This window comes from Pseudophryne corroboree, chromosome 9 (assembly GCF_028390025.1).
Source record: "Pseudophryne corroboree isolate aPseCor3 chromosome 9, aPseCor3.hap2, whole genome shotgun sequence".
NCBI lineage: Eukaryota > Metazoa > Chordata > Amphibia > Anura > Myobatrachidae > Pseudophryne > Pseudophryne corroboree.
Genome location: NC_086452.1, coordinates 352977194 through 353047277, shown reverse-complemented (window position 1 = coordinate 353047277; position 70084 = coordinate 352977194). Strand labels below are relative to the sequence as shown.

The window sequence follows — 70084 nt, the reverse complement described above, 5'->3', positions numbered from 1 at the left end:
ATTCCTGAGGATTAAGAAAGAAACCTTGATGTGTATATAAACCATTATCCTGATGCAAGCTAATGTGTAAGCAGTTTTACTAATCTGCACACTGAGGTGTTGTGTGTCACAATGGTGGATCCTTAAAGAAACCTCTATAGGAAATGACCACACTTAATTTTATGTAAGCGTAAATGTGAGCATCACTTCCTATTAACCACATTGTGGGTGTAAGAAGGTGGCGATGCTTTCTGGCGAGTAGCTCCTTGCCTATGCAGCCTAGCTGTGGTGGCAGACGGCTACCGCCATGTTTTGCGTCGCAGCGGCTGACGTCACGCAGGCGCAGAAGCACGCCCCAGCAACAGTCCCTACTCGTCTGCGTTGTCCGGACTGCGCCCCCCAACGGCATTGAAACGCCACTGGCAAGCCCCCTCCCACCCCGCGACCGCCTCTGCCTTTCAATCAGGCAGAGGCGATCGCAGCAGTGAGTTGCTTTTGCACCTCACTGTGTGCGCACACGCAGTGTGGCCACTGTGCGTGCGCACAACACATAGGGCTTCAGGCTGCGGTCGCTGCCGTTACCCACTGATATTGTTGCTGAAACCAGCAACAATATCAGTGGACGATCAATATAAAGCCAGATGTCCCAAAGTCGTTATAAAACCGCATACCTTGCTTCTGTCATTTAATGATGTGAGTGAAGGTAGGTGTACTCATGAGTGCAGAGACTGGGAAGGGGAGTCTTGAGTACAGAATACCCGGGCACGAGACTGGCAGTACAGTTTACCCTAGGGCTTGGGAGTATAAAGGGAGGTACACATGGAGCGATTTTTACTTAATTTCTAAGCAATCTGACTAGATTGCTTAGAAATTAAGCATACATCGCTCCGTGTGTAGGGTGCCGGCGACAGTGATGCGCGGCCCCCTGGGTCGCTATCGCCGGCTCTAGATTTGGCATGCATGCCAAATCTAGTCAGGTTCCTCACTTCACCGCTGTGTCAAGTGAGCGGCCCCCCTGTCCTCCCCTCCGCTCAGCACACATCGCGCGCTGAGTGCGGGGGAAGAGAGGTGTGCTGAGCATTCTGTGCTAGATCGCTCAGCACACATCTCTATGTGTGTTTTAAGGGGAGATGTAATTATGCTCTCTTGTGATGCCCCAAGGGCCCCTCCCCCCTTGTCACTTTGCTTGCGTGCACACCATAGAGATTTATACTGTGACCCTCTAGCAACCACGCCCATGCCAACACTTGTTTTTTGACAGATAGCAGCCCCTTAACCCTGAAAGTATGTAGAGCAAGTTTGCAACAAGCTGGTGGAGTCAAAGGTATATATATATATATATATATATATATATATATGAGACAAGTTAGCATTGTACTACTATAGGAGTGTGCATAAGTAGTGATAAATAGCAGCCCAGGGATAATCATACAGGAAGCCCAATGCAGAGACAGACAGCTGACATCAAAGTGAAACAAGCAAATGTGAGGAATAAAGCGACAAACTAGGTTCAGGGCTGGTGCGGTATCATTGTCGGGATGGAACTCATCAGCATAAACATTCACCTCTACGATTAACGTTGAAAGTGTCAGTGTTGGCGTCACCAGGACAGCTGCCTATGGAGCTATGGCAAAGTTTAGCCAAACGTTGCAAATCGAAGTGGGTTTGATGGAAAAGTTGTGCTGCCTAATTGCATGTGTTGCCATGGAATGGTATGATATGGCAGTAGAGTGCACTGGGCTTTAGGTGTTAATCATGCGGCTTGTAATGAGGTTTACAGTTATACTGTGTTTATACTTTCTAGGTATATTTACATCATCCTGTACTGCAAAAATATGCAAATGGTTTATAAAAGTAAAAATAGGATTTTAATTACCTACCGGTAAATCCTTTTCTCGTAGTCCGTAGAGGATGCTGGGGTCCACATTAGTACCATGGGGTATAGACGGGTCCCTTGGTAGCCATGGGCACTTTAAGAGTTTAATAGTGTCGGCTGGCTCCTCCCTCTATCCCTCTAGGAGTACCAGACTCAGTCTAGAAACTGTGCCCGAGGAGACAGACATACAGACAGTAATGCGACAGTAATGCGATTCACACCAGCTCACACATAACAAGGCAAACCAAGCTAACCAGCTTGAACAATTCAGCAACAGCTGAACAACAGTACTTAACCAAGTAACAATGCAGTACTTAACCAAGTACTGAACCAAACAACAACTGCAGGATAACGAAGCGCTGGGCAGGCGCCCAGCATCCTCTACAGACTACGAAAGAAGGATTTACCGGTAGGTAATTAAAATCCTATTTTCTCTTACGTCCTAGAGGATGCTGGGGTCCACATTAGTACCATGGGGTTGTACCAAAGCTCCCAGTACGGGAGGGAGAGCGTGGAGGCTTCTGCAGAACTGATTGACCAAACTGTAGGTCCTCAGAGGCCAAAGTATCGAACTTGTAGAACTTAGCAAACCTGTTCGACCCTGACCAAGTAGCCGCTCGACAAAGCTGTAAAGCTGAGACACCCCGGGCAGCTGCCCAGGAAGAACCCACCTCACGAGTAGAGTGGGCCTTAACAGATTTGGGACGCGGCAATCCTGCCGTAGAAAAAGCATGCTGAAGAGTAAACCTGATCCAGCGAGAAATCGTCTGTTTATACCCAACCTTGTTGGGATAATAAAGAACAAACAAAGCGTCCGACTTCCTGTGACGCGCGGTCCTCTGCACATATATCTTCAAAACCCTCACAACATCCAAGGACTTAGAGGGAATTGAGGAGTCAGTAGTTACTGGCACCACAATAGGTTGGTTGATTAAAAGCCGACACAACCTTTGGAAGAAAATGCTGACGCATCCTGAGCTCAGCTCTATCCTCATGGAAAATCAAGTAGGGGCTTTTACAGGACAAAACCCCCAACTCTGACACACATCTAGTACATGCTAACGCCAACAGAGTGACAGCCTACCAAGTGAGAAACTTGACCTCCACCTCCTGCAAAGGCTCGAACCAATCCGATTGTAGGAACTGCAACACCACGTTAAGATCCCAAGGTGCCGTAGGAGGCACAAAGGGAGGCTGGATATGCAGAACCCCTTTCAAGAAAGTCTGAACCTCAGGGAGGGCAGCCAATTGTTTTTGGAAGAAAATGGATAAGGCCGAAATTTGGACCTTCATGGATCCCAAACGCAGGCCCACATCCACACCTGCTTGCAGAAAGAGTAGAAACCGTCCAAGTTGAAACTCCACCGTAGGAAACTTCTTGGATTCACACCAAGACACATACTTTTTCCAAATCCGATGGTAATATTTAGACGTTACTCCCTTCCTAGCCTGTATCAGAGTAGGAATAACTTTGTTCGGAATACCCTTCCGAGCTAAGCTCTTGCGTTCAACCTCCATGCCGTAAAAAATGTAGCCGCGGTAAGACTTGATAAGCGAATGGCCCCTGTTGCAGAATGTCCTCTCGAAGAGGAAGAGGCCTCGGGTCTTCCAGTAGTAACTCCAGAAGATCCGCGTACCAAGCTCTTCTTGGCCAGTCCGGAGCAATGAGGATCACCTGAACTCTTGCTTTCTTTATGAGTTTTAGAATTCTTGGGATGAGTGGCAGTGGAGGAAACACATACACTGACTTGAACACCCATGGAGTTACCAGGGCGTCCACTGACGCTGCCTGTGGATCCCGCGAACAGTACCTCCGAAGCTTCTTGTTCAGGCGGGAGGCCATCATGTCTATTTGAGGTACACCCCAAAGATTTGTTACCTCCGTGAACATCTCTGGATGGAGGCCCCACTCTCCCGGATGGAGATCGTGTCTGCTGAGGAAGTCTGCTTCCCAGTTGTCCACTCCCGGAATGAAGATTGCTGACAGTGCCAGCGCGTGCTTTTCTGCCCAAAGGAGGATCCTTGTTACCTCCGACATCACCGCCCTGCTCTTCGTTCCGCCGTCGGTTTATGTAAGCCACCGTTGTTACATTGTCAGACTGCACCTGAATGGCCTGATCTTGTAGAAGATGTGCCGCCTGTAGAAGACCGTTGTACACGGCCCTTAGTTCCAGAATATTTATTGGAAGAATGGATATAAACTTGACCATCTTCCCTGGAAGGTATCCCCCTGGATGACAGCGCCCCAACCTCTGAGACTTGCATCCGTGGTTAGGAGGATCCAGTTCTGAATCCCGAACCTGCGGCCCTCGAGAAGGTGCAGCATTTGTAGCCACCACAGGAGCGATATCCTGGCTTTCGGCGGCAGCCGTATTCTCTGGTGCATGTGTAGGTGAGATCCCGACCACTTGTCCAGGAGATCCAGTTGGAAGGACCTTGCATGAAATCTTCCGTACTGCAGAGCCTTGTAGGAGGCAACCATCTTGCCCAGAAGGCGAATGCACTGATTAATCAATACCCAGGCAGGCTTCAAGACATCCCGGACCATTGTTTGTATCACCAACACCTTCTCCACCAGTAGAAACACCCTCTGCACTTCCGTGTCGAGGATCGTCCCCAGGAAAGACAATCTCCTTGTCGGCTCCAAATGTGACTTTGGAAGATTCAGGATCCATCCATGATCCCTGAGCAGTCGAGTCGTGAGAGCAATGGACTGATGCAACCTCTCCCTGGATGACGCCTTTATCAGCAGACCATCCAGATATGAAATTATGTTCACCCCCCGTCTGCGGAGTAGCACCATCATCTCTGCCATCACCTTGGTGAACACTCTCGGTGCCGTGGAAGAGGCCGAATGGCAGTGCCTGGAACTGATAATGACAGTCCAGTGGTGCAAATCTTAGATAAGCCTGAGGAGGCGGCCAGATTGGAATGTGAAGGTACGCATCCTTGATATCCAGGGATATAAGGAATTCCCCCTCCTCCAGACCTGAGATCACCGCTCTCTCAGAGACTCCATTTTGAACTTGAATTCCCTCAAATACGGGTTTAGCGACTTCAGGTTCAAAATTGGTCTGACCGAACCATCCGGTTTTGGAACCACAAATAGGTTTGAATAGTAACCCTTGCTTTCCAAATGAGATGGAACCGGAACAATGACATTTGCCCTTTCCAATTTTTGAATGGCTTCCTGTAGGATAGCCCTTTCTGTCAGCATAGCTGGTAAGCCTGATTTGAAGATTCTGTGAGGTGGGAGCTTTTGAAATTCCAGCCTGTACCCCTGGGACACTATATCCTGTACCCAGGGATCCAGGCTGGATGATACCCAGATGTGACTGAAAAGTCTGAGTCTCGCTCCCACCTGCCCACTCTCCAGGCTGGGAGGTCCACCGTAATGCTGAGGATTTTGAGGAAACAGAGCCAGGCTTTTGTTCCTGGGAACCTGCAGGTGCAGGCTTTCTGGATTTTGCCCAACCACCTCTGAAGAAAGTGGTATGGGTTTTGGATTTCTTAACCTTAGCAGTCCGAAAGGACTGCATTGTAGATGAAGAAAAAGATTTCTTCAGTGTCTGAGGGAAGAAAGGTTTACTTACCCGCGGTTGCCATGGAGATCCATGCATCCAAAGCTTCCCCAAATAGAGCCTGACCTTGATGAAGCTGTTGACACAGCGAAACGCGTCGGTTTTGAAGAAGCCTGCACCATTATTCCTATAGATGTCCTGGAATAACGCCTAGAAGTCCACCATTTGTGAAAACAGGGATACACTGTCGTCCACAATAAGGAATATAGGACCAAGCTTTCACGAGGACCTTGATGCCCGGATTCAAGCTCTAAAGGTCTGTGCAACCTACTCCGCAAGGACTATCAACATTTAATCAGTGTTTTATGCACCCCTGGGACTGTGGCTATATTTCCATGGACTCTAAACAAAGGATCATGTGAGGCTTCTACATGTGATATTATTCTATCCTGACTTGCTGTGCTGAGTTTGCCCCATCTGTTTTATGTTAATAAGTTTTTTTTAAAGTATTCATTGTGTGTTATTACATAAGTACTTATGAGATATTGCAACTTAAATTTTTCTTTTAATAAATTATATATATTTATATATCCAGTTTGTAGCGCTGCACACTTTCTCCTTTCAAACTGACCTGTGAAGGGTAGGTTCTCCACACTTCACTTGGATTACGCATCTGCAGACCATTGGCGCAGCCAGAGTCCTCTGCATGCGGAGACAGCCATGGAAGACGTCCTTGCATTCATATGACCCAGGTCCTTCATGGCCTCCACCATGAAACCAGCCGAATCCTGTATGTGACGTAAAAATAAGATTTTACTCACCGGTAAATCTATTTCTCGTAGTCCGTAGTGGATGCTGGGAACTCCGAAAGGACCATGGGGAATAGCGGCTCCGCAGGAGACTGGGCACAACTAAAGAAAGCTTTTAGGTCACCTGGTGTGCACTGGCTCCTCCCACTATGACCCTCCTCCAAGCCTCAGTTAGGACACTGTGCCCGGACGAGCTGACATAATAAGGAAGGATTTTGAATCCCGGGTAAAACTCCTACCAGCCACACCAATCACACCGTATAACTCGTGATACTATACCCAGTTTAACAGTATGAAAACAACTGAGCCTCTCAACAGATGGCTCAACAATAACCCTTTAGTTAACAATAACTATGTACAAGTATTGCAGACAATCCGCACTTGGGATGGGCGCCCAGCATCCACTACGGACTACGAGAAATAGATTTACCGGTGAGTAAAATCTTATTTTCTCTGACGTCCTAGTGGATGCTGGGAACTCCGAAAGGACCATGGGGATTATACCAAAGCTCCCAAATGGGCGGGAGAGTGCGGATGACTCTGCAGCACCGAATGAGAGAACTCAAGGTCCTCCTCAGCCAGGGTATCAAATTTGTAGAATTTTGCAAACGTGTTTGCCCCTGACCAAGTAGCAGCTCGGCAAAGTTGTAAAGCCGAGACCCCTCGGGCAGCCGCCCAAGATGAGCCCACCTTCCTTGTGGAATGGGCTTTTACTGATTTAGGATGCGGCAGTCCAGCCGCAGAATGCGCCAGCTGAATTGTGCTACAAATCCAGCGAGCAATAGTCTGCTTAGAAGCAGGAGCACCCAGTTTGTTGGGTGCATACAGGATAAATAGTGAGTCAGTTTTCCTGACTCTAGCCGTCCTGGAAACATAAATTTTCAAGGCCCTGACTACGTCCAGTAACTTGGAATCCTCCAAGTCCCTAGTAGCCGCAGGCACCACAATAGGTTGGTTCAAGTGAAAAGCTGATACCACCTTAGGGAGAAACTGGGGACGAGTCCTCAATTCCGCCCTATCCATATGGAAAATCAGATAAGGGCTTTTACATGACAAAGCTGCCAATTCTGACACACGCCTGGCTGAAGCCAAGGCCAATAACATGACCACTTTCCACGTGAGATATTTTAGATCCACGGTTTTAAGTGGCTCAAACCAATGTGATTTTAAGAAACTCAACACCACGTTGAGATCCCAAGGTGCCACTGGAGGCACAAATGGGGGCTGAATATGCAGCACTCCTTTCACAAACGTCTGAACTTCAGGTAGTGAAGCTAGTTCTTTCTGGAAGAAAATCGACAGAGCCGAGATCTGTACCTTAATGGAGCCTAATTTCAGGCCCATAGTCACTCCTGCTTGTAGGAAATGCAGAAATCGACCTAGTTGAAATTCCTCTGTTGGGGCCTTTTTGGCCTCACACCAAGCAACATATTTCCGCCATATGCGGTGATAATGCTTTGCAGTTACATCTTTCCTGGCTTTAATCAGCGTAGGAATGACTTCCTCCGGAATGCCCTTTTCCTTCAGGATCCGGCGTTCAACCGCCATGCCGTCAAACGCAGCCGCGGTAAGTCTTGGAACAGACAGGGCCCCTGCTGCAGCAGGTCCTGTCTGAGCGGCAGAGGCCATGGGTCCTCTGAGATCATCTCTTGAAGTTCCGGGTACCACGCTCGTCTTGGCCAATCCGGAACCACGAGTATTGTTCTTACTCCTCGTTTTCTTATTATTCTCAGTACCCTTGGTATGAGAGGCAGAGGAGGGAACACATAAACTGACTGGTACACCCACGGTGTCACTAGAGCGTCCACAGCTATCGCCTGAGGGTCCCTTGACCTGGCGCAATATCTCTCTAGTTTTTTGTTTAGGCGGGACGCCATCATGTCCACCTGTGGCCGTTCCCATCGATTTACAATCAGCGTGAAGACTTCTGGATGAAGTCCCCACTCTCCCGGGTGGAGGTCGTGCCTGCTGAGAAAGTCTGCTTCCCAGTTGTCCACTCCCGGAATGAACACTGCTGACAGTGCTAGTACGTGATTTTCCGCCCATTGGAGAATCCTTGTGGCTTCTGCCATTGCCATCCTGCTTCTTGTGCCGCCCTGTCGATTTACATGGGCGACTGCCGTGATGTTGTCTGACTAGATCAGTACCGGCTGGTGTAGAAGCAGGGATTTTGCCTGACTTAGGGCATTGTAAATGGCCCTTAGTTCCAGAATATTTATGTGTAGGGAAGTCTCCTGACTCGACCATAGTCATTGGAAGTTTCTTCCCTGTGTGAATGCCCCCCAGCCTCGAAGGCTGGCATCCGTGGTCACCAGGACCCAGTCCTGTATGCCGAATCTGCGGCCCTCTAGAAGATGAGCACTCTGCAGCCACCACAGCAGAGACACCCTGGTTCTTGGAGACAGGGTTATTAGGCATGCATCTGAAGATGCGATCCGGACCATTGGTCCAACAGGTCCCACTGAAAGATTCTGGCATGGAACCTGCCGAAAGGAATTGCTTCGTAAGAAGCCACCATCTTTCCCAGGACCCGCGTGCAGTGATGCACCGATACCTGTTTTGGTTTCAGGAGGTCTCTGACTAGAGATGACAGCTCCTTGGCTTTCTCCTCCGGAGAAACACTTTTTTCTGGACTGTATCGAGAATCATACCCAGGAACAGTAGACGTGTCGTCGGAACCAGCTGTGATTTTGGAATATTCAGAATCCAACCGTGCTGGTGTAGCACCTCCTGAGATAGTGCTACTCCCACCAACAACTGCTCCTTGGACCTCGCCTTTATTAGGAGATCGTCCAAGTACGGGATAATTAAAACTCCCTTTCTTCGAAGGAGTATCATCATTTCCGCCATTACCTTGGTAAACACCCTCGGTGCCGTGGAGAGTCCAAACGGCAGCGTCTGGAATTGGTAATGGCAATCCTGTACCACAAATCTGAGGTACTCCTGGTGAGGATAGTAAATGGGGACATGCAGGTAAGCATCCTTGATGTCCAGGGATACCATGTAATCCCCCTCGTCCAGGCTTGCAATAACCGCCCTGAGCGATTCCATCTTGAACTTGAATTTTTTTATGTATGTGTTCAAGGATTTCAAATTTAAAATGGGTCTCACCGAACCGTCCGGTTTCGGTACCACAAACAGTGTGGAATAGTAACCCCGTCCTTGTTGAAGTAGGGGCACCTTGATTATCACCTGCTGGGAATACAGCTTGTGAATTGCCGCTAGCACAGCCTCCCTGTCTGAAGGAGTAATCGGCAAGGCAGATTTTAGGAACCGGTGGGGTGGAGACGCCTCGAATTCCAGTTTGTACCCTTGAGATACTATTTGCAGGATCCAGGGATCCACCTGTGAGCGAGCCCACTGATCGCTGAAATTTTTGAGGCGGCCCCCCACCGTACCTGGCTCCGCCTGTGGAGCCCCACCGTCATGCGGCGGACTTGGAAGAAGCGGGGGAGGACTTTTGCTCCTGGGAACCTGCTGTTTGTTGCAGCCTTTTTCCCCTACCTCTGCCTCTGGACAGAAAGGACCCGCCTTTTCCACGCCTGTTTTTCTGAGTCCGAAAGGACTGTACCTGATAAAACGGCGCCTTTTTAGGCTGTGAGGGAACCTGGGGTAAAAATGCTGACTTCCCAGCAGTTGCTGTGGAAACTAGGTCCGAGATACCATCCCCAAATAACTCCTCAACCTTATAAGGCAAAACTTCCATGTGCCTTTTTGAATCTGCATCCCCTGTCCACTGGCGAGTCCATAAGCCTCTCCTAGCAGAAATGGACAATGCACTTATTTTAGATGCCAGCCGGCAGATCTCCCTCTGTGCATCTCTCATGTATAAGACTGAGTCTTTTATATGCTCTATGGTTAGCAGAATAGTGTCCCTGTCTAGGGTGTCAATATTTTCTGACAGGGAATCTGACCACGCAGCGGCAGCACTGCACATCCATGCTGACGCAACAGCTGGTCTAAGTATAATGCCTGAGTGTGTATATACAGACTTCAGGATCGCCTCCTGCTTTCTATCAGCAGGTTCCTTGAGGGTGGCCGTATCCGGAGACGGTAGTGCCACCTTTTAGACAAACGTGTGAGCGCTTTATCCACCCTAGGGGGTGTCTCCCAACGTGACCTATCCTCTGGCGGGAAAGGGAACGCCATTAGTAACTTCTTAGAGATTACCAATCTTTTATCAGGGAAAGCCCACGCTTCTTCACACACTTCATTTAATTCTTCTGATGGGGGAAAAACTACGGGTAGTTTTTTCTCCCCAAACATAATACCCTTTTTAGTGGTACCTGGGTTTATATCAGAAATTTGTAACACCTCTTTCATTGCTTCAATCATGCAACGAATGGCCTTAGTGGACATTAGACTAGACTCATCGTCGTCGACACTGGTGTCAGTATCCGTGTCGACATCCGCGTCTGCCATCTGAGGTAGCGGGCGTTTTAGAGCCCCCGATGGCCTTTGAGACGCCTGGACAGGCACGAGCTGAGAAGCCGGCTGTCCCGCATTTGGCATGTCGTCAAATTTTTTGTGTAAGGAGTCGACACGTGCACGCAATTCCTTCCATAAGTCCATCCACTCAGGTGTCTGCCCCGCAGGGGGTGACATCCCTTCTATAGGCATCTGCTCCGCCTCCACATCATTATCCTCATCAAACATGTCGACACAGCCGTACCGACACACCGCACACACACAGGGAATGCTCTAACAGAGGACAGGACCCACAAAAGCCCTTTGGGGAGACAGAGTGAGAGTATGCCAGCACACACCAGAGCGCTATATAATGCAGGGACTAACTGAATTATGTCCCCTATAGCTGCTGTTATATATACTGCGCCTAAATTTAGTGCCCCCCCTCTCTTTTTTACCCTTTTCTGTAGTGTAGACTGCAGGGGAGAGCCAGGGAGCTTCCTTCCAGCGGAGCTGTGAGGGAGAAATGGCGCCAGTGTGCTGAAGGAGATAGCTCCGCCCCTTTTTCGCGGACTTTTCTCCCGCTTTTTTATGGATTCTGGCAGGGGTAATTATCACATATATAGCCTCTGGGGCTATATATTGTGGTATTTTTGCCAGCCAAGGTGTTTTTATTGCTGCTCAGGGCACCCCCCCCTAGCGCCCTGCACCCTCAGTGACCGGAGTGTGAAGTGTGTATGAGGAGCAATGGCGCACAGCTGCAGTGCTGTGCGCTACCTTGGTGAAGACTGATGTCTTCTGCCGCCGATTTTCCGGACCTCTTCTTGCTTCTGGCTCTGTAAGGGGGACGGCGGCGCGGCTCCGGGACCGAACACCAAGGCCAGTTCCATGCGGTCGATCCCTCTGGAGCTAATGGTGTCCAGTAGCCTAAGAAGCCCAAGCTAGCTGCAAGCAGGTAGGTTCGCTTCTTCTCCCCTTAGTCCCTCGCTGCAGTGAGCCTGTTGCCAGCAGGTCTCACTGTAAAATAAAAAACCTAATTATATACTTTCTTTTTAGAAGCTCAGGAGAGCCCCTAGTGTGCATCCAACCTCGGCCGGGCACAAAATCTAACTGAGGCTTGGAGGAGGGTCATAGTGGGAGGAGCCAGTGCACACCAGGTGACCTAAAAGCTTTCTTTAGTTGTGCCCAGTCTCCTGCGGAGCCGCTATTCCCCATGGTCCTTTTCGGAGTTCCCAGAATCCACTAGGACGTCAGAGAAAACATTTCAATGTCACTTCTATCTTTAGAATCTAATTCCTCTAGCAATGTGCCTGACCACTTCACTATGGCTTTAGAAATCCATGCACAGGCAATAGTGGGCCTTAACGCCATGCCTGAAGCAGTGGATTTGAGGGTAGTCTCAATCTTGCGGTCTGCCGGTTCTTTCAACGCGATAGACCCAGGGACTGGTAAAACCACCTTTTTAGACAGTCAAGATACAGAAGCATCTACTATAGGTGGATTTCCCCACGTTTTCCTTTCCTCCTCAGGAAAGGGAAAAGATACAATAACCCTCTTTGGGATCTGGAATTTCTTCCCCGGGATTTCACAGGATTTTTCTAATAATGCGTTTAACTCCTTAGATGCCAGAAAAGTTAGCGAGGCATTCTTATTGTCTGTAAAGTAAGCCTCCTCGAACTGCTCAGGTGTTTTGTCAGTAATATGTAACACATCTCTAATGGCCTCAATCATGAGCTGCACCCCCTTAGCAAGGGATGCCTCACCCCCCCCCCCCTTTCCTCCGCATATCCCCATCACTGTCTCCTGTATTCGATTCGGTATCCGTGTCAACCTGCATAATCTGGGCAAGAGCACGCTTCTTTGGGCATATACCAGGGGAGTTTGAGGAGGCTGTGGGAACAGAACCAGACAAAACCTCTACTAATTTTCTCAAAACCTGCATTTCAGTCTCATTATGAGCTATCATAGATGAAATCTGGGATATCATTCCCTTGAGTGAAGCCACCCACAACGGTTCGGATTCAGAAGGCTGAGACATGACATTAATAAGCTACACCAGTGGCATCATGAGAGGGGGGTGCGGGGGGTGCGGCCCGCACCCAGGTGTCACCCTTCAATGGGGTGACACCAAAAAGAGCTGTACACCCACACTCACTTCCGCCAATAATTCAGACACCTGCCTGGACTGACCATTTTCACGGCCGCGGCGCCGCCGGATCTGTACTGCCGCAATCTATAGATGCCGGGTGTAGGACGTCACTCCCGTGACGTCATCACACACGCCGGCACCGCAGGGCAGGCCATTCTGTGAGGGAGAATAGGAGTCGAGTGCATGATGCCCACGTGGGGTGCGCCCGGCTCCCGTCTTTGCAGTTAGCGGAGTACCCAGCTCTCCTCCCTACCTGCCACCGCCGGGCGCGCACAGGAGATACGCCTGGATCGCGTCCCTGCCGCTGAAGGAGCACCGCCGGGCGCTTGGTTCCTGTACCTGCCGCCGCTGGAGCTGGTAGGCTTTAAAATTAAATGACAGTCTCCAGTATGTTCCTCTCCAACCCAGCGTCCCAATCCCCAGTCTGTCCCTCTCCCACTCTGCATCCTCTCCCACCCAGTGTCCCAGTCCCCAGTATGTCCCCCTCACACTCTGCATCCTCTCCCACCCAGTGTCCCAGTCCCCAGTATGTCCCCCCCAACTCTGCATACTCTCCCTCCCAGTGTCCCAATCCCTAGTCTGTCCCCTCCCACTCTGCATCCTCTCCCACCCAGTGTCCCAATCCCTAGTCTGTCCCTCTCCCACTCTGCGTCCTCTCCCACCCAGTGTCCCAATCCCTAGTCTGTCCCTCTCCCACTCTGCGTCCTCTCCCACCCAGTGTCCCAATCCCTAGTCTGTCCCTCTCCCACTCTGCGTCCTCTCCCACCCAGTGTCCCAATCCCTAGTCTGTCCCTCTCTCCCACCCTGCGTCCTCTCCCATCCAGTGTCCCAATCCCTAGTCTGTCCCTCTCCCACTCTGCGTCCTCTCCCACCCAGTGTCCCAATCCCTAGTCTGTCCCTCTCTCACCCTGCGTCCTCTCCCACCCAGCGTCCCAATCCCCAGTATGTCCCTCTCCCACCCAGTTCCCCAATCCCTAGTATGTCCCCCTCCCACTCTGCAACCTCTCCCACCCAGTGTCCCAATCCCCAGTATGTCCTCCTCCCACTCTACGTCCTCTCCCACCCAGCATCTCCCCCTTCCTCTGTCCCTCTATCCATTATGTCTTTCTCCCACCCTGCATCCCCCTCTCACCTAATGCCCCTGCCCTCCTCAGTCCCTTCCTCCACCATGTGTCCTCCCTCTCACCCAGTGCCTCTTAAGGACACCCGCCTTCTGATTGGCCACACCCCTTTTTCGGCATCCGCCACAGTACACCCTCAAGTGGACACTACCCCTTTCAATTTTCCATACCCCCACTTCAAAATTCCCTCTTCGATCACTGTGTGTGTGTGTGTGTGTATGTATGTATGTATGTATATATATATATATATATATATATATATATATACATTATACACACACACACTGATAAGACACCGTGTGGTGTGCTACGGGAGGAGGTCCATGGGGGGGTGACACCATGAGTTACCACACCGGGTGACACCAACCCTAGTGACGCCACTGAGCTACACAGTGCCAAATAGTGACTAACACTCTCTCCCCCCTTCTATAACCTCCTGGTACCGCACAGGATAGCTGGAGTTATGTGGAGGGTGGACGCTCCCTGTCAGCGTCTCTGTGTGTGAATCTGCAGGGAGAAAATGGCGCTGGTGAGCTGCTGGATCCGCTCTGAGGAGAAGCTCCGCCCCCTGTAATGGCGCATCTTCCCGCACTTTGAAAGATTATACTGGCTGGCAGCAGACAGAGTCCTTGATAGCCCAATTGACCAGTGTGTAGGGTTTTGCGCTGGCCCAGGGCGCCCCTCACAGCGCCACACAGTCTGCCTCTAAGCCCTCCGGAGCGCAGCGCCCACCCTGAAGCCGCCATACACGCCGGTTCCCCCGCTGGTCGGCAATCTACTCACCACTGACGTCTTCTGGCTCTGTTAGGGGGTGGCGGCATGCTGCAGGAGTGAGCAGTCGCCTCGGGGCCTTGCGATCATCACCCTCAGTAGCTCAGTGTCCTGTCAGCGGAGATAGTGGCCATTAACCTCAGAGGGTTGGATACTACTCCCCCCTAAGTCCCACGAAGCAGGGAGGCTGTTGCCAGCAGCCTCCCTGTGCCTAACTCTTATTAAAAATAATAAAAGTAGAAAAACTCCTATGGAGCTCCCCTAGCTGTGACCGGCTCCACCGGGGGCACATTTTCTAAACTGAGTCTGGTATGAGGGGCATAGAGGGAGGAGCCAGCCCACACTATTAAACTCTTAAAGTGCCCATGGCTCCCAAGGGACCTGTCTATACCCCATGGTGCTTATGTGGACCCCAGCATCCTCTAGGACAGTATTTTTCAACTAGTGTGCCCTGAGCAGTCTCCAGGCGTGCCGCCATAGAAGCACAGCCAGGCCCGTCAGTGTTTTGCCACTACTAAGGCCCTGGAACGATCAATACTGCTGGGTTTAGTGGTTGCAGAGCCAGTTCTAATTTGGGACCGGGCAGTGTTGGGCTCTTTTGGCTTTCTGAGATGTGGCTCAGGCGTTACCTATGGAGAAGCTGCAACATGACATCCTAGGACACGCAACTACACCATGCATCACCATTATATTTGAATGTGCCTTGGCAATATTTAAATCTTTTTCAGTGTGCCGCGAGTTGTAAAAGGTTGAAAATCTCTGCTCTAGGACATAAGAGAAATAATAATGAGGTCAATAAGGGTATGTTGATGAATGTTCATATATAAGAAGATGAAGGTGTATGTACAGCAGATAGCACTTTGCTGAGGATAAATCAGAAGGATCCTGAACATACAGAAGCATTTGGATTTTTGTAACAAGGTCAGTGTGACTGGGAAACAAGAAATCTAGATCAGCCCCAGCAGCCACCTTTATTCAGCAGCCAGCCTGGACAAGGTGAGGGAGGGGTAATGCCTCTTTCTTGTAACTAACAGCATAATGATAGAGAAACGAAACTTATCAGAGATGAGACTTCCCAGGATCCCCTGCGAGTGCACTTCCCAGACCCATATAGAGGGAGGGAGCAGAGCAGCAATACAGTGTGCAAACTTACAGTCGGATTCACTAACTTCACTGTGACCGTGACTTACAAACTCACAAATTAAATTGCCATCAATGGGTAGTTTAATGTGTTTGAACTGTAGCAGTAATTAAAATGAGCAATAACAATAGAGCAGGAGGAAGTTATTCTACTTCTCTAGTTGTGGGGTTATTGGGATTGTATTAGTGTAGCTGGAGGAAGTACAAGGTGCAGTTTTATAGCAATCAGTATTGTAATATAAGGGGTTAGTCATGACTTTAGTTGAGGGCATTTTTGCTACCACCCCATGTCATATTTTCCAAGCCCCCCAGAACAGGGGTGAGGCATTACACTATTCATCCGGTCAGTGTTTCCCATCTCTGAGGAAGGGACTGTGTGAGCATGCTGCTAGGTGACTGGATGCCGGGACACTCCTCCTATAGCCCATGGGTAGATGCAGATGTAGAGAGCCGGGGCTGGGGGAGGTGTGTACCCAGCAGCACGGAGGGGAGGCGGAGAACCTGGAATTTACATACAGGCAGCACAGACAGATAGGATAGATCGCGCAGTAGTTCAGTACAGAGAGGAGAATCTGTCCTATTGCTGCCGATCATATACCCCTCACGGTCACCATGGATCAGAAGCAAGTCACCCGGCTGATCTCTGCGCTGTGCCTGCTATGCACACCAGGAGGTGAGTATTTGTGGCACTGTGCCAGTCTGCAGGTCTGTATGCGCTTTACCGAGTGGCATCAGTCACATGGAGCCCTTTGCTAATCAGTTGGACTAAATAAACTGATCATTTATTATTGGGGTAAACGCTTCCTCATACTTCCCTCGTCTTATGGAGCGGATACCTAGGGTGGCGCAGTCGTTTCTGCATAATGCACTTTTAATGGGAATACTTGGAAATGGCCGTGCAGCATGTGCATACAGAGACTGGCGGTATTCTGTGCCCCGCTGTCTCACGCGTGTTACTGAGCGCGGTATGTGGGATAAATGAGTGACACTATTTTTCTATTTTATTCTTCCCATCGCAGTGTTGTAACTTGTAAGTAAATTAGAATATATGTGTTGTAGATTGTGGTCTTTCTTTTTACTTTCTGCAGCTGTAGACCGGACATGAGACCTCACTGAATCGGGTGGGAGTGAGCGGCGTGGTGCAAAAAACCTCAGAACGGTCCAAACCACAGGGGAAGGCTGTAATCTCTTCCTCTCTGTTTCAGCTGGCACAGATACCCCTCCCAGATGGGGACGCGCACTACAAGCTCCAGAGTGACCTCTGTTGCTGTAGGGAGCTGGTACCCCCATGTTTTTCATTAACTAGTATTAAGGTATCACTTGGGTGAGGGGAAGAAAGGGTGCAGGAATCAGAGCGGTGTAGTGATCAGTGGTGGCGGGGGGAGGGCAGGGATGAGAGAAATGCGGGTGTGGAGAAGAGGGGTGAATGCATCAGGGATGTGTAAGTAGTACTATTAGGGGATGTCGTGGGTAGGCGCATGCTTATGGGTATGCGCAGCTTGCATGCACTACGCCAGGCCTGGCCAACCTGTGGCTCTCCGGCTGTTGTGAGGGGATCCGGTCTCTAGGTCGACTACACTTAGGTCGACATTGTCTACGTCGACCACTATTGGTTGACCGGTCTAGGTCGACAGGTCAAAAGGTCGACATTAGTTTTTCACCAAAAAAAATTTATTATCTTTTTTTGAAGTTTTTCATACTTAACGATCCACGTGGACTACTATTGGGAATAGTAACCTGTGCCGAGCACAGCGTAGCACGTTGCCTGAAGCATGGTGAGCGAACATGGTGCACTAATTGGGGTTTCCCGTCACTGTGCGGCGAAAACACCAATTTTTTTTTCAAAACTCATGTCGACCTAAGTGTGGTCGACCCTCCATACCACACCTGTTGTGAGACTACACATCACAGCATGACCTGCCACAGTTTGAGCTAAACAGTGCCATGGCATGCTGAGACTTGTAGTTTCACAGTAGCTGGATGGACAGGCCTGCACTAGACACACGCCGTACCTGTTTGCTCACCTGTCCAATTTGTCCACACACAGCTATTGTGGACTGTGTCACTCAGCACTCATCTAAAGAGCAGGATAGGCCTGTGTGCTTTAGTATCAACAGATTATTATTATCCTTTTATTTATATGGTGCCACAAAGGTTCCACAGCGTCTTACAGAGTACATAAACTAATGGAAAAATTAAGAAAACTGTTTATAAGTACAAAACAATGCAGTACAAGTACTTGGTTTTATAAACATTGCTGCATTAGCAATTATAACTCTCAAATATGTAGCAGGGTGGCAGTAACCAAGGATTAGGTAGATGATAAAATAAATAAGGGAAGGAAAAGCACACGAGGGAAGAGGTCCCTGCTCGTGAGAGCTTACATTCTAAAGGGGAGGGGCAGACAGACAGGGGTCACACAGATGGGGTAGACAATGAGGTGGAAGCGTGGAGATGAGGGCTGGAAGTCTTTGATGAAGTAGTGGGCCTTGAGAGCCCGTTTGAAGCTTTGTAGAGAATTCCAGAGCAGGGCCGAAACTAGGATTTTCGTCACCCGGGGCAAGGCAATAGTATGTGCTGCCCCCCACCCCCAAGAAAAAACAACAGTAAAACAAACTCTGTCAGACTAAAATATCAGATTACCAGGAAATTAGAAAGAAGGGGATCCTATTGGACAATATTCCCCTATGTGCCTCAAATGCCCTACAGTATGCGTCACATGCCCTGCCAGCATGTTCAACTACATGCTCCACTGTGTGTCACCATACATTGCACTATATCATAACACTTCGTCACTGCACTACATTCCCCTATCCACTGCACTACATCACTATACTACATCCCCTACATGCCCCTATGCACTGCACTACATACCCTATATGCTACACTACATCACTACACTATATCCCCTTATATGCTACACCACATCAGTGCACTAATGCCCCTATATACTGCAATACATTACTATACTACATACCCTATATGGTACACTATATCACTACACTGCATCCCCTATAAGCTACACCAAATCCCCCCATCTGGAAGGCAAAGCGGAGCTTGATACTGCTAACTGAGAGCACAGTGCGCTTCTATAGCTTGTACAGTGCACTGCACGCTAGTCGCAGCACTGCGTGGCAAAGAAGAGAGTTTAAGACAGTAGCCGGCATAGAAGAGATCCCAGGTACTGGAGCTCACCCGCACAGCGTTGGAGCCAGCTGTGGGCAGACAGGGGGGGTCAGAGACATTGCCAAGGGTGCTGTCTGCTGCCTCACTGGAGCAGCACAGCACTGCCGGTAAAAAACAAAAACCTGTTCCTCTGTAACTCCTTGGCGGGGCTCAAATCCTGCACCCGGGGCACATGCCCCCTTAGCCCCCGCATTTTTTTTTTTCTTGAAACATAGAATTAAAATATTCCATTACTAATCCATTACTCTGGAATTCTCACAGATAACAAATTACTCTGTTGTCAACTAAATAAAATACAAGCTCAAGTTTTCTCTTATACCCCTTTCACATCGCACAAATAACCCGGTATCGACCTGGCATATTGCCGGGTCGACACGGGTCAATGTGCGGTGTGAAAGCATCAAGTCCAAATTCTCGGGTCGCCTGACCTGGCAATTCAACCCAGGTTATAAGCAGTGTTATTCCAGGGTTGAATACCGAGTCAGTGGCTGCGTAAACGGATTTCCAGGACCCGTTTACTAGATAGGGAGAGGCGGCGCGGAGATGAGCTCATCTCCCAGCGCCACCACCGCTTCCGGCTCTGCCCCCCACCGCTATGGCAACCGATCCGGTATATTGCCGGGTCAGACAGCCAGCCAAAAGGGGAAGGAGAGTCTCCAATGCCGGATCCCACCCGGGAAGGACTCGTTTCCCGTTCCCGGGTGGGATCCAGCATTGGAGATGTGAAAGGGGTATTAATTATTTACAAACATAACATTTTATGACCTGGTTGTTTAACGTCCATGTTTTATTACATGACACCTTTATACCCCTTTTAGACTGCCAGCTTTGAACACGGGTTATTGCATATGAGCACGCATAACCCGTGTTGCTGTGCGATCTGAAAGGGCCCAGTTGGAATAATCCGTGTATTCCAGTATTCCAACTCAAGTAGCAAGCAGGGTTGGACATGTGTTCAACCCGGCTCGCTGTGATGTGTAAACGGGAAGCCATGTCACATCGACCCGTTTCCTGTTCACTCTGTGGACGGACGGCACTTGAAGATCGTGTGATCTCTAAGCACCGCCCCGCCGCGTCACCGCTGATTTCTCTGACGTCCTAGTGGATGCTGGGAACTCCGTAAGGACCATGGGGAATAGACGGGCTCCGAAGGAGACTGGGCACTCTAAAAGAAAGATTAGGTACTAACTGGTGTGCACTGGCTCCTCCCTCTATGCCCCTCCTCCAGACCTCAGTTAGAATCTGTGCCCGGCCAGAGCTGGGTGCTCCTAGTGGGCTCTCCTGAGCTTGCTAGAAAGAAAGTATTTGTTAGGTTTTTTATTTTCAGTGAGATCTGCTGGCAACAGACTCACTGCTACGTGGGACTGAGGGGAGAGAAGCAAACCTACCTGCTTGCAGCTAGCTTGTGCTTCTAAGGCTACTGGACACCATTAGCTCCAGAGGGTTCGAACACAGGGCCCGTCCTCGATCGTCCGTTCCCGGAGCCGCGCCGCCGTCCCCCTTGCAGAGCCAGAAGACAGAAGAAGCGACGAAATCGGCGGCTGAAGACTCCGGTCTTCATTAAGGTAGCGCACAGCACTGCAGCTGTGCGCCATTGCTCCCACAGCACACCACACGCTCTGGTCACTGTTGGTTGCAGGGCGCTGGGGGGGGGCGCCCTGGGCAGCAATTAGAGTACCTTTTTGGCAAAAAAGCACACAATACAGTTTATAAAACTGTATATGTGCAAAAACCCCCGCCATAAATATAATACAAAACGCGGGAGAAGCCCGCCGCTGAGGGGGCGGGGCCTTCTTCCTCAGCACACCAGCGCCATTTTCTCTTCACAGCTCCGCTGGAAGGACGCTCCCCAGGCTCTCCCCTGCAGTATACACTACAACAAGGGTAAAAAAGAGAGGGGGGGCACATAAATTTAGGCGCAAAGGTGATATAAGCAGCTATTGGGAAAAATTCACTTTTGTATTAGTGTTAATCCCTGTTATATAGCGCTCTGGTGTGTGCTGGCATACTCTGTCTCCCCAAAGGACTTCTGTGAGGGTCCTGTCCTCAGTCAGAGCATTCCCTGTGTGTGTGTGCGGTGTGTCGGTACGGCTGTGTCGACATGTTTGATGAGGGTTACGTGGAGGCGGAGCAGGAGCAGATAAGTGTGGTGTCGCCCCCGACGGGGCCGACACCGGAGTGGATGGATATGTGGAAGGTATTAACCGACAGTGTCAACTCCTTACATAAAAGGTTTGATGACGCAGCAGCCCTGGGACAGCCGGCATCTCAGCCCGCGCCTGCCCAGGCGTCTCAGAGACCATCAGGGGCTCATAAACGCCCGCTAGCTCAGATGGCAGACACAGATGTCGACACGGAGTCTGACTCCAGTGTAGATGAGGATGAGACTAATGTACAGTCCACAAGGGCAATCCGATGCATGATTACTGCAATGAAAAATGTATTGCACATTTCTGACATTAACCCGGTTACCACCAAAAAGGGTATTATGTTTGGGGAGAAAAAGCTGCCAGTCACTTTTCCCCCATCTGATGAGTTAAATGAATTGTGTGAAGAAGCGTGGTGTTCCCCTGATAAGAAACTAGTGATTTCTAAGAGGTTACTGATGGCGGATCCTTTCCCGGCAACGGATAGGCTACGTTGGGAAACATCCCCTAGGGTGGACAAGGCGCTCACACGCTTATCTAAAAGGTGGCACTGCCGTCTCAGGATACGGCCGCCCTAAAGGAGCCTGCGGATAGAAAGCAGGAGGCTATCCTGAAGTCTGTATATACACACTCAGGTACTATACTGAGACCTGCAATTGCTTCAGCATGGATGTGTAGTGCTGCAGCAGCATGGTCTGATACCCTGTCAGACAACATTGATTCCCTCGACAGGGATACTATTTTGCTAACCATAGAGCATATAAAGGACGTCGTCTTATATATGAGGGATGCACAGAGGGACATTTGCCGGCTGGCATCTAGAATAAATGCAATGTCCATTTCTGCCAGGAGAGTATTATGGACTCGGCAGTGGACAGGTGATGCTGATTCTAAAAGGCACATGGAGGTTTTGCCTTATAAGGGTGAGGAATTGTTTGGGGACGGTCTCTCGGACCTCGTATCCACAGCAACAGCTGGGAAGTCGACTTTTTTACCTCAGGTTCCCTCACAGCCTAAGAAAGCACCGTATTATCAAGTACAGTCCTTTCGGCCTCAGAAAGGCAAGCGGGTCAGAGGCGCATCCTTTCTGCCCAGAGGCAGGGGTAGAGGAAAGAAGCTGCACCAGACAGCCAGTTCCCAGGAACAAAAATCCTCCCCTGCTTCCACTAAGTCCACCGCATGACGCTGAGGCTCCACAGGTGGAGCCAGGTGCGGTGGGGGTGCGTCTCCGGAACTTCAGCAACCAGTGGGTCTAATCACAGGTGGATCTCTGAGTTGCACAAGTTGTATCTCAGGGATACAAGCTGGATTTCGAGGCGACTCCCCCTCGCCGTTACCTCAAATCAGCCTTGCCAGCTGCTCCCAGGGAAAGGGAGATAGTACTGGCGGCTATTCACAAGCTGTACCTCCAGCAGGTGATAATCAAGGTTCCCCTCCTTCAACAGGGACGGGGTTACTATTCCACAATGTTTGTGGTACCGAAACCAGACGGTTCGGTGAGACCCATTCTAAATTTGAAATCCTTGAACACTTATATAAGGAAGTTCAAGTTCAAAATGGAATCGCTCAGGGCGGTTATTGCAAGCCTGGAAGAGGGGGATTTTATGGTGTCGCTGGACATCAAGGATGCTTACCTGCATGTCCCCATTTACCCACCTCACCAGGAGTACCTCAGGTTTGTGGTACAGGACTGTCATTACCAATTCCAGACGTTGCCGTTTGGTCTGTCCACGGCACCGAGAGTATTTACCAAGGTAATGGCCGAGATGATGAGACTCCTTCGAAAGAAGGGAGTTATAATTATCCCGTACTTGGACGATCTCCTTATAAAGGCGAGGTCCAAGGAGCAGTTGTTAGTCAGCGTAGCACTATCTCGGGAAGTGTTGCAACAGCACGGCTGGATTCTGAATATCCCGAAGTCGCAGCTGATTCCTGCGACGCGTCTGCTGTTCTTGGGCATGATTCTGGACACAGAACAGAAGAAGGTGTTTCTCCCCGGGGAGAAGGCCCAGGAATTGTCATCTCTGGTCAGGGACCTCCAGAAACCAAAACAGGTGTCGGTGCATCAGTGCACGCGGGTCCTGGGAAAGATGGTGGCTTCTTACGAAGCAATTCCCTTCGGCAGATTTCATGCAAGGATCTTTCAGTGGGATCTGCTAGACAAATGGTCCGGATCGCATCTTCAGATGCATCGGTTGATCACCCTGTCCCCGAGGGCCAGGGTGTCTCTGCTGTGGTGGCTGCAGAGTGCTCATCTTCTCGAGGGCCGCAGATTCGGCATACAGGACTGGGTCCTGGTGACCACGGATGCAAGCCTCCGAGGATGGGGGGCAGTCACTCAGGGAAGGAACTTCCAAGGACAGTGGTCAAGTCAGGAGACTTCCCTACACATAAATATTCTGGAACTAAGGGCCATTTACAATGCCCTGAGTCAAGCAGAGCCCCTGCTTCAAAACCAACCGGTGCTGATTCAGTCAGACAACATTACGGCGGTCGCCCATGTAAACCGCCAGGGCGGCACAAGAAGCAGGATGGCGATGGCAGAAGCCACAAGGATTCTTCGGTGGGCGGAGAATCACGTCCTAGCACTGTCAGCAGTGTTCATTCCGGGAGTGGACAACTGGGAAGCAGACTTCCTCAGCAGGCACGACCTCCACCCGGGAGAGTGGGGACTTCATCCAGAAGTCTTCACGCTGATTGTAAATCGTTGGGAACGGCCACAGGTGGACATGATGGCGTCCCGCCTCAACAAAAAGCTAGAAAGATATTGCGCCAGGTCAAGGGACCCTCAGGCGATAGCTGTGGACGCCCTAGTGACGCCGTGGGTGTACCAGTCGGTTTATGTGTTCCCTCCTCTTCCTCTCATACCCAAGGTATTGAGGATAATGAGAGAGAGAGGAGTAAGAACTATACTCATCGTTCCGGATTGGCCAAGAAGAACTTGGTACCCAGAACTACAAGAAATGATCTCAGAGGACCCATGGCCTCTCCGACAGGACCTGCTTCAGCAGGGGCACTGTCTGTTCCAAGATTTACCGCGGCTGCGTTTGACGGCATGGCGGTTGAACGCCGGATCCTAACGGAAAAGGGCATTCCAGATGAAGTAATTCCTACGCTGATAAAAGCTAGGAAGGATGTGACAGCAAAACATTATCACCGCATATGGTGGAAATATGTTGCTTGGTGTGAGGCCAGGAAGGCCCCAACGGAGGAATTCCAGCTGGGTCGATTTCTGCACTTCCTACAGTCAGTGGTGACTATGGGCCTAAAATTGGGGTCCATTAAGGGCCAGATTTCGGCCCTCTCTATTTTCTTTCAAAAAGAACTGGCTTCACTGCCTGAAGTTCAGACGTTTGTTAAGGGAGTGCTGCATATTCAGCCCCCTTTTGTGCCTCCAGTGGCACCTTGGGATCTCAACGTGGTGTTGGATTTCCTAAAATCACATTGGTTTGAACCACTTAAGACCGTGGAGTTAAAGTATCTCACGTGGAAGGTGATCATGCTGTTGGCCTCAGCTAGGCGGGTGTCAGAGTTGGCGGCTTTGTCCTGTAAAAGCCCATATCTGATTTTCCATATGGACAGGGCGGAATTGAGGACTCGTCCCCAATTTCTCCCAAAGGTGGTATCAGCGTTTCATCTGAACCAACCTATTGTGGTGCCTGCGGCTACTCGGGACTTGGAGGACTCCAAGTTGCTGGACGTAGTCCGGGCCCTGAAAATATATGTTTCCAGGGCGGCTAGAGTCAGAAAATCTGACTCGCTATTCATCCTGCATGCACCCAACAAGCTGGGTGCTCCTGCTTCAAAGCAGACTATTGCTCGCTGGATCTGTAGCACGATTCAGCTGGCACATTCTGCGGCTGGACTGCTGCATCCTAAATCAGTAAAAGCCCATTCCACACGGAAGGTGGGCTCTTCTTGGGCGGCTGCCCGAGGGGTCTCGGCTTTACAGCTTTGCCGAGCTGCTACTTGGTCGGGTTCAAACACATTTGCTAAATTCTACAAGTTTGATACCCTGGCTGAGGAGGACCTTGAGTTTGCTCATTCGGTGCTGCAGAGTCATCCGCACTCTCCCGCCCGTTTGGGAGCTTTGGTATAATCCCCATGGTCCTTACGGAGTTCCCAGCATCCACTAGGACGTCAGAGAAAATAAGAATTTACTCACCGGTAATTCTATTTCTCGTAGTCCGTAGTGGATGCTGGGCGCCCGTCCCAAGTGCGGACTCTCTGCAATACATGTATATAGTTATTGCTGAACTTAAGGGTTATTGTTATGAGCCATCTTTTGAATGAGGCTCAGTTTTTGTTCATACTGTTAACTGGGTATAGTTATCACGAGTTGTACGGTGTGATTGGTGTGGCTGGTATGAGTCTTACCCTGGATTCCAAATCCTTTCCTTGTAATGTCAGCTCTTCCGGGCACAGTTTCCTTAACTGAGGTCTGGAGGAGGGGCATAGAGGGAGGAGCCAGTGCACACCAGTTAGTACCTAATCTTTCTTTTAGAGTGCCCAGTCTCCTTCGGAGCCCGTCTATTCCCCATGGTCCTTACGGAGTTCCCAGCATCCACTACGGACTACGAGAAATAGAATTACCGGTGAGTAAATTCTTATTTTTACCAACTCGGCAATAAGCTGGGTTAGGAACAGCGGTGGCGAGGGCTTGGGGCGTGTCGTACTCCGGGAAGCACCCCTGTCAGGCTCCCGGATGAGGCCCGCCTCTGGCAGTCTAAAAGGGGTATTAGTAGTAATTACAGCTGAGAGTCTGTTTGGGTAAGGGCCTGATTCTGAGTTATACGCAATGCTGATATGTACGGAGTTGAGTGTTTATGGGCCGACTGAGCATGTGTCCAGGTCGCAATGCGCACGATCGGCTATTCACTAGTGTTGACTGTCGCAGAGAGGATTATTAGCAGGTGCTGTTTGGGGAAAGTAATGGGAGTGGAGCGAAAGATGCAGACGGGTCACACCTTTTTCCGGAGCCTGCAATTGTGATCCTGTAACATAGAAAATCTGGCACCTGCAGCTCAGTTCCCGCCATTGTTTGGATCCGCGAAGCTGCAAGTGTACATCTTGGCTGACACATTTGCATTCTTTCGCACAGTATCTGTGTGCGGGGGTTGGGTATGTGTGACCGGCGGTCTCTGTCACAATACCGATGGAGGGATCCCAGCATTTACATGGTTGGCGGAGGGTGGGGGGGCGAGGGCAACAAAGCCCCTTGCAGGCTAACTACACTCGCCACGCTGCGGGCTCCAATGGGAATAGTCCCTGTTGGTCGGCATGCCGACCGTCGGGTTAGTGAGGGTTTGGTTCGTAGGTGCCGGTATTGTGATCGGTGGCCTCCTGACTGCCGGTCACATAACTACATCCCGTGTGCGGATCACAGTTGTGAATGCATTTGTGTACAACTATGAATCAAGCTGTATGTCCCTGCTAGCTTTGCACATCTGGACCAAACCGTTTTCACACTATGGGGCAGATGTATTAACCTGGAGATGGCATAAGGAAGTGATAAACCAGTGATATGTGCAAGGTGATAGACACACCAGCCAATCACCTCCTAACTGTTAATTTACATATTGGAGCTGATTGGCTGGTGTGTTTATCACCTTGCACATATCACTGGTTTATCACTTCCTTATGCCTTTTCCAGGTTAATACATCTGCCCCTCTATTCTAAAATATTGTACAGTAAGGTTTTCAAATCATTCCAGATGTACTCGGGGGTGGGTCTGAGGTCAGGTCACTTCAGGGCAGAGGTTCTCAAACGCAGTCCTCAAGGCACCCCAACGGTCCATGTTTTAGGTATATACATGTCTCAGCACAGATGGTTAAATCAAATTGACTGAGATGCCGATTAAGTCACCTGTGGCCAAGCATGGATAAACTTAAACCCTGGACTGTTGGGGTGCCTTGAGGACTGCGTTTAAGAACCTCTACTCCAGGATATTCTTTTTTTGGAAGAGGCATTTTAAAAGATGGGAGAAAATAGTTCTTGGCTGCAGCTATTTCTGTAAGATTGGTCTATATCCTACTCTATCTACTTTGCACTTTATGTGGGGTATGCAATTAGCTTCAGTAATCTCGAAGCTATTGCTGTCGCCCACTGCCTATTCAATGGAGTCTGTTTTCACCCGGTTTTTAGGGAAATTTTCACCAATGGCTATTCATAATTTTTTTTTGTCAAAAGGCATTGGCGAAAAATGCCTCAAAATCGGCAAAAAAGGCCTGTGTTTTCGGCAGCGCAGGTGAGAAAATGTGGATTTGCCAATCCACATGTTTTTTGCTCCTGCTCAGTTTTTCGCCTAGGCTAAAAACGTCCCTGCTATTGAATGGGACGAATCCCCATTTACCCTAATAATAATGGAAAGTACTGTTACTTTGCCTAGGCGAAAAAAAAGCGGACCTAATTGCATAGCCCCCCTATTTTTTCAATCCTTCAAATCGTAAAATATCCTCATCTTTCTTCTCCTAAATATTTGCATCATGGTTAAGGATATTGTTATTGTCATGTCGCTAAATTTCTGGCTTTCACCAACCATAAAGCATGCTTTGTGACCTAAAGTTCATTCTTGGTCATCAGACCACAGAATCTTTGTCCACTTGGTATGTGGATCTGTCGCATAGATTCTGGCAAGATTTCATGCGAGTTTTCTCCAACAATGGTCTTGTATTTGTCACACTGTTATTGAGTGTAGATTTGTGAAGTGCCCTGGCTGTATTTGTCTCATGGACCATTTCTTTCATCTCTGCCATGGACATTGGTAATACAGTATAAAGTTACTGTTACTGGCCTCCGTTATGGGGAACGGCATGTTCCAAACATCTCCTGTGTCATACATTAATATAGGATGAATTTCTCTGGTGATTATTAATCCTTTAAATTTTCTTTTATATAAAATATATGAGAGAGATATAGATATATATATAAAAAAAATATAGATGTGTGTGTAAAAAGCACTTTTGCTTAGTGCTTATATTATTTTATAATATATTGTTTGCTGATCTTCATGATGAAGCTCTTTGGACTAGTACTAACTGCTCCTGGAGATTATCACGGATGGGTTTAAAAAAAAAAAAAAAAATAACATTTAAGCACTTTAATTGCACACAAGAGACTAATACATTAATTGGCTGGTATATTAGGTTTAACTTTCCAATATAGTGCTGTCCTGGTGAAGAATTGACCTCCAGGATTTATGACCTGGTAATCCGAATATGTGGCTATTGGTCAGTGCATGCGCAAGCCTGTGCGATATGGACAGTGAGCCTTTGGATCTCTCTTCAGGGGCTTCTGCATAAAGAAGCCTATAGGCTTCTGTAGGCAATATTATAGAATTCTACAGGGCTTGCTGTACGGTAGGTCTGCAGCAGATATCTGTGATCCATATGTGTTGCAGTAAAAATATGGCAGTTTTTATAGATTTCACCACATTTATACAGTCTGAATGGCTGCACAGAACCATTCACAGCCCTGTAAAACGCTGCATGGTGCACAGTCTGGTCTGGTTTCCACTGATATTATGTTTCCTGCAGAAACCACAGGAACCTGTTTTCTCTCTTTGGTAAGTTAAACAAATAAAGACTACACACTAAATATTTCCAAGGTAAATATCTCATAAACTGAATGCTGGACCATTTAAAAGCCATTGTAATGTTTGTTAATACAGACTTGTTGTGTTACAGTTTGTTCCCAGTTGCTGTGAAATATGCTGGCACTGTTAACATTTATTTATATAATCTTAACAACTCGATTGTATTTGAACTTCAGAGGAACATTAAAGTCATCCCCTGCAATATATGTACTATTCAGTTTTTCCCTAATGCGTGATTTATAGATGTATATTTATTTATAGATTTGCAAATACATACAAGGAACCCAGGTACAAAATTACAACGGCATTTGTAATCTTTTGAAACTTTACCAGCAAAAAACGGGAATCGGCATACCACCAAAATATCCTTTTGTTTTTTTTATTATTTTATGGGGTTTTTTTTTTTGGGGGGGGGGGATTTTGTGCTGGGAAAGTAATTTGTACAGCCATGATGATATCGATATTGAGGGTGTGCGAGATTAATATTATCACCTGTTTAAAAAATGGGTCTGTTGAATAACCCTGATACTTTTCATGCAGTAAATATGTACAGAATTCTGCTTTTCTCTTCCCGTGGATTATTTGTACTCCTCCACAGGCCCAAAATGAGATTTGCACAAAAATTTTAAAACCTGACTACCGGGGGAGTTCAAGGGAAATCGCAGAGGAGAAATCATCATTTACAGGTTGTCTAGTGCAGTGATCGCCAACCCGTCGCTTGCGAGCTACCGTTAGCTCGCCGTAGCATTTTCGGTAGCTCGCAGAGCGCACGGGCTTGGGCAATCACTGGTAGTGGAACGCCTCCTCCCTTCATTTTTCATATGGTGTGGGGGGCATTGTATCTTGCACTGGTGGGGGCATTGTATCTTGCACTGGTGGGGGCATTGTATCTTGCACTGGTGGGGCCATTGTATCTAGCACTGGTGGGGGCATTGTATCTGGCACTGGTGGGGGGGCAATGTATCTGGCACTGGTGGGGGGGCAATGTATCTGGCACTGGTGGGGGGGCAATGTATCTGGCACTGGTGGGGGCCGTTGAATCTGGCACTGGTGGGGGCCGTTGAATCTGGCACTGGTGGGGGCCGTTGAATCTGGCACTGGTGGGGGCCGTTGAATCTGGCACTGCCGGTGGGGGCCGTTGAATCTGGCACTGCCGGTGGGGGCCGTTGAATCTGGCACTGCCGGTGGGGGCCGTTGAATCTGGCACTGCCGGTGGGGGCCGTTGAATCTGGCACTGCCGGGGGGGGGGGCATCACATGTATCTGGCACTGCCGGGGGGGGGGCATCACATGTATCTGGCACTGCCGGGGGGGGGGGGGGGCATTGTGTATCTGGCACTGCCGGGGGGGCATTGTGTATCTGGCACTGTCGGGGGGGTGGGGGGGCATTGTGTATCTGGCACTGCCGGGGGGGGGGGGGGGGGGGCATTGTGTATCTGGCACTGCCGGGGGGGCATTGTGTATCTGGCACTGTCGGGGGGGTGGGGGGGCATTGTGTATCTGGCACTGCCGGGGGGGCATTGTGTATCTGGCACTGTCGGGGGGGTGGGGGGGGCATTGTGTATCTGGCACTGCCGGGGGGGGGCATTGTGTATCTGGCACTGCGGGGGGGGGGGGGGTCATTGTGTATCTGGCACTGCGGGGGGGGTCATTGTGTATCTGGCACTGCGGGGGGGGGGGGGTCATTGTGTATCTGGCACTGCGGGGTCATTGTGTATCTGGCACTGCCGGGGGGGGGGGGGGGGGGGGGGGGCATTGTGTATCTGGCACTGCCGGGGGGGGGGGGGGGGGGCATTGTGTATCTGGCACTGCTGGGGGGGGCATTGTATCTGGCACTGCTGGGGGGGGCATTGTTTGTGTGTCTGGCACTGCCGGGGGGCATTGCTTGTGTATCTGGCACTGCCGGGGGCCATTGCTTGTGTATCTGGCACTGCCGGGGGGGGGGGGGGCATTGTGTATCTGGCACTGCCGGGGGGGGGGCATTGTGTATCTGGCACTGCCGGGGGGGGGGGGGGGGGGCATTGTGTATCTGGCACTGCCGGGGGGGGCATTGTGTATCTGGCACTGCGGGGGGGGGGGGTCATTGTGTATCTGGCACTGCGGGGGGGGGGGGGGTCATTGTGTATCTGGCACTGCGGGGGGGGGGGGTGTTTCATTGTGTATCTGGCACTGCCGGGGGGGGGGGGGGGCATTGTGTATCTGGCACTGCCGGGGGGGGGGGGCGGCATTGTGTATCTGGCACTGCCGGGAGGGGGGCGGCATTGTGTATCTGGCACTGCTGGGGGGGGGCATTGTATCTGGCACTGCTGGGGGGCATCACATGTATCTGGCACTGCTGGGGGGGGGGGCATTGTTTGTGTGTCTGGCACTGCCGGGGGGCATTGCTTGTGTATCTGGCACTGCCGGGGGGCATTGTTTGTGTATCTGGCACTACGTGGGGGGGCATTGTATGTGTATCTGGCACTACGCGGGGGGGGCAATACTTGTAGTTGTGAGACCACACCCACTTTTGTGAGGTCACACCCACTTTCGCAGGAACGCGCGCGCATTGGGGGGAGGGGGTATCTTTTAGAGATTTTTTTTTCCCGAAAGTAGCTCTCTCCCCAATTAAGGTTGGAGACCACTGCTCTAGTGTATGGACACTTATATGATCGCGCCAGTAACAGACGCAAGAGCGGCCACAGTAGCGGTCACCTCTGAATCTGGCCGAAATGTCATCACACATACAAAATACAAATCAGTACTGTAGTCGGCTGCTTCGAGACAAAGACATATTCAGATGGTTAAAATTTGTGGCTAGACCACAAGTGCTTTCTGAGCTGGTTGTATGTAAGATGTGTCCAGCCCAGCAAGGCTAGTACTGTACATGGGCCTTTCTTACTCCTGGAGATACAGCAGCAGGAGTGGCTTTACAATGGTATTAGGAAATACTAAAAATAAGCTACATAATTCATACTGTTTACATACTACTTACCAGCGGGTGGTAACAGTGGTATCCCGGGCCGCCAAAATGCCAGCAGTGGGGCGAGTGCTAAGAATACCCTTGCGAGCTCGCCACAGGTTCTATTCTCACTCTGAGTGCCGTGGACACCCACGAGTGGGAATAGCCCCCTGTGTGCTGGGTGTCGGCTGTCGGGATCCCGGCGTTGGTATCCTGAATGCCGGGATCCCGACAACCGGCAAATTGATTGCATTCCAAATCAAACGCAATACAGTACCTGGCTGGTCAGTGCTATTAATAACTAAGAAAATTCAATTTATGTAAAAGGAAATTAGACAAAAAATGTGCAGACAAAATTTGAGTCTGTTTGTTTAGTATAAATTAATGCCCACATCCGTCGTTCTCTTGAGAAAGATCAAATGTAATATTGTTGCGGACGGTTTCAAATATCATTGTAGTAAAGCAAATAGGGGGTTTGTTCAGGTGCGGGCGCAAAGCGGCGGTTGTACATATATCGATGTTTTCGCACTGCGCATGCGTATAAGCCGCAGTGCCCATGAGCAGCGAGTGATTCACGAGTGCAGTCGCAGCAATATTTTAGTCGCAAAGTGAGTGACGAAGTGAGTGGGGATGGTAACGGGGAGTAGTCATGCGAACGTAGGCGTATCATGGCCGTTTGGACAACATTTTCTGGGCGTGCATATATTGGCAGCAGCTATCACACTTGCTACTGAAGAGGGCTGTGCGTCCCGGAAGAGCAGCTCAGTCTGCGCGTCTTCAGAGGCACTCAGATCGTAGCGACCTGATGTGTGACAATGTTACCAATGTTTCTGCAATCATGCGGCGCAGTATGCAAAGATGCAATCGCAGTGGGTGTCCTTTTGCATGGTTAGCGTCTGCCCATATTGGCATATAATCGCAATTGCATACATGCAAATCATTACAACAGGAGTAGGAAGAACAACCACACCTGAATGACCCCCATAGATTGCGCTACTAACTTTACTGTAGGATTGGCATTAATGGGAGGGAACTAGCGCATTCAGTCATTCAAAAGTTGCATTCGTCGTCGTCACCAGTTGCATTTTACACAAGGTGTCAAGCTCCCACAAATAATTAGCCTTCAAACAGGTGTCTGCATAACACGCATTTTGCGACCACTCTGACCTCTGGCCCACTTGGCGCAATGTGTTACAAGCAGGAAAGGCATCTCCGTAGGTATGGCTTTGGAAAAGACTTCATAGTAAAAATGTTAGCAAAATACGTATGCTTTAAACTCTACCAGTCCCATTATGCATTCGAGCAGGCCTGGCCATCCTGTGTCTCTCCATCTGTTGTGAAACTACACATCCCAGCATGCCCTGCCACAGTTTTGCTATTAGGGAATGCTAAAACTGTGGCAGGGCATGCTGGGATGTGTAGTTTCACAACAGCTGGAGAGCCACAGGTTGGCCAGGCCTGCCTTAGAGTGTCTATAAATTAAGGATGTGAATGGGCAAAATATTCTCTGTAAAGCGCTGCGGAATATGTGTGCGGTATATAAATAACTGGTAATAAATAATACATAGTATAGTACAGAAACCTGTAATGTTGTCAGTGTGGAAGAGAGAGATTGTCCGATATTGTTTACTATAGTATATGTTTTCTGTGATTATATGAGTCTCTCTGAATCTGCATAGGAAGTGCTACAATGCAGCAGCTGCGTCTTTTACCATGCCAAGTTCTGTTGTGCTTTGTATACAGACTCCGTCACACACAGATATACAAGTTTCTCATATCAAATTAATCAGCACAATCTCCTGGTGCGTCCTGGACGCATTGTGTTGTGGCTCAGACACCTTTTCTGCAAAAAAGACTCCAGAATCTAGCAGAGTCTCACAGAACCTGGCGCTCGAGAGATGTTTTTTTGTGTGACTGCAGCAATGATGTATGAGGACACATCTGTACCATATTATGGGTATTTATCTTGGTGATGTTCAGATGTCTTGAAAAAAGGGTCTAATGGAAAACAAAACCTTGATGCTTCAATAAATCATTGTTAAAAATGTTTCAAATCCTTATACACTCTTCATATCATTAATAGGTATAGTATAATAATGTTTCGCCTGCAAACCTGCTATACAGAATGTTCCTATAAATGAGAAAAAAGTATTACTTCTATAAGGCGGCCTTTGCATAGATATGATCACCGCATATTTCCCCTGTTATCTATGAGGAGCTCTGGTAAACCCTTTACTGCATAAGGTGACACCAGGGGTAGTAGGGGGAAATGCTTTAGAGTTTAGTCATGGTGCTCCAATTTGAGGAAAACCTTGTATCTGGAAAGGACAATTCCCAACCATTCTGGATGCTCTCATACCTGTGTATCCTTATGTTACAGTCACTGTCTAGGTAACACAGCTTATTGATACTCATTCTCTTTCTGTGTTTCAGTGCTGGCTGATGACTGTTCAGCATATGTGGGCTCTGACTATCAGCTACATCAGCCTCAGACCTGTATACTGTCCTTCTGCTCTGGAACCTGCACAAATCGGTACTGCAGTATAATACCTGGATTGGCACTGGATCAGAGCCAATTCATGTGTATTCTGAACAAGTAAGTTACATTAAGGAACTTCCTCTCCTGTGAAGTGAACATGTGTTAAATAGCTAGGGAACACATTTGCACAATTGTATGTTATGTTCCTGTACAGGCTATGAGGAAACTTTAGAGGATGGTATCTGGTTCTAATTTAAATGCAGATTTTTCAGTTTCTCTTACCTGCCCATGATCCTGCCAGTGAGAGAGACTTAAGGGGGGTACACACGGAGAGATCCGTGTTTAAAATCTAAGCATTCTGACTAGATTGCGATAGCGATGCGCGGCCCCGCCTCAATCTAGCGGGTCGCTCACTTCAGCGCTGTGTGAAGTGAGCGCCCCCCTCACTCAGCACATCGCACTGTGCTGAGCGGGGGGAGAGATGTGTGCTGAGCGGTCTGTGTTAAGCTCGCTCAGCACACATCTCCCCCGTCAGTACCCCCCCTGTACACACGGTGAGATCAGTGCTTAAATTCTAAGCAATCTGACTAGATTGCTTAGAAGGTAAGCACGGATCGCTCCGTGTGTATACCCCACAGTGATAGCGATGCACGGTCCCACGCGTTGCTATTGCCGGTGCTAGATCGGCCTGCATGCAGGCACAATCTAGCACGTCGCTCATTTCACCGCTGGGTGAAATGAGCGGTTCGCCCCCCTCGCTCGGCACACATCCCGCTGTGCTGAGCGGGGGGAAGAGATGTGTGCTGAGCGCTCTGTGACAGACCGCTCAGCACACACCTCTCCTCGTGTGTACGGGGCCTAACAATTGTTTGTTGTATTTGTAGTCCCTCATGTTTGTGACTCCTGTTCACATGTAGTCTAAATATCCTAACTAAAATGTCAGTCCAGCGTAAGTTTTAATATACTTGTGTTTGAAACACAGAGAGTGGTATCCTGTTAGCATCGGTACTTTGGGGCATGTATCTGGCACTGTGGGGCAATGTATCTGGCACTGTGGGGCAATGTATCTGGCACTGTGGACCATTTTCAGTGGCCACACCCTTCTGGGGTGTGGCCACGCCCATTTTTCAACGCACGCACATGCTTCTTTTTGTGTTTGTTTTTTTGTTGGGGGGGGGGGGGGGGCGCCATCTGCCATCTTGCCCTAGTCTCCGAAAACCCTAGCTACGCCTCTGCTAATAGGATCACCATGGGCAATCCTGTTAGCCCCGATGTTGGCATCCTTTTCTCCCGATGTCGGCATTTATCGGGGATCATGTTTTATGTGCCTCAGGCACCCAAAGCATAGTCCGTGATAAGGGGCAGCCGGAGCCGCAATAACACATGGGATTGGGAATTTATGCCCGACCCCATGTGTTTTCGTGCGATCACGGATCCAATCGGAACAGCCTGAAACCGCGATAATAACCATCAGTCTTTAACTGCGATATCTGGCCATTTTGATCGTCCAAAATCACATTGGGGCTAATAGGATACCGCCCAGAGAGAGAGAACATAAATAAAACAGTCACAGAAAATGATTGCATTAAGTAATGCGAAGTGCAACTGCAAATTAATGTAACTGCTAATAGTACTCATAAAAGTGTCACATAGAAACTCACATAACATAGAGTTCTTAAATTGAAGGATTATTGGCAGATTATAGAATAACTCCCAGTTTAGGTGGAATAGATGCTATTGGATATGGAACAGTCACTACAAAATGCAATTATTTACCTATTAAAATAAATACAAACCGGGTCTCCGACAAGTGCTGGGCAAAGCAGCTGCAGCCAGTAGAGTGCAATTCACCATACACTCCGTTATCCGTATTGACAGTGTCATACATCCGGGTGGTATTTGGCCATGCTTTACCATAATAATGGGCGAAGCCTATCCGTTTGATAGATAGACCGTGTCTAGTTAGACAGTCAATAGATAGACACCATATATTAGACAGACATTAGGTCGACGGGGTCAAACGGTCGACATGGAAAAAGTCGACAGGTCAAAAGGTCGACATTAAAATGGTCGACAAAAAATAGACAAATGTTTTTGTTTTTTTTATATAACATGTTTTTTGGATTATTTCATACTTTATCCATGTCGGCATAGAGTTGGTTATAAACCTTGTGGCGAGCCACCGTGCCCGAAGCGTGGCGAGCGTATGCCTTTCTACAATTGGGGGTCCCAGATGACAAAACTATCCACACAAACCACAAAAATGCAAAAAACATGGTGTCGACCTTTTGACCCTGTCGACCTTTTGACCCTGTCGACCTAATGTCTGTCTAACATATGGTGTCTATCTATTGACTGTCTAACTAGACACGATCTATCTTTCATACCGGAACCTGGGCGAAGCAGGGCCAGGCATTTACCGTTCTTTACCCACATGGTCATACATCTCCCCCACTGTGCATTGTTAGTAGTTTTGGTGTCATTAATACAAGCTGGATTTAAGGACCCAATACATAAATTATGTATTGGTGCAATGGCGCGATTCCCTGATGATTGAGTCGGGGATATTAAACATGTTTAAAAATCAGTCAGGATCGGGGAATTGGGCATTTTCAAGATGGTCAATGTCCCCAATTCACAGACAGATGGCTGATTATCGATGGCCACCAGGATCAGGGGATCGCGCAGCCTGATGTATGGCTTTAGTTCTGCAGCAAGGATATTGTAATGCATCTTCACCACCTGTGAATTATGCTAGATGCTGGTAGTTATTTGGTACATTGTTTAAATGCTCTCATAGTTAGTTACCTTCTTAAACTGGTAAATTTGTCTTCTTATCCAACACTTTTTTTGAACAAATATTTTTTGCAGGAGATGAAAAACATGACATTAAGGGGGTTACACTTCTATAACCATCCTGTGTTTCTTCAACAGCCTGTATTTTGTCGTTGGAGCTGGTATTGTAATCTTCTTATTATTGGTTGTTGGAATCATTGCTTGTTGCTGCAAATCACTCTGTCTGTGCTGCCAACTCTGCTCTTCACCACGTAAGTAACAGATCCCAGACAGTATACAATCTGCAGAAACTAATCAGTGAGTGTATTAGAATATCCAAGAAAATAATACCGATACTGAGTATACAGGGGGAGGAGGCCTGTGTGCAGCCTCCATCCAGACCCCCTTCTCCCTAGTCAGCAGCGCTGCGTAGAGTCTGAGCACTAGAAGCTTAGACTCTACTGCGCATACGCAGATCTTCACCATCCATTTTACCAGTTATTTCTCTAACGTCCTAGTGGATGCTGGGGACTTCGTAAGGACCATGGGGAATAGACGGGCTCCGCAGGAGACTGGGCACTCTAAAGAAAGATTTAGTACTACCTGGTGTGCACTGGCTCCTCCCTCTATGCCCCTCCTCCAGACCTCAGTTAGAATCTGTGCCCGGCCAGAGCTGGGTGCTCCTAGTGGGCTCTCCTGAGCTTGCTAGAAAAGAAAGTATTTGTTAGGTTTTTTATTTTCAGTGAGATCTGCTGGCAACAGACTCACTGCTACGTGGGACTGAGGGGAGAGAAGCAAACCTACCTGCTTGTGCTTCTTAGGCTACTGGACACCATTAGCTCCAGAGGGTTCGAACACAGGGCCTGACCTCGATCGTCCGTTCCCGGAGCCGCGCCGCCGTCCCCCTTGCAGAGCCAGAAGACAGAAGAGAAACGATGAAATCGGCGGCAGAAGACTCCTGTCTTCATTAAGGTAGCGCACAGCACCGCAGCTGTGCGCCATTGCTCCCACAGCACACCACACACTCCGGTCACTGCAGGGCGCTGGGGGGGGGGGGGCGCCCTGGGCAGCAATTATAATACCTTTTGGCACTTAAAATACACATAATTCAGTCTGACAACTGTATATGTGTAAAAACCCCCGCCATTAAGTTACATAAAACGCGGGACAGAAGCCCGCCGCTGAGGGGGCGGGGCCTTCTTCCTCAGCACACCAGCGCCATTTTCCCTTCACAGCTCCGCTGGAAGCAGCTCCCCAGGCTCTCCCCTGCAGTATCCTGATACAAGAAGGGTAAAAAAGAGAGGGGGGGGCACATAAATTTAGGCGCAAATAAGATTTAAGCAGCTATTGGGTAAATCACTTTTTATAGGGTAAATCACTTTTTATAGTGTAAATCCCTGTGTTATATAGCGCTGTGGTGTGTGCTGGCATACTCTCTCTCTGTCTCCCCAAAGGACTTTGTGGGGTCCTGTCCTCAGTCTGAGCATTCCCTGTGTGTGTGCGGTGTGTCGGTACGGCTGTGTCGACATGTTTGATGAGGGTTACGTGGAGGCGGAGCAGGGGCAGATAAGTGTGGTGTCGCCCCCGATGGGGCCGACACCGGATTGGATGGATATGTGGAAGGTCTTAACCGACAGTGTAAACTCCTTACATAAAAGGTTCGATGACGCAGCAGCCTTGGGACAGCCGGAGTCTCAGCCCGCGCCTGCCCAGGCGACTCAGAAGCCGTCAGAGGCTCATAAACGCCCGCTAGCTCAGATGGTAGACACAGATGTCGACACGGAGTCTGACTCCAGTGTAGATGAGGATGAGACAAATGTACAGTCTACAAAGGCCATCCGGTGCATGATTACTGCAATGAAAGATGTATTGCACATTTCTGACGTTAACTCGGTTACCACCAAGAGGGGTATTATGTTTGGGGAGAAAAAGCAGCCAGTGACTTTTCCCCCATCTGATGAATTAAATGAATTGTGTGAAGAAACGTGGAGTTCCCCTGATAAGAAACTAGTGATTTCTAAGAGGTTACTGATGGCGTACCCTTTCCCGCCAACGGATAGGTTACGTTGGGAAACATCCCCTAGGGTGGACAAGGCGCTCACACGCTTATCTAAAAGGGTGGCACTGCCGTCTCAGGATACGGCCGCCCTAAAGGAGCCTGCGGATAGAAAGCAGGAAGCTATCCTGAAGTCTGTGTATACACCCTCTGGTACTCTACTGAGACCTGCTATTGCTTCAGCCTGGATGTGTAGTGCTGCAGCAGCATGGACTGATACCCTGTCAGACAACATTGATTCCCTCGACAGGGATACTATTTTGCTAACCCTAGAACATATAAAAGACGTCGTCTTATATATGCGGGATGCCCAGAGGGACATTTGCCTACTGGCGTCTAGAATTAATGCAATGTCCATTTCTGCCAGGAGAGTATTATGGACTCGGCAGTGGACAGGTGATGCTGATTCTAAAAAACACATGGAGGTTTTGCCTTATAAGGGTGAGGAATTGTTTGGGGACGGTCTCTCGGACCTCGTATCCACAGCAACAGCTGGGAAGTCGACTTTTTTTACCTCAGGTTCCCTCACAGCCTAAGAAAGCACCGTATTATCAAATGCAGTCCTTTCGGCCTCAGAAGGGCAAGCGGGTCAGATGCGCATCCTTTCTGGCCAGAGGCAGGGGTAGAGGAAAGAAGCTGCACCAGGCAGCCAGTTCCCAGGAACAAAAATCCTCCCCGGCTTCCACTAAGTCCACCGCATGACGTTGGGGCTCCACAGGCGGAGCCAGGTGCGGTGGGGGCGCGTCTCCGAAACTTCAGCAACCAGTGGGTTCGCTCACAGGTGGATCTCTGGGCTGTACAAATTGTATCTCAGGGATACAAGCTGGAGTTCGAGGCGACTCCCCCTCGCCGTTACCTCAAATCAGCCTTGCCAGCTGCTCCCAGGGAAAGGGAGGTAGTACTGGCAGCAATTCACAAGCTGTACCTCCAGCAGGTGATAATCAAGGTCCCCCTCCTTCAACAGGGAAGGGGTTACTATTCCACAATGTTTGTGGTACCGAAACCGGACGGTTCGGTGAGACCCATTCTGAATTTAAAATCCTTGAACACTTATATAAAGAAGTTCAAGTTCAAAATGGAATCGCTCAGGGCGGTTATTGCAAGCCTGGAAGAGGGGGATTTTATGGTGTCGCTGGACATCAAGGATGCTTACTTGCATGTCCCCATTTACCCACCTCACCAGGAGTACCTCAGGTTTGTGGTACAGGACTGTCATTACCAATTCCAGATGTTGCCGTTTGGTCTCTCCACGGCACCGAGAATATTTACCAAGGTAATGGCCGAAATGATGATACTCCTTCGGAAGAAGGGAGTTATAATTATCCCGTACTTGGACGATCTCCTCATAAAGGCGAGGTCCAAAGAGCAGTTGTTGGTCAGCGTAGCACTCTCTCAGGAAGTGTTGCAACTGCACGGCTGGATTCTGAATATCCCAAAGTCGCAGCTGATTCCTACAACGCGTCTGCTTTTCCTGGGCATGATTCTGGACACAGAACAGAAGAAGGTGTTTCTCCCGGTGGAGAAGGCCCAGGAATTGTCATCTCTGGTCAGGGACCTCCTGAAACCAAAACAGGTGTCGGTGCATCACTGCACGCGAGTCCTGGGAAAGATGGTGGCATCATACGAAGCCATTCCCTTCGGCAGGTTCCATGCCAGGATCTTTCAGTGGGATCTGTTGGACAAGTGGTCCGGATCGCATCTTCAGATGCATCGGCTGATCACCCTGTCCCCCAGGGCGTCTCTTCTGTGGTGGCTACAGAGTGCTTACCTCCTCGAGGGCCGCAGGTTCGGCATACAGGACTGGGTCCTGGTGACCACGGATGCAAGCCTCCGAGGATGGGGAGCAGTCACTCAGGGAAGAAACTTCCAAGGGCTGTGGTCAAGTCAGGAGACTTGTCTGCACATAAATATCCTAGAACTAAGGGCCATATACAACGCCCTAAGCCAGGCGGAGCCTCTGCTTCGAGACCAACCAGTGCTGATTCAGTCAGACAACATCACTGCAGTGGCCCATGTCAACCGACAGGGCGGCACAAGAAGCAGGGTGGCGATGGCAGAAGCCACCAGGATTCTTCGTTGGGCGGAGAATCACGTGCAAGCACTGTCAGCAGTGTTCATTCCGGGGGTCGACAACTGGGAGGCAGACTTCCTCAGCAGACACGACCTCCACCCGGGAGAGTGGGGACTTTATCAAGAAGTCTTCACGCTGATTGCAAATCGATGGGAACTCCCACAGGTGGACATGATGGCGTCACGCCTCAACAAAAAGCTAAACAGGTATTGCGCCAGGTCAAGGGACCCTCAGTCGATAGCTGTGGACGCACTAGTAACACCATGGGTGTTCCAGTCGGTCTATGTGTTTCCTCCTCTTCCTCTCATACCAAAGGTGCTGAGAATTATAAGAAAAAGAGGAGTGAAAACAATATTCATTGCTCCGGATTGGCCAATAAGGACTTGGTACCCGGAACTGCAAGAAATGCTCTCAGAGGACCCATGGCCTCTGCCTCTCAGACAGGATCTGTTACAACAAGGGCCCTGTCTGTTCCAAGACTTACCGCGTTTGACGGCATGGCGGTAGAACGCCGGATCCTAGCAGAAAAGGGCATTCCGGATGAAGTTATTCCTACGCTGATGAAGGCTAGGAAAGACGTGACAGCAAAACATTATCACCGTATATTGCGAAAATATGTTGCTTGGTGTGAGGCCAGGAAGGCCCCTACAGAGGAATTCCGGCTGGGTCGATTCCTGCACTTCCTACAGTCAGGAGTGACTATGGGCCTAAAGTTAGGATCCATAAAGGTCCAGATTTCGGCCCTATCCATTTTCTTTCAAAAGGAACTGGCTTCACTGCCTGAGGTTCAGACCTTTGTTAAGGGAGTGCTGCATATTCAGCCCCCTTTTGTGCCACCAGTGGCACCTTGGGATCTTAACGTGGTGTTGGGTTTCCTGAAATCCCACTGGTTTGAGCCACTTAAGACCGTGGAGCTAAAGTATCTCGCACGGAAAGTGGTCATGCTGTTGGCCTTAGCGTCGGCTAGGCGTGTGTCAGAATTGGCGGCCTTGTCATGTAAACGCCTCTATCTGGTTTTTCATATGGACAGGGCAGAATTGCGGACTCGTCCGCAATTTCTACCAAAGGTTGTGTCTTCGTTTCATTTGAACCAACCTATTGTGGTACCGGCGGCTACTCGTGACTTGGAGGATTCCAAGTTGCTGGACGTGGTCCGGGCTTTGAAGATTTATGTTAACAGAACGGCTGGAGTCAGGAAGACTGACTCGCTGTTTATCCTGTATGCATCCAACAAGCTGGGTGCGCCTGCTTCAAAGCAAACTATTGCGCGCTGGATTTGTAACACGATTCAGCAGGCTCATTCTGCGGCGGGATTGCCGCATCCGAAATCAGTGAAAGCCCATTCCACAAGGAAGTCGGGCTCTTCTTGGGCGGCTGCCCGAGGGGTCTCGGCATTACAGCTTTGCCGAGCTGCTACTTGGTCGGGTTCAAACACTTTTGCAAAATTCTACAAGTTTGATACCCTGGCTGAGGAGGACCTTGTGTTTGCCCATTCGGTGCTGCAGAGTCATCCGCACTCTCCCGCCCGTTTGGAGGCTTTGGTATAATCCCCATGGTCCTTACGGAGTCCCCAGCATCCACTAGGACGTTAGAGAAAATAAGATTTTACTCACCGGTAAATCTATTTCTCGTAGTCCGTAGTGGATGCTGGGCGCACGTCCCAAGTGCGGACTTTTTCTGCAATACGTGTATATAGTTATTGCTTAATAAAGGGTTATGTTATATTGGCATCATTTGGTTGATGCTATGTTGTTGTTCATACTGTTAACTGGGTATGTTATCACGAGTTATACGGTGTGATTGGTGTGGCTGGTATGAGTCTTACCCTGGATTCTAAAATCCTTTCCTTGTAATGTCAGCTCTTCCGGGCACAGTTTCCTTAACTGAGGTCTGGAGGAGGGGCATAGAGGGAGGAGCCCGTGCACACCAGGTAGTACTAAATCTTTCTTTAGAGTGCCCAGTCTCCTGCGGAGCCCGTCTATTCCCCATGGTCCTTACGGAGTCCCCAGCATCCACTACGGACTACGAGAAATAGATTTACCAGTGAGTAAAATCTTATTTTCTCTACTTCACTTGTGCAAAACGGCAGGGAAAATAATGCATACATTTTATGCCACTTTATGCCTCATCACCCACGCCCCCATGTCCATAATCTTTTCTACAGGATAAACTTTTTACCCATCACCTTTCTTATATATTTTTATGCCATAAAATATCTCCTCGTTAAAAACTGGGGGACACATTGGGGCGGCACGGTTGCATGTGAAGTGTCCATGCCAGTTAAGCGGTTAAAAAATATTACTCGCAGCTGCATGTCTGGCCCTGTCCCTGGCTCCGAGTGCATTGATGATTTGCAGTGGTTCGCCTGCATTCTGTCCATATAACTGCTCCTCCCTGCACTGTGACTAATATCTGGGAGCCTTCTGGACGGTCTCCTGGGTGTCAATCGCAGTGCGGGGAGGAGAAGCTGGTGGGGGACAGCTGATACAGGCGAACTGCTGCAAATCATCATGGCAGTGGGAGCCAGGGGCCAGGCATGCAGCTGCGGGGTAGTCATGACCCATGTGTTTCAGAAATGCTGTGCTAGGCGATGATTTGGGGCGACAAAGGTGCCATTTTTCAACTATATTCATTCTTAACGAACCATAATTGGCTGTGGAAATTGCACTCTTTATGAGCAGCTGTAGTCCAATTAATTGTTAACAAAATAAGATTTTACTTACCGATAAATCTATTTCTCGTAGTCCGTAGTGGATGCTGGGGACTCCGTCAGGACCATGGGGATTAGCGGCTCCGCAGGAGACAGGGCACAAAAATAAAGCTTTAGGATCAGGTGGTGTGCACTGGCTCCTCCCCCTATGACCCTCCTCCAAGCCTCAGTTAGGATACTGTGCCCGGACGAGCGTACACAATAAGGAAGGATATTGAATCCCGGGTAAGACTCATACCAGCCACACCAATCACACCATACAACTTGTGATCTGAACCCAGTTAACAGTATGACAACGTAGGAGCCTCTGAACAGACGGCTCACAACAAGAACAACCCGATTTTTTTGTAACAATAACTATGTACAAGTATTGCAGACAATCCGCACTTGGGATGGGCGCCCAGCATCCACTACGGACTACGAGAAATAGATTTATCGGTAAGTAAAATCTTATTTTCTCTAACGTCCTAGTGGATGCTGGGGACTCCGTCAGGACCATGGGGATTATACCAAAGCTCCCAAACGGGCGGGAGAGTGCGGATGACTCTGCAGCACCGAATGAGAGAACTCCAGGTCCTCTTTAGCCAGGGTATCAAATTTGTAGAATTTTACAAACGTGTTCTCCCCCGACCACGTAGCTGCTCGGCAGAGTTGTAATGCCGAGACCCCTCGGGCAGCCGCCCAGGATGAGCCCACCTTCCTTGTGGAATGGGCCTTGACAGATTTAGGCTGTGGCAGGCCTGCCACAGAATGTGCAAGTTGAATTGTGCTACAAATCCAACGAGCAATCGTCTGCTTAGAAGCAGGAGCACCCAGCTTGTTGGGTGCATACAGTATAAACAGCGAGTCAGATTTTCTGACTCCAGCCGTCCTTGAAATATACATTTTCAATGCCCTGACAACGTCCAGCAACTTGGAATCCTCCAAATCGCCAGTAGCCGCAGGCACTACAATAGGCTGGTTCAGGTGAAACGCTGACACCACCTTAGGCAGAAAATGAGGACGCGTCCGCAGTTCTGCCCTGTCTGAATGGAAAATCAGATATGGGCTTTTATACGATAAAGCTGCCAATTCTGACACTCTCCTGGCTGAAGCCAGGGCCAGTAGCATGGTTACCTTCCATGTAAGATATTTCAAATCCGCCGATTTGAGTGGCTCAAACCAATGGGATTTGAGAAAATCCAAAACTACATTAAGGTCCCACGGAGCCACTGGGGGCACAACCGGGGGCTGTGTATGTAGTACTCCTTTTACAAAAGTCTGGACTTCAGGAACTGAAGCCAATTCTTTTTGGAAGAAAATCGACAGGGCCGAAATTTGAACCTTAATGGACCCCAACTTGAGGCCCATAGACAATCCTGTTTGCAGGAAATGTAGGAATCGACCCAATTGAAATTCCTCCGTGGGGGCCTTCCTGGCCTCACACCACGCAACATATTTTCTCCAAATGCGGTGATAATGTTGTGCAGTCACCTCCTTCCTGGCTTTTACCAGTGTAGGAATGACCTCTTCCGGAATGCCTTTTTCCCTTAGAATTTGGCGTTCAACCGCCATGCCGTCAAACGCAGCCGCGGTATGTCTTGGAATAGACACGGTCCCTGCTGAAGCAGGTCCCGTCTTAGAGGTAGAGGCCACGGATCTTCCGTGAGCATCTCCTGAAGTTCCGGGTACCAAGTTCTTCTTGGCCAATCTGGAGCCACGAGTATCGTTCTTACTCCCCTTTGCCGTATGATTCTCAGTACTTTTGGTATGAGAGGTAGAGGAGGAAACACATACACTGACTGGAACACCCACGGCGTTACCAGAGCGTCCACAGCTATTGCCTGAGGGTCTCTTGACCTGGCGCAATACCTGTCCAGTTTTTTGTTGAGGCGAGACGCCATCATGTCCACCTTTTGGTTTTTCCCAACGGTTCACAATCATGTGGAAGACTTCTGGATGAAGTCCCCACTCTCCCGGGTGTAGATCGTGTCTGCTGAGGAAGTCTGCTTCCCAGTTGTCCACTCCCGGAATGAACACTGCTGACAGTGCTATCACATGATCTTCCGCCCAGCGAAGAATCCTTGCAGCTTCTGCCATTGCTCTCCTGCTTCTTGTGCCGCCCTGTCTGTTTACGTGGGCGACTGCCGTGATGTTGTCCGACTGGATCAACACCGGCTGACCCTGAAGCAGGGGTTTTGCCAGGCTTAGAGCATTGTAAATCGCTCTTAGCTCCAGTATATTTATGTGAAGAGATATCTCCAGGTTTGACCATACTCCCTGGAAGTTTCTTCCCTGTGTGACCGCTCCCCAGCCTCTCAGACTGGCATCCGTGGTCACCAGGACCCAGTCCTGTATGCCGAATCTGCGGCCCTCTAACAGATGTGCACTCTGCAACCACCACAGAAGAGACACCCTTGTCCGTGGCGATAAGGTTATCCGCTGATGCATCTGCAGATGCGATCCGGACCATTTGTCCAGCAGATCCCACTGAAAAGTTCGTGCGTGGAATCTGCCGAATGGAATCGCTTCGTAAGAAGCCACCATCTTTCCCAGGACTCTTGTGCATTGATGCACAGACACTTTTCCTGGTTTTAGGAGGTTCCTGACAAGTTCGGATAACTCCTTGGCTTTCTCCTCCGGAAGAAACACCTTTTTCTGAACCGTGTCCAGAATCATTCCCAGGAACAGCAGACGTGTTGTCGGGGTCAACTGAGATTTTGGAAAATTCAGAATCCACCCGTGTTGTTGCAGCACTACTTGGGTTAGTGCTACTCCGTCCTCCAGCTGTTCTCTGGACCTTGCCCTTATCAGGAGATCGTCCAAGTAAGGGATAATTAATACGCCTCTTCTTCGCAGAAGAATCATCATTTCGGCCATTACCTTGGTAAAGACCCGAGGTGCCGTGGACAATCCAAACGGCAGCGTCTGAAACAGATAATGACAGTTTTGCACCGCGAACCTGAGGTACCCTTGATGTGAAGGGCAAATTGGGACATGCAGATAAGCATCTTTTATGTCCAGGGACACCATAAAGTCCCCTTCTTCCAGATTCGCTATCACTGCTCTGAGTGACTCCATCTTGAACTTGAATTTTTGTATGTACAGGTTCAAAGATTTCAGATTTAGAATAGGTCTTACCGAGCCGTCCGGCTTCGGTACCACAAATAGTGTGGAGTAATACCCCTTTTCCTGTTGTAGGAGGGGTACCTTGACTATCACCTGCTGAGAAAACAGCTTGTGAATGGCTTCCAATACCGTCGCCCTGTCTGAGGGAGACGTTGGCAAAGCAGACTTTAGGAACCGGCGAGGGGGAAGACTTCTCGAATTCCAACCTGTAACCCTGAGATACTACCTGCAGGATCCAGGGGTCCACCTGTGAGCAAGCCCACTGCGCGCTGAAATTCTTGAGTCGACCCCCCACCGCTCCTGAGTCCGCTTGTAAAGCCCCAGCGTCATGCTGAGGGCTTTGCAGAACCCGGGGCGGGCTTCTGTTCCTGGGAAGGAGCTGCTTGCTGCCCTCTCTTACCCTTTCCTCTGCCTCGGGGCAGATATGACTGTCCTTTTGCCCGCTTGTTCTTATAGGACCGAAAGGACTGCGGCTGAAAAGACGGTGTCTTTTTCTGTTGGGAGGGGGTCTGAGGTAAAAAGGTGGATTTTCCGGCAGTTGCCGTGGCCACCAGATCCGATAGACCGACGCCAAATAATTCCTCCCCTTTATACGGCAATACTTCCATATGCCGTTTGGAATCCGCATCACCTGACCACTGTCGCGTCCATAAACTTCTTCTGGCAGATATGGACATTGCACTTACTCTCGATGCCAGAGTGCAAATATCCCTCTGAGCATCTCGCATATAAAGAAAAGCATCCTTTAATTGCTCTAAAGTCAATAAAATACTGTCCCTATCCAGGGTATCAATATTTTCAGTCAGGGAATCCGACCAGACCACCCCAGCACTGCACATCCAGGCTGAGGCGATGGCTGGTCGCAGTATAACACCAGTATGTGTGTATATACTTTTTAAGTTAGTTTCCAGCCTCCTATCAGCTGGATCCTTGAGGGCGGCCGTATCAGGAGACGGTAACGCCACTTGTTTTGATAAGCGTGTGAGCGCCTTATCCACCCTAGGGGGTGTTTCCCAGCGCGCCCTAACCTCTGGCGGGAAAGGGTATAATGCCAATAACTTTTTTGAAATTAGCACTTTTCTATCTGGGTTAACCCACGCTTCATCACATACATCATTTAATTCCTCTGATTCAGGAAAAACTACAGGTAGTTTTTTCACACCCCACATAATACCCCTTTTTGTGGTACTTGCAGTATCAGAGATATGTAAAGTCTCCTTCATTGCCGTGGTCATATAACGTGTGGCCCTACTGGAAAATACGTTTGTTTCTTCACCGTCGACACTAGATTCAGTGTCTGGGTCTGTGTCGACCGACTGAGGTAAAGGGCGTTTTACAGCCCCTGACGGTGTCTGAGACGCCTGGGCAGGTACTAACTGGTTTGCCGGCCGTCTCATGTCGTCAACTGATTTTTGTAATGTGCTGACATTATCACGTAATTCCATAAACAAAGCCATCCATTCCGGTGTCGACTCCCTGGGGGGTGACATCACCATTACCGGCAATTGCTCTGCCTCCACACCAACATCGTCCTCATACATGTCGACACACGCGTACCGACACACAGCAGACACACAGGGAATGCTCTATTGAAGACAGGACCCCACTAGCCCTTTGGGGAGACAGAGGGAGAGTTTGCCAGCACACACCCAAGCGCTATAATATATATGGGAACAACCCTATATAAGTGTTGTATCCTTATAGCAGCTTAAATATAGTAATATCGCCAAAAAAGTGCCCCCCCTCTCTGTTTTACCCTGTTTCTGTAGTGCAGTGCAGGGGAGAGTCCTGGGAGCCTTCCTCACAGCGGAGCTGAGCAGGAAAATGGCGCTGTGTGCTGAGGAGAATAAGCCCCGCCCCCTATTTCGGCGGGCTCTTCTCCCGGAGTTTGTGAGATCTGGCAGGGGTTAAATACATCCATATAGCCTCAAGGGCTATATGTGATGTATTTTTAGCCATAAAAAAGGTATTATACATTGCTGCCCAGGGCGCCCCCCCCCCCAGCGCCCTGCACCCTCAGTGACCGCTGTGTGAAGTGTGCTGACAACAATGGCGCACAGCTGCAGTGCTGTGCGCTACCTCATGAAGACTGAAAAGTCTTCTGCCGCCTGTTTCTGGACCTCTTCAATCTTCTGCATCTGCAAGGGGGGTCGGCGGCGCGGCTCCGGGACCGGACTCCATGGCTGGGCCTGTGTTCGATCCCTCTGGAGCTAATGGTGTCCAGTAGCCTAAGAAGCCAATCCATCCTGCACGCAGGTGAGTTCACTTCTCTCCCCTAAGTCCCTCGATGCAGTGAGCCTGTTGCCAGCAGGACTCACTGAAAATAAAAAACCTAAAAACTTTTTCTAAGCAGCTCTTTAGGAGAGCCACCTAGATTGCACCCTGCTCGGACGGGCACAAAAACCTAACTGAGGCTTGGAGGAGGGTCATAGGGGGAGGAGCCAGTGCACACCACCTGATCCTAAAGCTTTATTTTTGTGCCCTGTCTCCTGCGGAGCCGCTAATCCCCATGGTCCTGACGGAGTCCCCAGCATCCACTAGGACATTAGAGAAAATACATTGCTAGATACAGCTTTGGTAAAATAAACATTGTATTACTCTCTAGTTTTACAGTGAACATATGAAGTTGTTATTTTATGAAGCAGGGCAAACCTATAAATTGTTTTCTTCTCTTACTCCAGCTCCAAGCAGCAGAACCATGTTGGTCACTAATGTCATTCCTCCACAAGCTCTGAGGCAAATCCCATATTCCTCAGTACCTACAGAATACCAGCCATTGCCAAGCCAAAACGCCCCATTTGGACAGCCTGATAAAGCCTATCTCCCCCCACCTTATCCAGGTGAGACAAGCGGTTTATCCAGTTACCCAACTAAATAAGGTGGTAAGTGAGGTTTCTAATTCTATGCAAGGCTTTGCAATGCCAGCATGCATGGTAATGGCTATTTATATTATTTGCCCTCATTTTCTAAGCATCTCATCCTCAGTAATTTCAATAATAAATAGCTTTTCAATTTATTGCTCTTCCTTCAAATATGCTTCTCTCTAAGGGGTATTCTATACAGGCAATCTAATGTCTGTCATGGTGCCACTACACAATAGTGGTAAGTTCTGGGCACCCAAGCACTATATACAAAGCATTCAATACGATTGTTACATAGCTAAAGTGAAAATGTGCTTTCCACATTCCGTCTGCCATGGAGACCTGTTAACCTTTTTTTTTTTTTTTTTTTTTTTTTTTTTAAATTATCTATTTATGTTTACAAAAAAAGCAAATACATGCATCGGTGGGCAAAAGACGTGCACAAAAACTAATCAATTAGGTAATAGCACATATAAAGACAGATAGACATAGACTATGTATTGAGAACCCATACTGTACGTATAACATCCTATATAATAAAAGACTAACACTGCTCCTCAACTCTATGGGGGGAATTCAGGTGTTTTGTGTACCGGTGGCCAATATATGGCGCCTGGCGGAGCAATTCAAGTGTTGCTCCATTCGGCCGCGCACAGCCGCCGGCACTGACATTACTGTTATGATGTTCCGTCATTTTAACGGGCTGGTAACTAGTAGATAGGTGATAACCATTGTGTGTGTGTAGATATGAAAAAGGAGAGGGGATGATAAGTAAAACTGAAATTGGTTACGTATTTTTAATGTCAGAGGAGTTTCTCAACCCTGGGTGGTGTGGTCATGTCAGGGCAGCAGAAGGCATGTCCACTGTGTCATGCAGCTCTGTATTAACAAGTCATAGATAATATAGTGTATGTATTGTTAGCATTAGATCATTAGTGCAAATGACCGGGCGGTCTTCTATTTGCTGGCGGCCGGGCTCCCGACGACCAGCATACCGGCCCCCGGAATCCTGACCTCTTTTTCTCCCTCTTGGGGGTCCACGACCCCCCTGGAGGGAGAATAGATAGCGTGGCGTGCGTAGCGAGCCCACAAGGGGCTCATTTGCGCTCGCCCAGCTGTCGGTGTGGCGGCGGTCGGGATTCCGGCGCCGGTATGCTGGTCGCCGGGAACCCGGCTGCCGGCGTACCCTACTACACCCCAAATGACCTGTTGCTGTGGAGATGGAGGATGGCCATGGACCAGATCCCACTGTCATAATATCCTAAAATATAAGAGTAGCAAGAAAGTTATAGAATATCCCCTTTGTACTCCTTAAAGCCATGTACTGTATTTTTCTTAACTGGACATGTAATAATACCGGCTCATTAACTGGCTTAACTACTACTCGCAGGCCTGGCTACTTACTCATAAATTTATTTATTTATTCATTCGCTCGTTCGTTCATTCATTCATTCATTCATTCATTCATTCAAAGTCATTCTTCATATTTTTTAATAATAACAACAATAACAACTTTCATTTTTAAACCATTTCTCTGAGTTTTGCATTACCACTAAAGGAATAAATTGGATCAGCACCTCTAGAAGACTTTCCTGATGCTGTCTTGTACGACTAAAATAAGCCTAATGCTTGAAATTATTAAAATGCTATTTTAATGGCACATAAGAAATGTCTCAGCACTGCTGATACAATCTCCACCCAGTGTAGGAGCCAGGAATACAGGGGCAGATGTATTAAGCCTGGAGAAGTGATAAAGTGGAAAGTGATAATGCACCAGCCAATCAGCTCCTAACTGTCAAGTTACAGGCTGGGTTTAAAAACGCACCAACCCATTAGCTCTTGTCATTTATCACCTTCCACTTTATCACTTCAACAGGCTTAATAAATCTGCCTCATAGTCAGCATGTGCAAGAGAATTCTGGATCAATTAGTTCATAGGAGTCAATGCTCATAACGATCGCAACAGACGCAGAAATATGTATTTCCTCAACAGGTCATCTGTTTTTTGTTTCATTCTTATTTCTTTATTTTTAATGATCATGTAGTTTGTTTTATCAACGTTGTTTACTGAATCTTACTTATGGTATATTCATTTTGCAGGTGCAGATAACCTGGCTTTTGCGGAATAGCCATAAACACTTCATTTATTGTCTCTGTTCCCTGCATAGCTGACAGACACCACTGAATCTTCAAATCAATAGAAATATAGAACCTCTATTTTATCTGATTTGATATATTCCCAATGTACATGGTTGCTGCACGGTGTCAGATTATTTCAGAGAATGTACTAGTTACATTCCTGATCACTCTTTGATAAATCCATGTTTTGGAATGTTCATAAAAATGGGGGTGCAAAGTAAATATCTTCTTTATCACATTTTAACATGGCATGAAGTATAGCTCTAAAAACGTTTCTGGTTTGCCTGCTGTTTATTAGACGTAATATAGTATTAGTATAGTTAAAAGAAGAAAAAAAAGTTAACTTTCAGATTTGGTTAAATTAGTTTAGATATAAAACAGAATCTACTGACGTGGGAGCTGCTGATTCTCCGTTAATGGAAACACCTCTATATCACTCTGTTCTCTTCATATAGGGGGAGATGGATCAACCTTGGAGAGAGAGAAAGTATCAACTAATCAGCTTCTAACTGTCTTTTTTCAAACATAGCCTGTAAAATGGCATTTGGAAGCTGATTAGTTGGTACTTTAGCTCTCTCCAAGATATACCCTAGGCCTATTCGAAAAACACGCCTAGCTGCTAGACTAGAACAGAGTAACACATGACTGTTACAGTTATCAGATAATTTTTCTTATTTTATTTTTCTTTATCTCCACTTATTCAACTGTACGTAAAATGTTGTTAGGGTAAAGTGTTGGTGTGTACTGTATATAGCAGAAAATATGCAATTTGTATAGTGTTAGGTGTGTGTTTCTGGCACTTTTTATTCTGTTACGTGTATGTTTCTGGCACTTTCTACTTTGTTATATGGATATTGGAAGTCACCAAGGAATTATGTGGCAAAATGTAAAAGCACAAGACTGAGTTGACTTCCAGTATCCATAATGAGTTACAGTAGACGGTGCATTATGTAATATATGCATACATATAATACACACACAGAAACATATTTTGTTATTCCAAATAAATAAATTTTTTGCTATCTGACTCATGGTGATTTATTTCAGTATGGTAATATGGTGTACTTGTTGTTGCAACGGGGTTTATGAACCTGTGATGTAGTGTGATGAAAAGTTTCAGTAAGGTTACAGAAGATGGTGCAGCTTCCTCACCCAGGGGATGCCAGTTCTTCACTGAAAAGAACTTCAAAACTCCTTTAGGCCATGGGAGTCTGGATAATAAATGAGTAGGATCTTCATAAGCATACCTCCCAAGTCCCGCTATTCGGACCCTGTCCCGCTGTCCCACCTGCAGACAGCAGTGTCCCGCGGGCAGGGGGCAGTTGGGAGAGCCTTTGATCACCCAGCCAGAACCTTTCAGAAGTAGGCATTGAGTGGTGTAAACAATCGATGGCTTGCCATATATGGTTTAAGAGCCATCGATGGTTATCACCGATGGCCATCCCTACTGCAAAGCAGCTGGTGATAACTGAATACATGCTATGCGCACAGCATGTATTCAGTGCTAGGAAGAGCGCTGGGCACGCCCCCAAAAGGCAGGAAAATGGTCAGTTTGGGTGAGGCCACACCCATCGCAATCGAGACCACGCCCCCTTTTCAAGGCCGGCGCACAGCGATGCCGCGCAATAGTCCCACTTTCATCCGTACTGAAGTTGGGAGGTATACATAAGGGAAACTTTACCACCCTTTAGTGGGGGCTGATTCATAGTTGTATGCAAATAGCACAACCAGTGCGTCTGTGTACACAGCTGCTATTCTAAAATATATAAAATTTGCAGTAGGTGCCTTCAGTAAAAACATGCCAAGTCACAGCTTCTTCCCTCTTTTTCCTTTTGCTTTTATGTCATAACTATATTTCTCTAACGTCCTAAGTGGATGCTGGGGACTCCGTAAGGACCATGGGGAATAGCGGCTCCGCAGGAGACTGGGCACAACTAAGAAAGCTTTAGGACTACCTGGCGTGCACCTGCTCCTCCCTCTATGACCCTCCTCCAGACCTCAGTTAGAATTTTGTGCCCGGCCGAACTGAATGCACACTAGGGGCTCTCCTTAGCTCTTAGAAATAAAGTAATATTTAGTTTTTTTTTATTTTCAGTGAGATCTGCTGGCAACAGACTCACTGCTACGAGGGACCTAGGGGAGAGAAGCGAACCTACCTGCTTGCAGCTAGCTTGGGCTTCTAGGCTACTGGACACCATTAGCTCCAGAGGGATCGAACACAGGCACAGCCTCGGTCGTCTGGTCCCTGAGCCGTGCCGCCGTCCCCCTAGCAGAGCCAGAAGCAAGAAGACGTTCCTGGAAATCGGCGGCAGAAGACTTCGGTCTTCATTAAGGTAGCGCACAGCACTGCAGCTGTGCGCCATTGCTCCCCATGCACACCACATACTCCGGTCATTGATGGGTGCATGGCGCTGGGGGGGGGGGGGGCGCCGCCGCCCCGCGCTGCAATATGAGTGCCTTACTTGGCAAATTAACACATAATATAGTCTTTCAGACTATATATGTGTAAAATCCCCTGCCATAACTGTATAAAAAAGCGGGAGAAGTCCGCCGAAAAAGGGGCGGGGCTATCTCCCTCAGCACACTGGCGCCATTTTCCCTCACAGCTCCGCTGGAAGGATCGCTCCCCAGGCTCTCCCCTGCAGTTCCAGCCTACATAGGGTAAAAAAGAGGGGGGGGGCACTAATTTTAGGCGCAATCTGTGTTCTATAAGCAGCTATAGGGGAAAAATCACTGTAGTGTGTATCCCTGTTTTATAATAGCGCTCTGGTGTGTGCTGGCATACTCTCTGTCTCCCCAAAGGGCTTTGTGGGGTCCAGTCCTCGGTCAGAGCATTCCCTGTGTGTGTGCGGTGTGTCGGTACGGCTGTGTCGACATGTTTGATGAGGCTTATGTGGAGGCGGAGCAGGTGCCGATAAATGTGATGTCACCCCCTGCGGGGCCGACACCTGAATGGATGGACATGTGGAAGGAATTACGTGATAGTGTCGACTCCTTACATAAAAGGTTTGACGACATAGCGGATGTGGGACAGCCGGCTTCTCAGCGCGTGCCTGCCCAGGCGTCTCAAAAGCCATCAGGGGCTCTAAAACGCCCGCTACCTCAGATGGCAGACACAGATGTCTATACGGACTCCAGAGTCGACGACGATGAGACTAGCGTACATTCCAGTAGAGCCAACCGTTATATGATTGCGGCTATGGAAAATGTGTTGCACATTTCTGATATTACCCCAGGTACCACAAAAAAGGGTATTATGTTTGGGGAGAAAAAACTACCAGTGGTTTTTCCCCCATCTGATGAATTAAATGAGGTGTGTGTGTGAAGAATCGTGGGCTTCCCCCGATAAGAAACTGGTAATTTCTAAAAAGTTACTAATGGCGTACCCTTTCCCGCCAGAGGACAGGTTACTGTGGGAGACATCCCCTAGGGTGGATAAGGCGCTCACACGTCTGTCAAAGAAGGTGGCACTACCGTCTCCGGACACGGCCGCCCTAAAGGAACCTGCTGATAGGAAACAGGAGGCTATCCTGAAGTCTGTTTATACACACTCAGGCATTATACTGAGGCCAGCTATTGCTTCAGCATGGATGTGCAGTGCTGCAGCTGCGTGGTCCGATTCCCTGTCAGAAAATATTGATACCTTAGACAGGGACACTATATTGCTAACCATAAAGCATATAAAAGACGCTGTCTTATACATGAGAGATGCACAGAGGGATATTTGCCGGCTGGCATCTAGAATTAATGCAATGTCCATTTCTGCCTGGAGGGGTTTATGGACTCTGCAGTGGACAGGGGATGCAGATTCTAAAAGGCACATGGAAGTTTTGCCTTACAAGGGTGAGGAGTTGTTTGGGGATGGTCTCTCGGACCTAGTTTCCACAGCGACAGCTGGGAAATCAGCGTTCTTACGCCATGTTCCCTCACAGCCAAAGAAAGCACCGTATTATCAGGTACAGTCCTTTCGGCCCCAGAAAGGCAAGCGGGTTAGAGACGCGTCCTTTCTGCCCAGAGGTAGAGGGAAAAAGCTGCACCATACAGCCAGTTCCCAGGAACAAGTCCTCCCCCGCTTCCTCTAAGTCCACCGCATGACGCTGGGGCTCCACAGGCGGAGCCAGGTGTTGTGGGGGCCCATCTCAGGTACTTCAGCGGGTGGATCCCTGGATTCTACAAGTGGTATCTCAGGGGTACAAGCTGGAATTCGAGACGTCACGCCCTCGCCATTTCCTCAAATCTGCCTTGCCAGCGACTCCCTTGGACACGGAGGCAGTGCTAGAGGCAATTCACAAGCTGTATTCGCAGCAGGTGATAGTCAAGGTTCCCCTCCTTCAACAAGGAAGGGGTTACTATTCCACAATGTTTGTGGTACCGAAACCGGACGGTTCGGTGAGACCCATTTTAAATTTGAAATCCTTGAACACTTATATAAAAAGATTCAAGTTCAAGATGGAATTGCTCAGGGCGGTTATTTCAAGCCTGGAGGAAGGGGATTACATGGTATCACTGGACATCAAGGATGCTTACCTCCATGTCCCCATTTACCCTCCTCACCAGGTGTACCTCAGATTTGTGGTACAGGACTGTCATTACCAATTCCAGACGTTGCCGTTTGGTCTGTCCACGGCCCCGAGGGTATTTACCAAAGTAATGGCCGAGATGATGATACTCCTTCGGAAAAAGGGAGTTATAATTATCCCGTACTTGGACGATCTCCTTATAAAGGCGAGGTCCAGGGAACAGTTGTTGGTCGGAGTAGCACTAGCTCGGGAAGTGCTACAACAGCACGGCTGGATCCTGAATATTCCAAAGTCGCAGCTGGTTCCTGCAACGCGTCTATTGTTCCTGGGGATGGTTCTGGACACAGAACAGAAGAAGGTGTTTCTCCCGGAGGAAAAGGCCAAGGAGTTGTCATCTCTAGTCAGAGACCTCCTAAAACCAAAACAGGTGTAGGTGCACCACTGCACGCGAGTCCTAGGAAAGATGGTAGCTTCTTACGAGGCAATTCCATTCGGGAGATTCCATGCAAGGATATTTCAGTGGGATCTGTTGGACAAGTGGTCCGGATCGCATCTTCAGATGCATCGGATGATAACCCTGTCTGCAAGGACCAGGGTGTCTCTACTGTGGTGGCTGCAGAGTGCTCATCTTCTGGAGGGCCGCAGATTCGGCATACAGGACTGGGTCCTGGTGACCACGGATGCCAGCCTTCGAGGCTGGGGAGCAGTCACACAGGGTAGAAATTTCCAAGGACTATGGTCAAGCCAGGGGATGTCCCTACACATAAATGTTCTGGAACTAAGGGCCATTTACAATGCCCTAAGTCAGGCAAGACCCCTGCTTCAAAGCCAGCCGGTACTGATCCAGTCAGACAACATCACGGCGGTCGCTCATGTAAACCGACAGGGCGGCACAAGAAGCAGGATGGCGATGGCAGAAGCCACAAGGATTCTCCGATGGGCGGAAAATCACGTGTTAGCACTGTCAGCAGTGTTCATTCCGGGAGTGGACAACTGGGAAGCAGACTTCCTCAGCAGGCACGACCTCCACCCGGGAGAGTGGGGACTTCATCCAGAAGTCTTCCAGCTGATTGTAAACCGTTGGGAACGGGCACAGGTGGACATGATGGCGTCCCGCCTCAACAAAAAGCTAGAAAGATATTGCGCCAGGTCGAGAGACCCTCGGGCAATAGCTGTGGACGCTCTAGTGACACCGTGGGTGTACCAGTCGGTTTATGTGTTCCCTCCTCTTCCTCTCATACCCAAGGTACTGAGGATAATAAGAAGAAGAGTAAGAACTATACTCATTGTTCCGGATTGGCCCAGAAGAGCTTGGTACCCAGAACTTCAAGAAATGATCTCAGAGGACCCATGGCCTCTGCTGCTAAGACAGGACCTGCTGCAGCAGGGGCCCTGTGTGTTCCAAGACTTACCGCGGCTGCGTTTGACGGCATGGCGGTTGAACGCCGGATCCTGAAGGAAAAGGGCATTCCGGAGGAAGTCATCCCTACGCTGATTAAAGCTAGGAAAGAAGTGACCGCAAACCATTATCGCCGCATATGTCGGAAATATGCTGCGTGGTGTGAGGCCAGGAAGGCCCCAACGGAGGAATTTCAGCTGGGCCGTTTTCTGCACTTCCTACAGTCCAGGGGTGACTATGGGCCTAAAATTGGGTTCCATTAAGGTCCAGATTTCGGCTCTATCGATTTTCTTCCAGAAAGAACTGGCTTCACTACCTGAAGTTCAGACATTTGTAAAGGGAGTGCTGCATATTCAGCCCCTTTTGTGCCTCCAGTGGCACCTTGGGATCTCAACGTGGTGTTGGATTTCCTAAAGTCACATTGGTTTGAGCCACTTAAAACCATGGAACTAAAATATCTCACGTGGAAAGTGGTCATGCTGTTGGCCTTGGCTTCGGCCAGGCGTGTGTCAGAATTGGCGGTTTTGTCATGTAAAAGCCCTTATCTGATTTTCCATATGGATAGGGCGGAATTGAGGACTCGTCCCCAATTTCTTACTAAGGTGGTATCAGCTTTTCATTTGAACCAACCTATTGTGGTGCCTGCGGCTACTAAAGACTTGGAAAATTCCAAGTTGCTGGACGTAGTCAGGGCCCTGAAAATTTATGTTTCCAGGACAGCTAGTGTCAGGAAAACTGACTCGCTATTTATCCTGTATGTAACCAACAAGCTGGGTGCTCCTGCTTCAAAGCAGACTATTGCTCGCTGGATCTGTAGTACGATTCAGCTTGCACATTCTGCGGCTGGATTGCCGCATCCTAGATCAGTGAAAGACCATTCCACGAGGAAGGTGGGCTCTTCTTGGGCGGCTGCCCGAGGGGTCTCGGCTTTACAACTTTGCCGAGCAGCTACTTGGTCGGGGTCAAACACATTTGCAAAATTCTACAAGTTTGATACCCTGGCTGAGGAGGACCTAGAGTTCGCTCATTCGGTGCTGCAGAGTCATCCGCACTCTCCCGCCCGTTTGGGAGCTTTGGTATAATCCCCATGGTCCTTATGGAGTCCCCAGCATCCACTTAGGACGTTAGAGAAAATAAGATTTTACTCACCGGTAAATCTATTTCTCGTAGTCCGTAGTGGATGCTGGGCGCCCATCCCGTGCGGATTGTCTGCAATACTTGTATATAGTTATTGTTAAACTAAAGGGTTATTATTGAGCCATCTGTTGAGAGGCTCAGTTATATTTCATACTGTTAACTGGGTATAGTATCACGAGTTATACGGTGTGATTGGTGAGGCTGGTATGAGTCTTACCCGGGATTCTAAATCCTTTCCTTATTGTGTCAGCTCTTCCGGGCACAGTATCCTAACTGAGGTCTGGAGGAGGGTCATAGAGGGAGGAGCCAGTGCACACCAGGTAGTCCTAAAGCTTTTAGTTGTGCCCAGAATCCTGTGGAGCCGCTATTCCCCATGGTCCTTACGGAGTCCCCAGCATCCACTACGGACTACGAGAAATAGATTTACCGGTGAGTAAAATCTTATTTTCTCTTACGTCCTAGAGGATGCTGGGGACTCCGTAAGGATCATGGAATATAGACGGGCTCCGCAGGAGACATGGGCACTCTAAAGACTTTTTAGAATGGGTGTGCACTGGCTCCTCCCTCTATGCCCCTCCTCCAGACCTCAGTTAGATTCTGTGCCCAGAGGAGACTGGGTGCAGTGCAGGGGAGCTCTCCTGAGTTTCTCTGAAAAAGACTTTTGTTAGGTTTTTTTATTTTCAGGGAGCATTGCTGGCAACAGGCTCCCTGCTTCGTGGGACTGAGGGTAGAAAAGCAGACCTACTTAAGTGATAGGCTCCGCTTCTTAGGCTACTGGACACCATTAGCTGCAGAGGGTCGGAACGCAGGTCTCGCCGTTCGTTCCGGAGCCGCGCCGCCGTCCTCACAGAGCCGGAAGATAGAAGCCGGGTGAGTATGAGAAGAAAGAAGACGTCAAAGGCGGCAGAAGACTGCAGATCTTCAATGAGGTAACGCTGCGCGCCATTGCTCCCACATTCACACACACACTGGTGGCACTGTAAGGCGCGAAGGGGGGTGCCCTGGGCAGCAATTATAAACCTCTAGGGACACTGGTATATATATATATATATATATATATATATATATATATATATATATATACACACACTGCGGAGGCAGTATATTACAGAATCCCCCGCCAGTATAAAGATTTGAGCGGGACCGAAGCCCGCCATTGAGGGGGCGGAGCTTGATCCCACAGCACTAACCAATGCCATTTTCTCAACACGCTGCAGAGAAGCTGGCTCCCCGGACTCTCCCCTGCTGAACACAAGTACAGAGGGCAAAAAAGAGGGGGGGGGCACATTATTTGGCGCAGTGAGTATATATAAAAGCGCTGTACTGAGTGGGATTTTATTCCAGTTTCCGGTGACGCTGGGTGTGTGCTGGCATGCTCTCTGTCTCTCCAAAGGGTCTTATTGGGGGACTGTCTCCATATAGATATATATCCCTGAGTGTGTAGAGGTGTCGGTATGTGTGTGCCGGCATGTCTGAAGCGGAAGGCTCATCTAAGGAGGAGGTAGAGCAGATGATTGTGGTGTCTGTGTCGGCGACGCCGGCTCCTGATTGGTTGGATATGTGGAATGTTTTAAATGCAAATGTGTCTTTATTACATAAGAGATTGGACAAAGCAGAGTCCAGGGAAAATACAGGGAGTCAATCCATAGCTTTGGCTGTATCACAGGGCCCTTCAGGGTCTCAGAAACGTCCCCTGTCCCAAGTAGCAGACACTGATACCGACACGGATTCTGACTCCAGTGTCGACTACGATGATGCGAGGTTACACCCAAGGGTGGCTAAAAGTATTCAATATATGATTATTGCAATAAAGGATGTTTTGCATATCACAGAGGAACCCCCTGTCCCTGACACGAGGGTACAAATGTATAAGGAAAAGAAACCTGAGGTAACGTTTCCCCCATCTCATGAGCTGAACGCGCTATTTGAAAAGGCTTGGGAAACTCCAGACAAGAAACTGCAGATTCCCAAGAGAATGCTTATGGCGTATCTTTTCCCCGCACAGGACAGATTACGGTGGGAATCCTCGCCCAGGGTGGACAAGGCTTTGACGCGCTTATCCAAAAAGGTGGCGCTACCGTCTCCAGACACGGCAGCCTTTAAGGATCTTGCTGATTGCAGACAGGAAACTGCTTTAAAATCAATTTATGCACACACGAGTGCCTTGCTCAGACCGGCAGTAGCGTCGGCTTGGGTATGTAGCGCAGTAGCAGCATGGGCAGATAACTTGTCATCTGACATGGATACCCTAGATAGGGATAGCATTTTATTGACCTTGGGTCATATTAAAGACGCAGCCTTGTATATGAGAGACGCTGCGAGAGACGTTGGGCTGTTAGGTTCAAGAGCCAGCGCCATTGCAATTTCTGCTAGGCGAGCCCTGTGGACCCGCCAATGGATGGGTGATGCCGACTCAAAGAGACATGGAAGTTTTGTCTTACAAGGATGAGGTTTTATTTGGGGAGGGTCTCGCGGACCTGGTTTCCACAGCTACCGCGGGTAAATCATCTTTTTTACCTTATGTTCCCCCACAGCAAAAGAAAACACCACAATATCAGATGCAGTCCTTTCGGTCGCATAAGTCCAGAAGAGGTCGGGGCTCTTCCTTCCTCGCCAGAGGTAAGGGTAGTGGGAAAAGAATGTCTGCTACGGCTAATTCCCAGGAGCAGAAGTCCTCCCCGGCTTCTACTAAATCCACTGCATGACGCTGGGGCTCCACTGAGGGAGTCCGCACCGGTGGGGGCACGTCTTCGACTCTTCAGCCAGGTCTGGGTTCAGTCAGACGTGGATCCTTGGGCGATGGAAATTGTATCCCAAGGCTACAAACTGGAATTCGAAGAGGTGCCTCCTCGCCGATTTTTCAGATCTGCTTCACCAGCTTCTCCCTCAGAGATGGAAATAGTTTTAGCTGCAATTCAAAAACTGTGTCAACAGCAAGTGATTATCACGGTTCCCCTAGTCCAACAGGGGAAGGGGTACTATTCAACCCTGTTTGTGGTCCCGAAACCGGATGGCTCGGTCAGACCCATATGCAATACAGACAGACTTGCTTGATCGGGCGCTAATACAGTATTACATATAATTGAAATGTACAATTTAGTCTATTTTGATTTTATTTAGAGAGCAGCTCCTACGTGGCAACTGGATGCCTTTTACACTAAAGAAAGTAAATTAAGTTTCAATGGAAACACTAAGGAGCGCTAATGGTATAATCATAAAAATATTTTTTTATTTATTTTTATAGATAATATTTACCACAGTATAGACAATTTACCTAGTGGCTACAAGGTAACATAAAACCACAATACAATGATTATATATGCAATGTGTGTATTTTCAGCTGATTAGCTCTTTTATAAAAAAGCAGTACTGCAGTCCAAAATTGAACATATTAGAATCAGGAAGTCCTCCAATTTAGTATAATTAGGTGTGGAAAAAAAGAAGAAAACGTCCCACAGTTTTGTTATAAATTGATACTTTGTATTGATTTGCACGATTCCTCGTTATACGAGGTCGCAGGTTCGGCATTCAAGACTGGGTTCTGGTGACCACGGACGCGAGCCTCCGAGGATGAGGAGCAGTCACACAAGGAAGACATTTTCAGGGACTATGGTCAAGCCAGGAGGCTTGTCTACACATCAACGTACTGGAATTGAGGGCCATATACAAAGGCCTACGACAAATGGCGTATCTTCTTCACGACCTACCGGTTCTGATTCAATCAGACAACGTCACAGCCGTGGCTCATGTAAACCGCCAAGGCGGGACAAGGAGCAGAGTGGCAATGGTGGAAGCCACCAGGATGGGCGGAAAATCATGTAAGCGCTCTGTCAGCAGTCTTCATTCCGGGAGTGGACAACTGGGAAGCAGACTTCCTCAGCAGACACTATCTCCATCCAGGAGAGTGGGGACTTCATTAGGATGTTTTTGCAGAGATAACAAGTCATTGGGGACTTCCGCAAATAGACATGATGGCGTCACGGCTTAACAAGAAGCTTCGGAGGTATTGTGCCAGGTCAAGGGACCCTCAGGCAGTAGCGGTGGACGCCCTGGTGACACCATGGGTGTTTCAGTCGGTCTATGTGTTCCCTCCTCTTCCGCTCATCTCAAAAATACTGAGAATCATAAGACGAAAAAGAGTGCAGAGATTAAGGCTAGGAAGGAGGTGACGGCGAAACATTATCACCGCATCTGGAGGAAGTATGTATCTTGGTGTGAAGCCAAGAATGCTCCTACGGAAGATTTCCATCTGGGCCGTTTTCTCCACTTTCTACAGACAGGAGTGGATATGGGCCTAAAGTTGGGCTCCATTAAGGTACAGATTTCGGCCCTATCAAATTTCTTTCAGAAGGAATTGGCTTCTCTCCCAGAAGTCCAGACTTTTGTAAAGGGAGTGCTGCATATCCAGCCTCCTTTTGTGCCCCCAGTGTCACCATGGGACCTTAACGTGGTGTTACAGTTCCTAAATTCTCACTGGTTTGAGCCTCTTCAAACAGTTGAATTAAAATTTCTCACTTGGAAGGTGGTCATGTTGTTGGCCTTGGCATCTGCAAGGCGCGTGTCCTAATTGGCGGCTTTGTCTCACAAGAGCCCCTATCTGATTTTCCATGTGGATAGAGCAAAATTGAGGACTCGTCCTCAATTTTTGCCTAAACCAACCTATCCAAGTCCCTTGATGTAGTCAGGGCCTTAAAAATGTATGTAGCCAGGACGGCTCGGGTTAGGAAAACAGGCACTGTTTGTCCTATATGCAGGCAACAAAGTTGGCGCTCCTGCTTCTAAACAGACTATTGCTCGCTGGATCTGTAACACGATTCAGCAGGCTCATTCTATGACTGGATTGCCGTTACCAATTTCGGTGAAGGGCCATTCCTCTAGGAAGGTGGGCTCTTCTTGGGCGGCTGCCCGAGGCGTCTCGGCATTACAGCTTTGCCGAGCTTCTCACACTCACTTATAAAGCCCTCACCCACTCCTCTCCCATCTACATCTCTGACCTTATCTCCCTTTACACTCCCTCCCGTCCTCTTCGCTCTGCTAATGCACGCCGACTCTCCTGCCTACGGATTACTTCCTCCCACTCCTACCTCCAAGATTTTTCACGTCTCTGGAATTCCCTACCTCTCCACCTCTCTACAAAACTTCAAAAGGGCTCTCAAGACCCACTTCTTCACCAAACCCAGCCAAATCTCATCCTAACCCTGTTCTACGCTCTCTATGTACCCCATCTGTGTCACCCCTGTCTGTCTACCCCTTTCCTTTAGAATGTAAGCTCTCACGAGCAGGGCCCTCTTCCCTCATGTGCTTATCCTTTCTTACTTTAATAATCTTCAGCTGCACCAAATCCAGCAGTCTTCTGCCACCTGATACTTATTCCAGTGTCATCTGCTGATGTAACTATGTTTATTTACCCTGTACTTGTCCTATACTGTCATCAACTGTAAGTTGCTGTTTTCCTGTTTGATTATTTGTTTATGTATTCTGTAATTGGGCGCTGCGGAACCCTTGTGGCGCCATATAAATAAAGGATAATAATAATAATGTATGTCTGCCTATGTATGTATGTATACACATACAATTAAAGGGATGTACAGTAGTTGGCATCCTGTACCCAATCCCAATTAAATATCTGCACAAGACCCCATATACAGTATCGATCGATGTATCTATTGATAATATATTTTATCCTGGCACTCTGCAAAAAAACGAAATTGGCCTCCGTGTCCTATACGATTTAGATAGCTGCGCCAAGGCTATTCCCATTCATGGGACCACAACACCCATAGAGTGGGAACAGAACTTGTGGCAAGTGCAGCAAGGCACTGAGCCCGCAAGGGGCTTTCTAGCGATCGCCCTGCTGGCGGCCAGTATCCCGGGGTCAGTATTTTGACCTCCCGACCGCCGGCATTCCAATCTCAACCCAACATGCAGGCTAGCGTGTATACATAAAAAATAGACTTTTAAAGGGAAAGTATATTGTGAGCAAAGTCACAAAATTCTGTGACTGTTTACAATATACTTTACTACTGTAAAAGTCCTTGAATGTTGTCCCTTTTCTCTGTATATGTATAATGATGCAATTCACCCCAGCCTACCTAGTGGCCATCTGTATTTCCCCTCAGGGAGGTGATGATAGGGAGGTTTGCAGGTTACGGGACCCTAGGCTGAAGCTTTGCATAGGGTGCAGAGAGATGCATCTGCCCTGCCTACAGTAAATAGAATATTGTGTCTGATCATATGCAGCTGCTTATTAAGTAATGTATCTTTCTCTTATGTCCTAGAGGATGCTGGGGTTCCATTTAGTACCATGGGGTATAGATGGGTCCCTTGGGAGCCATGGACACTTTAAGAATTTAAATGTGTGGGCTGGCTCCTCCCTCTATGCCCCTCCTACCAGACTCGGTTTAGAATATGTGCCTGGGAGCTCCTAGGAGTTTTTCTAGCTTTATTGTTTTTCTAAGAGTGTTAGGTACAGGAAGGCAGCTGGCAACAGCCTTCCTGTTTCGTGGGACTTAGGGGATGGAAGTGGAAACCAACTCTAGAAGTTAATGGTTCTCTATCTCCGCTGACAGGACACTGAGCTCCTGAGGGTGCTGATCGCAAGCCGGCGAGGCGACCACCCACTCCCACAGCACGGCCGCCACCCCCTAACAGAGCCAGAAGAAAGAAGAGTGGCGAGTATAATGCCGGCGGCCCGGAAAGTGGGTTTGCCCGGTGGGAATGGCGGCACAAGGGTGGAAGCGCAGCTCTGACAGGCTGCGCTCCAGAGGGCTCAGAGGCACACTGTACAGCGCTGTGAGGGGCGTCCTGAGCCAGCGCAATCACCCTACACTGGTCACAGAAGGCTACCAGGGACTTATCCAACTGTTAGCTGCAAATTACCTCAGGCCAGTATAATACAGTAAGTGCGGGAAGACGCGCCATTACAAGGGGCGGGGCTTCTTAGAGTGGATTCAGCACTCACCAGCGCCATTTTCTCTTATGTCCTAGAGCAGGGCTGGCCAAACCGGTCCTCGAGATCTACCAACAGTTCATGTTTTCCAGGCCTCCTGGAGATCTGTAGAATTGTCAGTTAGGAATGAATGCAGCACATCTTAATTAGTAATGACTACACCTGTGCACCAGCTAGGTGGTCTGGAAAATGTGTACTGTTGGTAGATCTCGAGGACTGGTTTGGCCAGCCCTGTCCTAGAGGATGCTGGGGAGTCCGTAAGGACCATGGGGTATAGACGGGCTCCGCAGGAGACATGGGCACTCTAAGATCTTTTAATAGGCGTGAGCTGGCTCCTCCCTCTATGCACCTCCTCCAGACCTCAGTTAGATCCTGTGCCCAGAGGAGACTGGTTGCACACTAGGGGAGCTCTGCTGAATTTCTCTAGAAAAAACTTTTGTTAGGTTTTTTATTTTCAGGGAGCACTGCTGGCAACAGGCTCCCTGCTTCGTGGGACAGAGGGGAGAGAAGGAGACCCACTTTCCTGGACTGATGGGCTCTGCTTCTTAGGCTACTGGACTCCATTAGCTCCAGAGGGTCAGAACACAGGTGTCATCCTTGCTGTTCGTCCCGGAGCCGCACCGCCGTCCTCACAGCGCCGGAAGATAGAAGCCGGGTAAGTATAGGAAGCAAGATGGCTTCAAAGCGTGGGGTACCGTGCAGCGGTCGCGCTGCGCCCCATTTCTCCCACACACACACAAGGCACAGCAAGGGTGCAGGGCGCCGGGGGAGTGCCCCTGGGCAGCAATTATGGCCTCATATTAGACTGGCACAGATATATAGACACTGCGGAGGCAGTATATATAAAAACCCTGCCAGTATAAAAAAAAAATGCGGGACCGAGGCCCGCCTTCGAGGGGGCGGAGCTTGATCCCTCAGCACTAACCAGCGCCATTTTCTCCACAGCTCGCTGCAGAGAAGCTGCTCCCGGACTCTTCCCCTGCTGTACAAGTAATAGGGGGCAAAAACGAGGGGGGGGGGGGGGTTTCGGGGCACATTGATTTGGTGCTAAATTTGTTATAAAAAGTGCTTACAGGTCTGGGACTTTGTTTCAGAACTATGTGACGCTGGGTGTGTGCTGGCATACTCTCTCTCTGTCTCTCCAAGGGGCCTTATTGTGGGTCTGTCCCCATATCCATATATCCCAGTGTATGTGGGGGTCTCAGTACGCGTGTCGACATGTCTGAGGTGGAAGGCTCGTCTAGGGAGGAAGCAGAGCAGATGGTGGTAGTGTTTCCGTCGGCACGGCGGATTGGGTGGACATGTGGAGTGTTTTGAATGCTAGTATGGCTTTATTACATAAGAGATTGGACAAGGCAGAGTCCAAAGACCAAGCAGAGAGTCAATCCATGGCTTTTACTGTCACAAGACCCTTCAGGGTCCCATAAACGTCCCTTTACCCAGATAGCAGACACTGATACCGACACGGATTCCGACTCCAGTGTCGACTATGATGATGCACGGTTACACCCAAGGGTGGCCAGGAGTATTCAATACATGATTATTGCAATAAAAGATGTATTACATATCACAGAGGACCCCTCTGTCCCTGACACAAGGGTATGCATGTTTAAGAAAAAGAAACCTGAGGTAACGTTTCCCCCATCTCTTGAGCTGAACGCTTTATTTGAAAAAGCTTGGGAAACTCCAGACAAGAGACTGCATGTTCCCAAGAGAATTATTATGGTGTATCCTTTCCCCTCAAAAGACAGGTTACGGTGGGAATCCTCACCCACGGTGGACAAGGCCTTGACGCGCTTGTCCAAAAAGGTGGCCCTACCATCCCCAGACACGGCGACCCTAAAGGATCCTGCGGATCGCAGGCAAGAAACTACCTTTAAAGCAATTTATGCGACTACGGGAACCCTGCTCAGACCGGCAGTAGCGTCGGCATGGGTGGGTAGCGCAATTGCAGCTTGGGCAGATAACTTGTCATCTGACATGGACACCCTAGATAAAGATAGTATTTTATTGAATCAAGGACGCAGCGTTATATATGAGGGAGGCTGTGAGAGATATTGGTCTTTTGGGTTCAACAGCCAATGCCATGGCAATTTCTGCTAGAAGGTCCCTGTGGACCCGTCAATGGACTGGTGATGCTGACTCAAAGAGACATATGGAGGCTTTACCTTACAAGGGTGAAGTTTTATTTGGGGAGGGCCTCGCGGACCTGATTTCCACAGCTACCGCGGGTAGGTCTTTCTTGCCTTACGTTCCCCCACAGCAAAAGAAAACACCTCAATATCAGATGCAGTCCTTTCGGTCTCATAAGTTCAGAAAGGGGCGTGGCTCATCCTTCCTCGCCAGAGGTAGAGGGAAAAGAACACCAGCTACGGCTAGTTTCCAGGAGCAAAAGTCCTCCCCGGCTTCTACAAAATCCACCGCATGACGCTGGGGTTCCGCTGCGGGAGTCCGCACCGGTAGGGCACGTCTTCAACTCTTCAGCCAGGTCTGGGTTCAATCAGACTTGAATCCTTGGGTAGTCGGAATTGTATCCCAAGGATACAAACTGGAGTTCGAAGATGTGCCTCCACACCGATTTTTCAAATCGGCCTTGCTCTCTGGGGGAGAAGCTGGCAATAGTTTCAGCTGCCATACAAAAGCTGTGTCAACAGCAAGTGATTATCCAGGTTCCCCTTGTCACAACTGAGGGCCTGAGCTGACGGGAGGCAGCCTCAATTGTAGGGGCTGAGATGTACCGGAACCTGGGAGGTTGTATCAGACCCCTGGACATGTAAGTAACATGAATAATAACTGCCCGAAGGCGTGACCACGACAACTTGGATAAAAGTCAATGATGTTTATTATGACAACTCCGCAACACAGCAGCAGTAAAAGAAAACGTAAAAGTCAGCAAATAATAAATACAGTTCCTGGGTACTACAGGATGGCAGGAGCCACAGGGCACTGGTAGTGTGAGATAGTTCTTATGATCTTCTAGATGGAAAGTCCTTACCAGGCCCGACTGTAGCAATGGAGATAACCCAGGATTGTGCCAGCTGGTGTTCCAGGAAAAGCTGGGTTGCTGAAGGTAAAACAGCTGCTGTGGATACTGGCTGGAACCAGACTGTTGTTAGCACGGAGTGGATACTGGCTGGAACCAGTTAAATAATAAATGAACTTGGGAGCGATGAAATATGAACTGAAATGTAGAACTTGAGAGCGGAGAAATAATAATACCGGTGGAGAGTGGTAAAGTGTAGAAAGGACACCGGCCCTTTAAGGGAAGCTGTACTCTGCTGAAAGCTGAGCTGGAAGCAGGTAATGGTGTAGCTGGAAACAGATGAATCCACAATGGATTGGAGAGTCAGGCTGCACCGCAGGTGGAATGCTGGTGCGGGTCTCTATGGTGGAAGTCTTGAGACAGGAGCTGGAACCTGGAAGACAATCACAGGAGAGAGACAAACAGGAACTAGGTTTGACAACCAAAGCACTGACGCCTTCCTTGCTCAGGCACAGTGTATTTATACCTGCAGCAAGGAAGGGATTGGCTAGGCAATTATGCAGATTAACAATACTGACAACAGATTGGAGGAAATGATCAGCTGACAGAATCCAAGATGGCTGCGCCCATGCAGACACTTGGAGGGAAGTTTGGTTTGTAATCCATGTGGTAATGAAAACAGTAATGGCGGCGCCGGCCACTGGAGACAGGAGACGCCAGGCTGACAAGTGCACATCCAACCACGCAGACACAGCGGAGGCCGCGGCTGACGTAATCGCCACTCTGACACTCTGCATGCAGAAGCTCAGGGACGGCGGCGGAGGCCGCGGGAGACGCCATGCCAGATGTAATAAGGCGTTACTGTGACAGCGTCTCAGAGAGACAGGAGAGGATGCAGGAATGTGAACATTAGGATAACAGATGGGATCCGGTCCTGGAGCGCTGAGCCAGCCTTAGGAGGCATCTGATGGGTAAGAAATGGCGTCCAGATACCCGGATCGTGACACCCCTATTGCAACAGGGGAAGGGGATTTATTCATCCCTATTTGTGGTCCCGAAGCCGGATGGCTCAGTCAGACCAATTCTGAATCTAAAATCCCTAAACCTATATTTGAAGAGGTTCAAATTCAAGATGGAATCTCTCCGGGCAGTGATCTCCAGCCTGAAAGGGGGGAATTTTATGGTGTCACTAGACATAAAGGATGCATACCTTCATGTCCCCATATATCCTCCTCATCAGGCGTACCTGAGATTCG

General features: G+C 48.9%; 1 protein-coding gene across 3 annotated transcripts; it reads left to right on the top strand.

The window, feature by feature from the left end:
• The first annotated feature begins 16010 nt into the window (after positions 1 to 16010).
• LOC134958230 (protein shisa-5-like) lies at positions 16011 to 52233 on the top strand. Of its 3 annotated transcripts, none has more exons than XM_063940681.1 (5): positions 16011 to 16116; positions 34075 to 34237; positions 37055 to 37167; positions 49522 to 49680; positions 51802 to 52233. In XM_063940681.1, the coding sequence occupies exons 1-5, from the start codon at positions 16026 to 16028 to the stop codon at positions 51828 to 51830; spliced, it is 555 nt and encodes a 184-aa protein (XP_063796751.1). In that variant the 5' UTR covers positions 16011 to 16025; the 3' UTR covers positions 51831 to 52233. The 3 variants fall into 3 exon arrangements, with proteins under 3 accessions (XP_063796751.1, XP_063796750.1, XP_063796752.1); XM_063940680.1 differs by having other exon boundaries at positions 49522 to 49722; XM_063940682.1 differs by lacking the exon at positions 16011 to 16116 and adding an exon at positions 16182 to 16446 and having other exon boundaries at positions 49522 to 49722.
• Positions 52234 to 70084: the final 17851 nt, after the last annotated feature.

Coding starts and splice junctions, on each gene's coding strand:
- LOC134958230 (XM_063940680.1), top strand. CDS start 16,026: ATGACTTTAGTTGAGGGCATTTTTGCTACCACCCCATGTCATATTTTC. Junction 16,117..34,074: donor GGCATTACACTATTCATCCG/GTCAGTGTTTCC, acceptor TCTGTGTTTCAG/TGCTGGCTGATGACTGTTCA. Junction 37,168..49,521: donor CCAACTCTGCTCTTCACCAC/GTAAGTAACAGA, acceptor CTCTTACTCCAG/CTCCAAGCAGCAGAACCATG.